Source organism: Saccostrea echinata, unplaced genomic scaffold, assembly GCF_033153115.1.
Source record: "Saccostrea echinata isolate AGI-Se365-2 ecotype Australia unplaced genomic scaffold, CSIRO_AGI_Sech_v1 ptg000010l, whole genome shotgun sequence".
NCBI classification, from domain to species: domain Eukaryota; kingdom Metazoa; phylum Mollusca; class Bivalvia; order Ostreida; family Ostreidae; genus Saccostrea; species Saccostrea echinata.
Window position 1 is genome coordinate 8,451,917 of NW_026889759.1, and position 72,089 is coordinate 8,524,005.

Genomic DNA, 72,089 nt, shown 5'->3' on the forward strand with positions numbered 1-72,089 from the left:
AAGAATAAGAGTTTGATGCTTCAAAAGAGTTAGTTGGACGGTTACTGTGAAAAACGAGATTTAAATTTTCAATTTTCATACTTTGTAGGTTTCAATGGAACTGGTCGCCATTTTGAAGAAGGGACACTTGTAACAATATGTTGCCCCCCTCCTCCCATACATAAGTCCAGCCAAGATATTTAATTGGCTCTGCGGAAAATCGCACTCTTTAACTATTACACAGAGTAGAATTTCTCCGGAAAATTTAATCCGATGTGGAATTTCCGTAGGGGAAATCCTACTCGAGTCATTTTTCCGTGGGGAAATCCTACTCTAGAGCCAGTTTTTCGGGGAGGAAGATGAGGGGAAAGCCTACTCTACAAGACTGGTACTCAAACTTTCTTCCAAAAGTGGGGGTATAATAATGTATTCATCCGTAGCCTCATTTTGAAGGACTGTGTACTTGGAATGGTATTGTGCGATTAGTTTTCTTTGCCTTGTGCTACAGTTTTATTGCGGCAGAAGCAATAGAATACGTTTTTCATGAGTTTCGCAAAATTATATCTCGTATTCTTTAATAAAAAAAACGAGAAATTTCCAGATGTTTTGCATATGTTTACTTTTTCCACTCAAATCAAAAACATCTGGATCAGGAAAACAATCTCCGGAAGTCAAATATTAGTAAATTTTATTGGAACCTTTAAACCAATAAAAAAAAACTGAACTTGCCGCAATGACCTTATGTCAAGGCTTTATCTTCAGCTCACAAACAATCTTTGACGTTTCAACCCCAAATACTTATGTATAAGAGAATAATGAACTGGACACAAATTATATATTTTTTTCTGCCAGTGACCTTGAATATGCCAAGATAATCTTGGTTCAAAGTCATGGCACACTTTCAGGACATAAGTAATATTTTTTGGAGTATGAACTTGCAATGTTTTCCATTATAAAGTTATCCACCTTCAACTTGACAGGTCTTGAGTAAAATTGTCTTTCTCTAGCTTTCGTTACATGGACCAAACAGAGACAAATGAATATTTTTAAATGCTTTGTGAACGGTAGCTCAGTCGGTAGAGCGCTCGCTCCGTGATCGGGAGGTCGTGAGTTCGAATCTCGGCCGCGACTGACCTAAGTCGATAAAAAATGGGTAGCAACTGTTCCTTCGCCATGCGCTTGGTTCTTTGAAGTGAAAGTTGAGAGTCTTTCGGATGAGACCTTAAAAACCGAGGTCCCGTGCCACGGCAGGCATTGGCACGATAAAGATCCCTCACTGCTCAATGGCCCTGAGTGCCGAGTAAAGGTCAAAATTTGAAGCCCTTCACCGGTATATAGTGACCTCTCTATATGAGTGAAAATTCTCGAATGGGACGTAAACAACATACAATCAATCGATAAATGTTTTGTGAACTGAAATATGTTTTGATGCCATTAATCCTTGACGTTTGTAACAATTATAAAAATCTTATTAGCTAACATGGATAATCAAGATTACAAAGCTCACCTCAACGATTTCTTTTTTCAAGCAAGACTAAGTCCCCGCTAAACAAAATTTGGTTATGTGAGCATCCCTAGTTACAACATTTATACAAGTTTGGTCTGGGCACGATTTTTATAGAATGGACTTGTTCCAAAAACTTTTCAATCATCCGAACCAAGTCTGGTAATATGCATTTCTACATGCATCATCCATTCAAGTTGTCACCAAAAGGCTTACAAGTACTTGAAAATGAGCCTGTTCTAAAAACTTAAAAATGATCACTCTTCTGGAAAATATAGGTCAATTTAAGCATCCAAATCAAGTCTCATAACGTACATCCCTACACGAATCATCCTGCAAGTTTGGTCTAGGTAGAATTTGAAATTAAACTGGAATGAAACTGCTCCACAAACTTTAACCTGGTCATTCATCCAAAAAATGAAGGTTAAAACAAGTCCGATAATGTGCATCCTCGGATGCATCATTCATGAATGTTTATTCTAGGTGAGGCTTGAAGTTACACTGGAATGAATCTGTTCCAAAAACTTTAATCTGATCTCTTATCCTTAAAATGCAAAGAGAAGCGAGGCCCAATTTAAGTCTCAAAATGCCTTTGGATAAACATATAATATGCAAAAAATGTCTAAATTACTTTCATAATAATTTTGCGAAGAATATATTTCACTCACCATGTATATTTGATATCAGAAATAAATGATCAATCATCACTCAGACAGGTGATATTGATTTAATTAGTTTTATTGCTGAAATTTTACAAATAGCAATCAATTACAATCTTGATTAGAATATAAAAAATCAGTGTATGATAAATACCACCGGTAATGAAAAATATATAATCGCAGTTACTCAAATCAATATTTAAGTTTAAAGATATTAATTGAAGAATTTCTGAAGAATTGAAAATACCTTTTTACTAATATGAACCACATAAAAAGTCACGTTGTTCAAAAGAACATAAAAATTGCTTTTTCATTCCATTCATCAGAATATGCCTTTAAATCTTGAAGAAAAAATTAAAATGATTTTAATTGTGCATGTTACTTTGATATATTTTACAATATACACCACAAGTTAATACTTGTAACCTACGATAATACTTCTTGATAACTAATCCCCTCCATTTCTGAAAGCAACATTTTATGTTTAAAATAATTTCAAAGTCGAATTTGAAAATAAAGATAAGGACAGATACTTCTTAATAACAATTATGAATTTGAAACTAGAGGCCCAAGAGCCTTACCGATCACTTGAGTATAAAACAACACTGTAAAGGATCCACTGAATTACGAAATAAAACAAAATAAAACACAAAAAAAACATAAAACAAAATAAACTGACTTATGAAGATATGTTGCCCAAATTAAAACAAAGAAAATAGGATAATCAACAAAATAGTTATAGTTTAGTACTCATTTATAAATCATAAAGTAGATCCTTTTACTTGCAAGTACTTATACACTCCCTTCTGTCACTGTCATCATGCAGACAAAACAATTCAAAAAATGTTTAAGAACATGTAGTAAACCCTATACATTCCATCGACATTAGCCTCTTTTAGTCTCTGAAGAGTATATAATGTATGATATGTATGACATTTTTGCCTCATTTTTATATATCTATTATTCACAAGTCTATATGACCATTAAAACTATGAAAGTACTCTTTGTATCATATAGTAAAAATTCTTGTTTAATTCTTTATTCAATTTGATCTATCAATTACACTATTTTCAGAAATTAATTATCATAAGTAAATAGCAAAAAAGAGTAAACATTTCCTTACACTATAAATATAGCCCTGCACAGCCCCAGAACACTTGACCTAGTGGTCAAGAATTTCACAAATCTGGTAAAACACCCTTGCTTATTACAATTATGACTTTCAAAGAAGTTGTGCATATTCACTATAAAATCAATAGAGCCCTGCCCTAACACCAGAACCAATAACCCTTGGGCTTATGAATTTCAAAAGTTTTGAAGAGACATCATTGCTTATCATAACCATGCACTCAGTTTATCTGCTAAATACCCAGGAACAGAGAAGAAATTTTTAAAATAAGTAATGCATTTTCGCTATACTATCAATACATCCCCCCCCCCCCAAGAGCAGCCCCTGACCCTGGGGCCATTAATTTCACAATTTCAGGAAAGCCATCCTTGCTCAACATAACAATGCACTTACTTTGTTTACTTAATATCCTGGGGAAAGAAGATTTTTGAAGAATTTATGCATTTTCACTTCAAAATCGATACAACAACGCCCTAACATAAGCACCCCTATCCCAGGGGTCATGCATTCCATAATTTTGGGAGAGGCGTCTTTGCTTATCATAATAATGCACTTACTATGATTGCTTAATATACCGAAAGCAACCAAAGAAGATTTTCAAAGAATTCATACATTTTCACTATATAATCAATACAGCCCCACCCTAACACCAGAACTCCTGATCCTGGGGATATGAATTTCAAAATTTTGGAAGAAGCATCCTTGATAATCATAACAATGCACTTAGTTTATCTGTTAAATACCCAGGAGCACAGAAGAAGGTTTTTAAAGACTTTTGGCATTTTCACTATATGACCAATAGAGCTCTTACCTATCACCAGAACCCCTGACCCTGGCGCCATGAATTTTACAATTTTGGAAGAGGCATCCTTGCTCAACTTAACCATGCTCTTATTTGTTTGCTAAATATTCAAAAGAGAAGAATATTTTTAAAGAAATAATACATTCTCACTGTATGGTCAATAGAGCCCCACACTAACTCCAGAACCCCTGAACCAAGGACCATGGATTTCACAATTTTTGGTAAAGGAATCAATGCTTATTACAATCATGCCAACAGTTTAACTGCTTGATGTCCAGGAGTAAAAGAGAAGTTTTTCAAGACTGCATCAAATTTTATGGTTTTAGCCCCACCCTTCAGGCCCCACAGGGATATCACGATCTTTGTTACAATTTTGTTACCGTTTACCAATGACAATATGCTAAAATTGGCTGATATTGGTTCAGCAGTTTCAGAAAAAAGCTGAAAATGTTCAAATATTAATACACGACGCCCGACTGATGACGACGGACTAAAACAGATAGCAATAGGTCACCTAAGTGACTCAGCTGACTTTAAAAAAAACACGAAAATTTAACAACTGGTTTCAAATAGGCTTTTTTCAAGTAATTTTCATACATAATTACTTGTTTAAAGAATATGTTGACATATGTTGGAAATTCTATCATACAAACACTCACTGAAGACTAAATCTTAATAAATAAAACATTCATAAACACGTTGGACATTTTTCCAGGAGACAACATACTGTCTAACAATCTGGTAATTATTTTTTTATAGCTCAGTCATCTCCTGTTATTTTTCAGAGAGAAGTCAAGAGTTCCATAAAAATCTCAAAAATATCACTCTTAATATAAAAAAAATGTTATACAGGTACATACCACATCAATAAAAATAAAAAAAATAAATAAAACAAAACCACCTAAACCATGTCATTAAAAGTCAAGGTTATAAAAAAAAAGGATTTTAAATATGAGTAAAATAAAATTGGATTCCATACCTTTAAATAATATTTTTATGTCTTATATGTCTTGATACAAATAAAAGAGGCAAATCCCAAAGTATTTACATACAAAGCTTCTTGAAACATCAAATCAAGAAAAGAAGGAATATAAGGCCATTATGGTATGACGTGTTGTTAAAAAGATAAACAGAGAAAATTTAAACAAAAAATAGAATCGTCCTGTACTTCAAAAAATGATTCAAAAGTAGTCAACTGCAACGTTATGGTTGTACTTTTCTACCTCAGTTCTTTTCGTATTTTATCTACGTTGTGGTAAGGGGTGAAAAACAGAACTGAATAGAAGAGAAAGTCACAGACAAGTGATGGTACGACCGGCCAAATCACAACAAAGAATACCATTGACAGTAAGCCTTTACCGTAACTCTTAAGACTGGCTAAACAATTTCTGAAACAAAATCAAAAGTTAACGAATTATTTCATAAATTCCATCCATTAAAAATAGCTAAAATATGCATATACTGACAAGAGGAAATATATTTATTAATGCTTGTGCTTGTTTCAAAGTCCTGATATTTTGAAAATTTGAAAATATTCGGTTGTTATATAACATTGGCAATTTTGCAGAATATTGTTATCGTTAAACTCTGCCTGATAAATCACCAATAGTTGATGGATACATTTGGTTCGTCAACGTCTATTTTCTTCAACGTTCATATCGTTTCCTTAAGGAATTGCAAATATCAAAGGAGAATCATTTTAAGAACTTTTTTTACAAACAAAACTAAAAAAAAATTTCGATAAGGAAAATAAGATGACGGAAAAAACTTGAAGAAAAAATACACAATACAATTATAAAATAAAGTATACACTTACTGTTTTCGAATTGGGAATGACTTTTTGAAAGTTATAGCTTCAATAAAAGTTAAAGTAGCACAATTGAAGAACATTAGCATGGATATCCAGAAATGTACATCAAACCACGACCAACAAAATTTGGTAATAACCCAGTATGGAAGGACAGCAAACGTTGACCAAAACTCAATCTCTTGTCTACGACTTGGATCATCAAACTGAAAAAAAAAACCCAGAAGTCTCTGTCAAGACTGCATGTTCCTCTACTGGTTTGAACTTATAACAAAGGAAGAGAAAAGCAGCACTTGGACTTGAAACTTTGCAACAGCAATAAATAAATAATAATCCTTGTTTTACTCTCTTTTTGTTACAAGATGAATTGCAATCAGACTAAAACTGTAGAAGGAGTAGCCTTTTAAAAGAATTTCAGAGAAATTTTGATTTTAGTTACTATGGCAACATCATTCATCAAAATAAAAAAAAACAAAACAATAAAGACAATTTTGTATCTCAGTGTAGTCTACTTGCATGCCACTTTATATTAAAATCAGACCAAACTGTAGGCGAAGTAATGTTTTGTTTGTTTGTTTGTTGTTTAACGTCCCTTAAGTTTTTCACTCATATGGAGACGCCACTACTTGCCGGTGGAGAGCTGCAAATTTTGACCTTTGCTCGGCACTCAGGGCCATTGAGCAGTGAGGGATCTTTTTCATGCCAGCACCTACTGTGACATGGAACCTCAGTTTATACAATCTCATCCAAAGGACCGGTCTCCACGTCCAACAGTGGGATTCGAGCCTGCGGAATAAGGAATTGATCCTAATGACTCTATAACAGACGCTCTACCACTGCACCATGCAGGCAACAAGTATTGTTTAGAAAGTATATCAAAGAAATTTCAATTTTTTTGTAATCATGGCAACACTTCACCAAAAATAATAAAAATGGATACACAGAATTATGTATCTCAGTGTAATCTCCTTGTGTGCCAAGTTATATTGAAATCAGACTAAAACTGTAGGAGGAGTAGCGTTTTTAAAGTATTTCAGACAAATTTCTATTTTTAGTAACCATGGCAACACCGTTCTCCGAAATCAAAAACTGATTGAGAGAATTACGTATCTTATTGTATTCTACATGTGTGCCAAGTTATACTGAAATCAGACCAAAACTGTAGGAGGAGTGGCAATTTGAAAGTATTTCACAGAAATTTCTATTTTTAGTAACCATGGCAACACTGTTCATTGAAATCAAAAACCGATATAAAGAATTATGTATCTTAGTGTAGTCTATTTGTGTACCAAGTTATATTAAAATCAGACAAAAACTGTAGGAGGAGTAGCATTTTGAAAAATTGTTTACAGACAGACAGACGGACGGACGGACGACAGACACCTTACTTTCGCATCAACTCTTCTGGTCTTTCACCATTAGAGCTAAAAACAGCCATTGACAAACATGGAAGCTTTTATAAACCCTTATGAAATTTCGTGCTTAATACATGTATATCTCAAAGGTTATATTAAGTCAAACTTTACACATCTGATGAATGTTTCAATTAATTGCAGAAAATGTATTTCATTACTGAGAAGTGCTGCAGATAAAAAAAACTACAGCACATCAATTTTTATTAACATTCCAGGCTTAGAAATGAAATGGAATTCTATGAAAATACTTGAATACCTAGTGGTAAACAAATAATACTCATCCTTGACCACAATGCAATTTGACAAGAGGTACAAGGGCCTTAATGGTCACCTGACTTTAAATATAACACTGTAAAGGATCCATAAAAGCATAAAATAAAACAAAGTAAAAGATGAACTATGTTGCCCAAAAGCAAGAGAAATAATTAGTCTAGTACTCCTTCATAAATCTTAAACTAGATCTATTTAATTGCCTGTTTCTGCCCACATTTGTAACTATTATCTTGTAAACTAAACAAACCAATAATTCTTGAGCACTTTTGGTAAACCCGTCTCATTCCATCTCACATTGGCCTCTTTTGGTCTATGAAGACCATTTACTGTACAAAGGTATTTTTGTTTCATTTCTATCTAACTATAATTAACAAGTCTGCCTAACCATCTAAAAATTGTTAAAGTTATGTTTGTAATTTACATTATAACAAGAGGTCCAGGGGCCACAACCTTTACCTGAGTATCTATGGCCCTTCTGTTCTTCATCAGCGGATTCTTTTTCCTACATACATGTACATGTATTACATGCATATTATTATGTAAAACTTTGATCACTTTTCATGGCTCCACTCTACCTGTAGAAGTCATGATTTGAACAAACTTGAATCTACATTACCTGAGGATGCTTCCATATAAATATGACTAATTATGGTTTTGCTGTTCCTGGGGAAAAGAGTTTTAAAGACTTTTCCTATATATTCCTATGTTAAACTTTGATCCCCCATTTCTGCCCCTACACCAATGGGTCTTGATTTAAAGAAACTTCAATCTACACTACCTGAGGATGATTCCATATAAATATGACTGATCAGGGCTTCTGTTCTTAAAAAGAATATTTTAAAAGATATTTCCTATATATTCTTATGTAAAACTTTGATCAGTTTTTTTTGGCTCCACCCTACACTAAAAGGTCATGGTTTGAACAATCTTCAATCTACACTGAGGATGCTTTCATATAAATTTGACTAAACATGGCTTTGCTGTTCTTGAGAAGAAGATTTTTAAAGCTCTTTCCTATTTATTCTTATGTACTACTTTGATCACTGTTGTTGCCCCATCCTAATCCCAGGGGTCATGATTTGAACAAACTTCAATCTACACTACCTAAGGATGCTTCAGTATTAATATGGCTAACAATGGTTTTGATGTTCTTGAGAAGAATATTTTTAAAGATATTTCCTATATATTCTTATGTAAAACTTTGATCCCCTGTTATGGCCCAGTCCTTCCCCTGGGGGTCATGACTTGAACAAATTTGAATCCACAGTGTGTAATGAAGCACAAATTTCATCTTTTCTGGCCCAGTATTTCCTGAGAAGATTTTTCAAAGATGCCATCAAATTTTCACAAATTCTTAATTATCCCCTTGAAAGAGGGCATGGCACTTCCTGTGTACAGACTTAAATCCCCATCACTGAAAGATGTTTTGTGGCAGGTTGTTGTCCAATGGATATTGAGAAGAAGTCGAAAATTTGAAAAGTGTACATATGAAAGACGACACACGACAGATGGAAACTGGACACTCTTCAATCAGAAAATCTCACTTGAGCCTTTGGCTCAGGTCAGCTAATAAAAATGTATACTTTTTTGCAAGATGCATATTATTGCTTTAGTGTTCTTAGCTTTAAGATACCATTAATAGTTCAAAGTGGGATTCATAACTGAAGCATTCATCAATGCTTTTTAAACTAAAACTAAACAACTTTCAATAATTTTATTCAGACATCAATCCTTTTATAGCAATAAAACAGGTATTTAATCTCCATATCTTAAGATGAAGAAATTCATACACCAACCCAATGCAATAAAAACACCAAGAAAGCCCAAAAATATTTAAAGTGATGCAATGTAATATCATTAGATAATGTAAAGAATTTAATAATGTGCAATAAGAATTACCAGCCTACATTGTTAGACCACTCATTTACACAGCAAAAGACATGAATATTAGAATGCAACAAATTCCTAAACTAACTCTGAAATGGATTTGAATATCATTTTCATGTATACTTTTGCATAGAAATGTACTAGGCAAAAATCGCGATAAAGTAACACCACAGTGATGCGACAGAAACATTAATAAAGAACAATATGAATCAGCAAAAAATTCAAAAGTAATTCAGATGTATTTTTGTTGGTTTTAAATATGTAAATCTAAGGAATGTTTTTTCTCATTTTATTCTGATCTACACATCAATAACACTCAAAAAACTAAGTAAAAACAGTTTTTAACTGAAATCACACTTGGTTCAAAACCTATGCTTAGACTAACTTTATAAAAAAAAAGTTCTGAGTTTTTTCATCAAAGGGCTGCAACGTTTTTGATAATTAATAGCCTTAATCTACCTCAAAATTAAAAACAAGATGGAAAAATCTATAATTATATTCCATATGAGAGGAGTATGTTTAGACCTGAAATCATTAAACATTCCTGTCAGTGATGACATTATTGGTTAGTCTAGAAAATAATGTAAATTTCAATTTACAATTGATTCTGAGGGGAAAGTGACATATTTCTTCAATATTTTGGTTGGAGAATATCTAGACCAGATCTATCCTGACTCTTTTCATTTCCTCTAAACTGTATACTGGTATTTATCCACAATTTGAGAGTTTTCAAATTTGATTTTCATGGTTGAAGAATAAAAAAAATTACTGCAAAGAGTCCATTCAGACACTTGATGCTACAGATATAAAGAAAACTAGCTTGCTTTTTTCAGAATCAGGAACTAGTGCATGATATATGCTATTTTGGTGAATAGGCCAGCATGCATTTTGTTTTTTCTACATCAAACAACTGTTTCTTTTAAAATTGATTAATGAGAAAATATGGATATTCTGTGACTTTTGTTTGACAGTCACACACACACAAAAGAAAATGGACTATTTTTTCAGAACTAAAGGGTTACTTTCTTGTATCTATATGTGTGTACAAAAATTCTATTGCACATTCCAAAGAAAGAATTCATCACATATTTATTTACATTGAATTTATAATGTATGCACACTCCTGGGTTTAAAAAATGCAAGCTTCTTTGTTCTCATCTGCACTTCTTAAGAAAGCATCTACATAAAATATATATTAAAATAGGCTAAAATTAAAATCAAATAAAAAACAAACCTTGACCTACTTATTTCAACTGGATACAGAGATCTAGTTAGACCTGTCCTCATGCAGCAATTGTTAATTCAAGTTAATTAAAAGGACAATAAGAAATTGCAATTGTGGCTTATACTCCACAGAAAATATACTTTGTGAGAATAGATATGAGTTCTCTTCATTCTTCAATCAGAACTTTATTTGACTTTCAGGTATTAATTAAGACTCTTTAAACTGCAAGAATCAATGTTTGTCACAGATAAGGAATCCTCCATGTATTTTGCACATGCCACAGAGGCTTGAATCTGAGAATCATAATTTAGCTTACCATGTGAATGATGGGTATATCCGTATTCTCTGGGAATGTAGAATGAAGGAATGGCAAAAATATTTCATCGTATTCAAACAGATAGATGTAGAGCATTGTGGTCCTTGGAAAGTCTTTGATCCCATACACAAGGAAGAGAGAGCGACCAGGATTCAGAGCCTGTCAAAATTTACATGAAAATATTTACATTTGCTCTGTTTTCCTACTTAAAGCCAGAGATTTTAAGCACCTCCTTCAAAAATACCTGGTGTATGTACCCCTGTCAATCAAGTGCATTAAGGTACATCATTGGTTGCTAGAACTTGATTGACATTTACTTACTAGTCCCTGTGTATACCCTGTACACCTTCTTTGGCACTCAGGGTGACCTTCAAATTAACTTTTGATCCTTTGATATTTACACACATGGTATAACAACAGAGAAGCTGTATTACTATGGAATTTTTAGCTTGATAATAAACACATACCTTTAGTATTTGAAATAATTATGATATCCTTTATGGTAATATATATATCAAAGTTAGGTATAACTTTTTTTTCAAAGCTCAACAAATACTTAAAATAAAAATATTTTTAATGGGTGGAAGTGCTTTGACACAGATTCAATTACAAATTAATAAAAGTTATTGAGATTAAACTTTATTTACAACTTTTATTTCTAATTCAAAATTATCTCAAAATCCCAACACAGGTAAAGTTTGACTTCTTGTGTACTCTACTGTGTATAGGGAATGGGATACAAACGACCACAGGTAGACTGCTAGCCCTCAAGGCATTCACACCTGTACAAAATAAGCCCCTCCCTCACCTGGAATTTACCACCTGGAAAAAAATCTCTGCCTTTAACCAACCATGACATTGATTTGAATGCCATTTTCATGTATACTCATGCACAGAAATATACAAAGAAAAACTCGCACTAAACTGATGTCACAATGAGGCTACAGAGATGTTAATAAAAATATAAGGATATAGGGCAGTGAGAAATTTAAATGTTGAGTATATTTTTAGTGCTAATAAACAGGTAAAATGTAAACAAGAGGCCCAGGGGCCTTAATGGTCACCTGAGTATAATACAACAATTTAGAAGTTAAATACACTGATAGATGAAGCTTTGTTGCCTAAAGCAAGAGAAGTAGGAAGATCAGGATCAACAAAATAATTAGTCTAGTATTCAGTATCAACTCATAAATTAAGTTCTAATCTGTCCCCCACTTAACACTATCACCATGCAGACTATTAACAAACTATTAGTACTTCTGTAATATTTTTAAACCCATATTAAGACCCCTAGCATTGATCTATTATTTATCTATTACTTACAGGTCTACCTGATTATTAAAACTAAGAAAGTACTTTTTGAATTATACAATAAACATTCTTGCATAATTATCTTATTCTATTAACCTTTCAAATACATTATTTACAGTGATTAATTATCAAAGGTGAATGGAAGAGGGGAATAACTTCTCTCAGTAGAATACAAATTAATAGAGCCCTGCCCAGGACCAGAATGCTTAGTCAAATGGTCCAGATGTTCAAAAATCTGGTAGAAATACGCTTACTTATATCATTTAAACTTTTACTCAGTTTGCCCAGAAGCAGAGAAGAATTTCACAGGTACAATGCATTTTCACTACATATTCAACAAAGCCTTACCCTAACACCAGAACCCAAGAGCAAGGGTCAAGAAATTTACAAATTTGGAAGAGTTACCCTCAGCATCATAACTATGGACTTCAAAGAATTAACACTTTTCCACTATATTATTAAAAGCCCCCCCCCCCCTCGTTAAGCCAGAACCCCTGACCCTAGGACCATGATTTAAAAATTCTGTTCGAAGCTCCCATTTTCATCATAGCTAATCAATTTATTTATCAGCTCAACACTAAGGAGCAGATAGGATTAATAAATGATTAATTAATAGAATTAATGCTTTTTCACTATATAATCAATAGAGCCCCCCCCCCTCCTCAAGAACAACAAAAACTGAGGCCATATATTTGAAAATTTTGGAAGAGGCATCCTTGCCTATCATTATCATGCACTTAGTTTGTTTAAATAATACCCAGGAGCAGAGAAGAAGATTTTCAAAGAATCAATGCATTTTCACTATATAATCAATAGAGCCCCATCCTAACACCAGTACCCCTGACCCTGGGGCCATGAAATTCATAATTTTTGAAAAGACATCCTTATGCATCATAACCATGCACTTAGTTTGTTTAAATAATACCCAGTAGCAGAGAAGAAGATTTAAGAATCAATGCATTTTCACTATATAATCAATAGAGCCCTGCCCTAATACCAGAACCCCTGACCCTGGGGTAATGAAATTCACAATTTTTGAAAAGGCATCTTTATGCATCATAACCATGCACTTAGTTTGTTTAAATAATACCCAGGAGCAGAGGAGAAGATTTTCAAAGAATTAATGCATTTTCACTATATAATCAATAGAGCCCCGCCCTAACACCAGAACCCCTGACCCAGGGGTAATGAAATTCACAATTTTGGAAGAGGTACTCTTGCTCATCATAACTACGTACTTAGTTACTTTATTAAATATCAAGGAGGGGAGAAGATTTTCAAAGAATTAGTGCATTTTCACTATATAATCAATAGAGCCCCGCCCTAACACCAGAACCCCTGATCCTGGGGCCATGAAATTCACAATTTTTGAAAAGGTACTTTTGTTCATCATAACTACGTACTTAGTTACTTTATTTAATACCCAGGAGCAGAGAAGAAGATTTTCAAAGAATTAATGCATTTTCACTATATAATCAATAGAGCCCCGCCCTAACACCAGAACCCCTGACCCTGGGGCCATGAATTTCATAATTTTGGAAAAGGCACTCTTGCTCTTCATTACTATGTACTTAGTTACTTTATTTAATACCCAGGAGCAGAGAAGAAGATTTTCAAAGAATAAATGCATTTTCACTATATAATCAATAGAGCCCCACCCTAACACCAGAACCCCTGACCCTGGGGCTATGAATTTCACAATTTTGGAAGAGGCACTCTTGCTCTTCATAACTACGTACTTAGTTACTTTATTTAATACCCAGGAGCAGAGAAGAAGATTTTCAAAGAAATAATGCACTTTCACTATATGATCTATATAGCCCCACCCTGGGGCCAGAACCCCTGACCCTGGGGCCATGAATTTCACAATTTTGGTAGAGGGCTAAATGCTTATTACAATGATGCCAACAGTTTGACTGCTTGATGTCCAGGAGTAAAAAATAAGATTTTTAAAGATTGCATTATTTTTGGTGGTTTTAGCCCCACCCCTCAGGTCCCAGGGGGGCAGGGACCATGAAATTCACAACTTTTGTTCCCCTTCACCCATAGATGCTATATGCCAAATTTGGTTGAAATTGGTTTAGCGGTTTCAGAGAAGAAGTTAAAAATGTTCAAATGTTAACACACGACGCACGACGACGGACGAGAACGGATAGCAATAGGTCACCTGGGTGACTCAGGTGACCTAATAAAAGGGATTTTTTTTAAAGTTTAGTGTGATTAATTGGTGTGTAAATCACAAAGACCTGCATATAGGCTAGTGCTTCATGAAAAATATGCCTATGTGACAAGTCTGTGTGATTTACAACTAATGACTCACACAAAACTTAACCAGAAGTCTCTGATGAGACTGAAGCTCTACTGGTCTGTACGTATAACAAAGGAAAAGTAGCACTTCGATTTGAAACTTTGGAACCTGCAACAATAAATAGATTTATGTATCTTAATGTAGTCTACTTGTGTGCCAAGTTATATTGAAATCAAACAAAAACTGTAGGAGGAGTAGCATTTTGAAAGTATTTCACAGAAATTTCTATTTTAAGTAACCATGCCAACAACATTCACTGAAATCAAACACCAATAAACACTATTATGTAACATAGTGCAGTCTAATTGTGTGCCAAATTAGATTGAAATCAGACGAAAACTGTAGCAGGAGTAATGTTTTTAAGGAATTTTACAGAAATTTCTATTTTTAGTAACCATGGCTGAACCATTCTTCAAAATCAAAAACCAAATCATCAAATTATGTATCTTAGTGTAGTCTACCTGTGTGCCAAGTTATATTAAAATCAGACTAGAACTGAAGGAGGAATTGCGTTTTAAAGGAATTTCACAGATATTTCTATTTTTAGCAACAGTGGCAACACCATTCATCAAAATCAAAAACCGATGCACTTAATTATGTATCTTAGTGTAGTATTCTTCTGTGCCAAGTTATATTGAAATCAGACAAAAACTGTAGGAGGAGTAGTGTTTTGAAGGAATTTTATAGAAATTTCTATTTTCAGTAACCATGGCAACACTGTTCATCGAAATCATAAACCTATGCACTAAATTATGTATCTTAGTGTGTCTACTTATGTGCCAAGATATGTTGAAATCAGACCAAAACTGTAGGAGGAGTAGCGTTTTGAAAAATTGTTTACAGACAGACGGACGACGGATGACGGACACCTTACTATCGCATAAGCTCTTCTGGTCTCTGACCAGTAGAGCTAAAAACACTCCTTAATTAAACCAACAAAGGTAAAAAAAAAAAACTTTATGAAAAATATTTTTAATTATTTACAATTTACAAAAAAGCAACTTGATTGGTAACACCATAGACAGAAGACTTGTGCATTGAAAAAGATTAAAAACATCATAATTGATAAAGGATAAAAAATTATCAACTTTGATATGGTGATGTTGGTACACTTAAAAGTTAAGGGAAATGAAAGAGAGATACAAAAACTTGTTTTGGATTCAGCATTTGCTTAAATGGGTTGTTGATATTAGCTTCTGAAAAACATGCATTATAAGAGATTTACAATCTCTCTGAGAGCACCACCCATAGTGAAGCTGCAACTTTACAGCTCATGTGGTATCTAAATTTCCACATTACATAACAGAGAATAATCAACAAATCATATCATCAAAATGAAAACATAAAAAATGTACCATTCAGTCATTGAGGTCAATATTCTGGGTTGAACTATAATCTTAATTTGTTTTTTTAGCATCAGACAGGAAAAACTTATATCAAAACACTTTTTAGCTCACCTGAGCTGAAAGCTCAAGTGAGCTTTTCTGATCACATTTTGTCTGTTGTTGGTCTGTCTGTACATCTGTAAACTTTTCACATTTTCAACTTCTCAAGAACCACTGGATAAATTTCAATCAAACATGTCGCAAATCATCCTTGGGTGAAGGGGATTCCAGTTTGTTCAAATGAAGGGCCACATACTCTTTCAAGGGGAGATACATGTAAATAAGAATTAGTGAAAATTTGGTGGTATCTTAAAAATCTTCTTCTCAAGAACCATTGGGCAAAAAAAATTGAAACTTATGTGAAACCTTCTTTACATAGTATAGATTCAAATTTGATCAAATCATGACCCCTGGGGTAAGGTGTGGCCATAATGGCAGATAAAAGTCTTACACAGGAAAAATATAGGAAAAAATCTTCAAAAATCTTCTCAAGAACAGCAAAGATTAGTCATATTGATATGTAAGCTTCCTAAGATAGTGTAGATTCAAGCTTGTTCAAATCATGACCCCTGGGGTTGGGTGGAGCCCACAATGGGGGATCAAGTTTTACGTAAGAATATATAGGAACAAATCCTCAAAAATTTGCTTCTGAAGAACAGCAATGCCATGATTAGTCATATTGATGTGGAATCATCCTCAGGTAGTGCAGATTCAAGTTTGTTCAAATCATGACCCCGGGGTTGGGTGAGGCCACAATTGGGGAACAAAGTTTTACATAGGAATATATAGGAAAAAAATCTTCAAAAGTCTTCTTCTCAAAAGCAGCAAAGCCATGATTGGTCATTTTGATAAGGAAGCATCCTAAGTACTGTAGATTCATTTTTGTTCAGATCATGACCCCTGGGGTTGGGTGGGGCTACATTGGAAGATCAAACTTTTGCTTAGGAATATGTAGTTTTAAGATTTTTTCTCAAGAACAGCAAAAGCCATGATTAGTCTTACAGATATGGAAGCATCCTCAGGTATTGTAGACTCATTTTTTTCTCTAAATCATGACCCCCAGGGGTAGGGTGGGACCACAATGGGGGATCAAAGTTTTACATAGGAATATATATGAAAAAATCTTTAAAAATCTTCTTTTCAAGTACAGCAAAGCCATGATTAGTTATATTGATATGGAAGCATCCTTAGGTAGTGTAGATTCAAGTTTGTTCAAATCATGACCCCTGGGGCCATAAGGGGGATCAATGTTTTACACAGGAATATATAATAGAAAAAAATCTGCTATGAAGAACAGCAGGGACATATTGACTCAGGTGTCCGTGAGTGTTGTGGTCCATGGGCCTCTTGTTTTCCTGGTTTGATTCAATTATTTTATGAAAAAAGTGCTTGAAATTTCATTTTGATTAACAACCAGTGGTTGCTTTCTCAATGCAAAATGATTCAACTTGTACTTTATTTTCCTCTAATAATTGTAATTCAATACCACAGACACTTTCTCTGTCTTTAAATTAATAAATTCAGATTTCGATTTTTGTCATTATTTCAAAAAAATTATCTATCCTTTAGTCATGAAAATTATAGCTTTTATAACATAGAAATTTGTTTGAAAACATTGAAATTATTATAATCGAGTTTTTTTTTTCTATGACTGACAATAATTTAAAGTTTCCAACAATAGTGCCAAAATAGAATGTATCTTCTACATGTGTTTACAATATTTATTTTCTACTTTCTGTCAAGTATTTTGCATGCACATTTATCCAAGATTTCCTACTGAAATCATTGACTCAATTTCTTATTTATCTACAAACAGTATATTAGAAAACTGTATACATGTACAGAATATATGCAAATTGCATCTGCCAGTTATTTTAAAACATTTTGAGATGTCATTGACTACCTTTGCTTATGTTGTACAATAAAATTATTAAAGGAAATTGGAAGGACACCTAATATAACAGATAAGTATTACATTTTACACCATGAATCAGATTTATTTATTTTCTTGAAAGATTGCTTTTTTAATCATACTTTATAAGTAAAGACTTGTATCCATGATATCAGCTAGAACTTCTGATTAAAAAATATCAATTAATTTGCAATGGATGACACTTTTAAACTATAAATACTATCTAATTTGAAAATCTTTAAAAGAATAAATTCCACCTTGTACTCCCAAAGAGAAGCAGGCAGCTTCATATTAAAATCCTTCAACTGCTGAATTGCAGTGGAAATGGCTTTAATATGTAGATCATTGGTTACATTCAAACTTGACTGCAGGCTTGCATGGTCTACAGCTAGCAGAAGTCTTCCATCTAAAAAAGGAAAAGTTTCATAATATTAATCAATTTAACAAGATTCATTTACCTGTAGCAATCAAACATTGTTTGTTTTTGGTCCTCCATATGTATGCTCTTTGCCCTATGAAAAAATAATTAAGTGTATGATACTTGCTGGCAGGCCATTTAGAAGAGATGAAATATTAAACAGGTATAAACATTGCAGCATTTGATATACTTAACCAAGTGTTTATCAACAGGAAATACATGTATTACTTAGTACACATCCAACCACTTTGGATTGATGGTTATCATTATTAGATAAACATAAGCAATATTGATATAATTTTGGCAGCCTTTAACTAAACTCTGGATCTTAAAACTAATTTGAGAAACTTTAATAAAACAACAGTATCACTAAAGCATCTATTTGAGAGGACCCCATGTTGTGTAGATAAGACTCCAAGTGATTGCAATCATCTACTATGGTTTATGGGGAAAGGTCAAATGTACTATATGAGTGAGTACACTTCTTAAGCAATTATTGTAACATTATAGTATACATATCTTAAGCAGCAACCCAATCCATCTTAACACCAATAAAGAGATTGACAAGGTCTAAGGATTTATTCACCTGTCTGCTGATAGTGAAAGAAATAGTTCCATGAAAGATTGAAGCTGCTTTATGTCTTTCTTCATTTAGTAAGAAAACAACTTAAGCCACTTTAAGAGATGAGGGATATGAAAGAGGCTCAGAATTCAATTATTGTTCAGTAATGAAATTAATTTCTGACAGAATGTCACAATGCTGCCTGTGTCTCCAGGAAATGTCTACCCATGAAATTATCTTTTCAATGCCGACTTTAAAGAAGAATAAGCTAATATCTTGATGACAAATTAATTAATTTGTCAATAAAGCTTGATTATTTTCTGATTATATATACACAAATTAATTAATTTGTCAATAAAGCTTGATTATTTTCTGATTATATATACAGCTTCATTAAGAGGTCAAGAATAGCAAATATGATATATCAAACATAGGTAATCAGAGATTACAGAGCTCACCTCGACGAATGTTGTCTTTATGTAAGGCAAAGTCCCACACTAAGCTAATAATCTAGTAGTGTGCATCCCTAGATGCAACATTTAAGTAATTTTGGTCTGGTAGGGATTGCAGTTACTTGGGAATGAACTTATCAAAAAACTTTAAACTGGTCACTCATCCCGAAAATGTAGGTCAGATCCAGCATCCGAAGCAAGTCCAGTAGTGTGCATCCTAAGATATATAATCCTTGCAAGTTTGATCAACATAGGACTTACATTTACTTAGAAATGAGATCTGCTCCAAAAACTTTCACCTGGTCACTCATCCAGAAAATGTAGATCAGATCCAGCATCCGAAGCAAGTCCAGTAGTGTGCATCCTTAGATGTATCATCCATGCAAGTTTGGTCAATAAAGGGCTTATAGTTACTCCGAAATGAGACATGCTCCAAAAACGTTCACCTGGTCGCTAATCTGGAAAATGTAGGTCAGATCCATCATCTGAAGCAAGTCTAGTAGTGTGCATCCTTAGATGTATAATTCATGCAAATTTGGTCAACATAGGACTTACAGTTACTTGGAAATGAGATCTGCTCCAGAAACTTTAACTTGGTCACTCATCCGAAAAATGTAGGTCAGATCCAGCATCCGAAGCAAGTTCAGTAGTGTGCATCCTTAGATGTATCATCCATGCAAGTTTGGACAACATAGGACTTATTGTTACTTGGAAATGAGATCTGCTCCAAAAACTTTCACCTGGTCACTCATCCAGAAAATGTAGGTCAGATCCAGCATCTGAAGCAAGTCCAGTAGTGTGCATCCTTAGATGTATCATCCATGCAAGTTTGGTCAATAAAGGGCTTATAGTTACTCCGAAATGAGACCTGCTCCAAAATCGTTCACCTGGTCACTCATCTGGAAAATGTAGGTCAGATCCAGCATCTGAAGCAAGTCCAGTAGTGTGCATCCTTAGATGTACATGTACATGTATCATCCATGCAAGTTTGGTCAACATAGGACTTACAGTTACTTGGAAATGAGAACTGCTCCAAAAACTTTAACTTGGTCACTCATCCGGAAAATGTAGGTCAGATCCAGCATCCAAAGCAAGTTCAGTAGTGTGCATCCTTAGACATATCATCCATGCAAGTTTGGTCAACATAGGACTTATAGTTACTTGGAAATGAGATCAGCTCCAAAAACTTTCACCTGCTCCAAAAACTCTAACCTGCTCCAAAAACATTAACCTGGTCATTCTTTAGCTGAAATTGCAGCATCTTAAACCTTGACTGGTACAATGAAACACACTAGAGGCATCCTCCATGCACCTCTGATTGATATAGGACATAGAGGTACTTGAAAAGAAATCTGCTCCAAATACTTTAACCTGACATGCCCACACCAACGCAGAGGGTATTACATAAGCTCCCCCAACTTCGTTGAGGTGAGCTAAAAATTACAAACATATTAATACATGTAATGTGAAATCTCATTGAAGTTATTTTTGTTTACTCATTATTCTGTAACTCATTGACCCCCGCCAATTCCATTGACTATGCTTAAAGGTCTCAAATAATCTATAAACAATACAACTCTGTGAAGAGGACATACATGTAAAACATGGACCCCTGGAAATTCCAGAGGTAGGATCAGGTGCCTAGGAGGACTAAGCATCCACTGTTGACCAGTCACACCGCTGTGAGCCCTATGTCTTGATCAGGTATATGGAACATTCTGTAGTCAAAATCAGTATGAAAACAAAGGCCTAACAATTGGTATGAAACAAGTCAGCCAAAATACTACCCTATGATAAGTTATTTTTGCTAACAAGGTCAATATATTGCTGACTTTAAATGCAGTTGTTGAAATTCCTGTAACATCAACTTATCTGTCAGTAGCCTGCCTTGGTTTAAAAATGACTCAGAGCATGCTATTGAGTATTGAATAAGTTGGAAGATGTAAACACCATAGGTGATAGCAGGATATTACTACATAAATAAGGAAAGTTGACAAAGGAAAAGTTGTAGTCATCTCGTTTGTCACACGAAATAGTTGTTAGTTGGCCCTTATCGTCTATAGTCAGTAAAACATCCAAATATGAAACAGATGTGGCAGACTCTGTGGTGTCTTTTATTTAAAGTTCACTGGGATATATCAAATTGACACATGAATGAAAGTAACTATTGCTAATTGATAATACATCATCAATGTATCTAAATGTCTAGTTGAAGGCTACAGCAAGTATTTTCTTCTTCTCTGAAGTTTTTGAATAAATTCTGCTTCATAGAAATTTAATCAAAGTACTCAGGAGTACAGAGAGCCGGGCTTATTTATAGAGCAGTACCATTTTAGATGAAGCATACATGAAATAACTGCTACATAAGTTCAGAAATATTATTTTGCAATAAATAACTAAATGCTTTAAAGAGTTTTTTTTTAAACACAGGAAAAGCATTTTCTAAAATCATCATCATCTCTGTATAACAATGTATAACCTCAGTGTCAGGATATCGCATTACATTACCCACATCTGATTTAACTGGAACAACATTCTCCAGATTATTTTGTTTGATATTTTTTATTTGCAGTTCGCAATACTATTGTCATCTGTGGTTATTTTTCCTTTTATTCTTGTTTTAGCTTTAATTTAATAAGGTAAATATCGCCACATCCACCTAGTTACAAGGTCAGATGCAAGTGCGCATATACTATGCACGCATGGCAAGGCTGTGAAGTTTTCCATCATTCTATAAATACAGGTTGTCTTATCAGGCTAAAAATATTTTGATTGTGTGTCGCACGTGGCCTGTGTGTACATATGGCAGCAGAGGTTACGTTCACTCTCACACAGGTATTAACTTTCTTTAAAAGCTTGTCTAATGTGAGAAAATGTTTCTGATATTTGAAAATTTGAAAAGTTTAACCAAGCGTCATCATCAGGAGTTAATGGGAACTGATCTAATTTGAAAAGCGTAATGGTAGAGACAGGTAATGTTTATGTTGGCGGTTGTTGGGTTACCATCCGGTGTATTTCTCCATGCAGATCGGCGATCCCGAAAGCTGGGCCATAGCTTACGCTATGGAGCCCGGCTAAAAACAGGTTGGCTTATAAAGGAGCACAATTAGTGCCCACTAGTATTCCAACAGTTAGTTGGAAGACCAGGGACCCGTTTTACAAATGAACTTACGACTAAGACCAAAAAATTAAATTGATATTAAAATTCTTCAAAAATAATGATTCTTTTTAAAATTGCTAGCATAAAAATATTTTACTGATTTTTTTTTTAAATATATAACGTAAATTAAAATGTTACAAGCAGAATTAAATGTTGGTCGTAGTCGTAAGTTCTTTTGTAAAACGGGCGCCTGGTCTACGAAGACTACATAAATGTTGTCAATGAGGAACTCCAGCATCCTTTTAATATCAACTTCAGTGTACTTGTGTGCAGAATCAGGCAAGTTTTTTACAAAGTAATTTTGTTGATGACCGATCATAAGATAGGAAAATTTCCGACATTTTTATTGAAGAAGCAGTTATCTATGATATCAAAAAGTCTAGTTTTTAATTTATTGTAAGTAATGGTTGTATAAAGTGTTGAAAAGTCATACATTTTGATGTTAATGACTTTTGAAAAATTTGGCGACTTCAAATTTTCTAAAAGTTCTTTGGAGTTTTTGAGAATCCACCAAAGATTTACACCACTTCTAGAATATTCTGTAGAATAGTATGTCTAAATTAAGTTTCTCCTTAAGGAGGTTGGATCCTGCCATCAAAAGTAATGAGAATTTTTTATCAAGTATATTTTTAGAATTTATACACATAGCTTTATTAAAAATCAAAACAAAAAATGGGGGTCAATGCGCTTCTTTTGGCGCTACAGAGCATTTAGTTTGACCTTTTTGCACTGTAAATATGTCTTACACATAAATCAATTTTTAAAGTTTTTCCTTCAATATTTTTTGTTCAAATAAATTATGGTGAACAAACACAGTCTTATTTCATCTTAAATAGACACATTAAAATTTGTAACAACGAAGAAATTTTTGAATTACTCCGCATGTTCAATTATTTGACCTTTTTGCACTCAAACATTTTCATTTTTCTGGTATTAAAATTTAACAAGCAAAAAAAATCATTTGAAAGTAATGACAATTTACTGAATTTAAGAAGAATGATTAAAAGTATCGTATATATTCAGAAAAGAAAATTAAAAGTGGGGGTCTGTGATGTTAATTTTTAGATATTACTAAAATAGTGCTAATTTTAAGCTTAAATTAGGGCTATTTTTTTCTTCATTTCCACAATATATTTGCTATATTTATCAAATATGATGATAGAATTCATGACAGTTTTTTTAATAGATAATTTAGGACCAGTATAAAACAGTCCACTGCACAAAAGAACTATGTGTGCAGACTACATGTAAAAATAGGAATCCAAACTTAACATACTTTTAATTCTTCGAAAGAGAAAAAATGATCATTTTCTTCTAAAAAACCTTCCGCCACAAAATATAGTTCCTCACTTAATGCTTTTAGTATGGAATTTAATCATGGAGTTTTAACTGAATATAGTTAAATTGGCATTGTAGAATCCAAATTTATTGTAAGAATTAAAACATTATGCAGAATTTTTTAAATATAGGTTAAGATAAGAATCTGCTCAAAAGCTCAGGAGCGAACCTCGTTAACAGCAGTTGATATTTTTGTAAGGAGTATAGCTTGATTCTGCAATGTATCTCTGTTTGTAAGGATTTTTATGAAGTTTAGGAATCCAATATAGGTTAAGGGTAGATCAAACTCATCTTGGTTGTCTGGAATGTTAAAAGTTTTACATGCAAATACTGAAATGTGATTTTGAAGAATTTTATCTTTAGATAGTGAACTGCAAGTAAAAGTTGGATTTCCACAAGTAGAATTAAAACCAAGATCTTCTAAGATACAGTTATAATAATGAGCCTTGCAAAAATAAAGACTATGTCTGAAGCTTTCCTAAGATTAAGACAATATGTACTTGGGACCTTTGTAAATTTGAATATTTTGGAAAAACTCTTTAGACCTAAGAGGTGTCTGAAGTTTCTCCCTTAAAACATTTCTCAGTTATATACATGCATGCCTGCTAGACTTTAATTTGATAACGTGAAGGTCACAGCACAGCCTTCAGTGATGTATAATAAGACTTAGCAAAAAGAGATATTTTTTTCCATAAGAAAAGTTATATTGGTTAAAACCACCAGCTTACCACTTAAAAAAAACATAATTGAAAATAACTCTAAAAGGGCAAACACAATAGCAAATATCCACCAAGACCAATCAATACCCACAAAAGCATACATATTTAAAAAATGGCGTATAAAACACAAAAAAGTGATAATGAACTACTTCATTGTAAAATAATATCCAGCAAGCAAAGTTCAATTTTTCATGTACATTTTTCAATACTATGTTCTCTTCTGTTCTTTGGAAGACAATAAAGTGACCTGCCATATTTGTCGGGTGGGTCTGGATTCAATCATTGACAAAATACAGCAGAATGAGAGCAATGATTATTTAAAACAAAATCTCCCGCATTGTGATAGCTTGCCAGCAGCCCATTTAAAAGGGGACAATATTCTTAAAATATCTCCACAGAAATATATTTTTATGTTCCCTGATAGAAGTTATCAATTAAAATATGATATATTCATATCGAAAAAAAAGTATAAATCAAGATGGCATTTATATTTCAAGTTTGACATTCATCATAAATATCTACCTATTCCATTAAGTCTAGCTGTTTCCCGATAACCTTCTGTCCATGACCCAAGGTCAGATAACCATTGCACAACATCCTCTGTACCCCATCGAGCTGGGGGTTTGTGAATGAGCAGGTCAGAGCCTACACTTTTCCAGTACATCACGAGGTAGACAAGCTGTAAAGGTTAATGTATTTATAGAAATGTGAATCTTATAAACTGTGGTAATGTTAGAATTAATAGAAAAATTATATAGATTATAGAAAGAATTAATGTATAAAATTTCTCTCTCAGTATGACCTTTATCAATGCTGAATACTTTATATTAAACAAAATATTATGTTTATTATAATGATTGTAAATATTTTGTATCTTTAAAAATCTAGAACATTTTGATTTAATTTATTTCTAATCTAATAATTACGAATCTAATAATTACGATGGCCTATAAGTGCCATTTCAATTTTGCAGAAAAAATAAATTAAATCCTTTGCAAGATTTAGAAAATCATTTGAATGATTTACAATTTAGTTTGTATGAATTTTTAAATTATTTTAATGATTTATAAAGACGTTTGGACCATTTTTTAAAAATTATTTGTTTATCAACATGATTAACTAGAACTGTCCTAAAGGGACAAATACCCCCCGCAGGGCTTTCAGAGAAGGTGCCAAGTCACTAATACTAGTATTTGATGGATCTAAGATGTGTTCACAATTTGTTTAAACATTTAGAGTGAAAATTTACTGGTTATTGCTCCTTAATTTTTTTTTAATGAATGAAACTAAGGCGCAGCCAAATAAAACATCAAATACATGTAATACTTATAATAACATTTTTTATTACATTTAGTGATGGGAATCGGTAAGAATTTTATAATCGATGATCGGACTACTGTAACTAACTAATTATCAATTAAAATCGGACATTTACAAAGTCTGTCAATTTAGTTTATGAAATGGTAAGAATGGGTTAATAACTACTTTCTGTGGTGGTCCAGCTGTAGTTAGAATAATCTAACTGTGTCTCGGGACAAACCCTAGTCTTTTAGACAATATCATTTTAGCGATAGAACGTTCTATCTAGTCCAGCTGGTTCTTCGTTCATTTTGTAGAATCCAAAGTATTTCCATACCTGGAAATGAGCATTGTTAACTGGGTATGAATACAATGTCGTTCATCTGCGCCATTAGGATACACAAATAAGTTAATAGACAAGTCGCAGCTGGAATTTGGAATATTCGGCTTAAAAACTATTATGCTTTTTAAATAAAATAAAAAACCCGATTACTTGGAATAAAAATTTTGTAATCGAGCGCTTAGATAATGCCAGCAATCGACTGATTTTCGATTTTATCGATGATTGGAACACCACTAATTACATTGAAAAAATAAACATGATAAATAACAATTTTTCAAGTATTTCTCTGTTAGAAAGTATGGATGCATTATTTATCCATTTTTTCTACAGTGACTATAGGTCAAGATCATGACACCCTGAGATCATAAGCAATCTTTGTGTAAAGTGGAAACTCATCAAGTTTATCCATAAGAAAGATATGGACTCAACACAAATTATGAACTTTTTCTTTCAGTGACCTTGAACTTGCCCAAATGACCTTGGTTCAAGGTCATGACACACCCTAAGGTCATAAGCAATCTTTGTTTAAAATGGGAACTCACTAAGTTTATCCATAAGAAAGATATGGACTGGACACGAATTATGAACTTTTTCTTTCAGTGACCTTGTTCTTGCCCAAATGACCCTGGGTCAAAGTCAAGACACATCCTCAGGTCATGAACAATCTTTGTGTAAAATGGGAACTCATCAAGTTTATCCATAAGAAGATAAGGACCAGACACGAATTATAAACTTTTTCTTTCAGTGACCTTGAACTGCCCATATGACCTTGGGTCAAGGTCATGACACACCCTCAGGTCATAAGCAATCTTTGTGTAAAATGGGAACTCACCAAGTTTATCCATAAGAAAGATATGGACCGGACACGAATTATGAACTTTTTCTTTCAGTGACCTTGAACTTGCCCAAATGACCTTGGGTCAAGGTCATGACACACCTTCAGGTCATGAACATTCTTTGTGTGAAGTAGGAGATTCCTCCGTAAGAAAGATATGGACCGGACACATTTGCACAGACAGACAGACAGACGGACGGACGGACAAGGTGATTCCTATATACCCCCCTAACTTCATTTATGGGGGGTATAATAATCAATCCTTTAAAACAATATTTTATTCAGATTTATCTAAAATGTCATTATCATTGAATAAAGGTCCTCACTATTTCTTAGTATATTCTTTTTCTCTTGATTTAGTGTGGAAATTTCATTGAAAGACCGTTTGCCCCCTCCCCCGACTCTTTACTACAGTACAGTTAAACTGTCACACAATAATGTATCAAAATCATTTTTTTTTGTAAAAAGGAGAGTTGTTTCCTACAAACAATTTTCTAAATCATACAAACGATATTCTAAATCGTACAAATGAATTTCTATATCATTCAAAGGATTTAAAAAGCATTCAAACAATTTAAAAAATCCTTCAAACAATTTAAAAAATCATTCAAACAATTTTAAAAATCATTCAAACGAATTTCTAAATGGTATTAACGAATTTCTAAATGATACATACAAATTTCTAAATCATTTGAACAATTTAAAAAATCGTACCAATCAATTTTCTTAATCGTAAAGCTACAAAATTGAAATGGCACTTGTACGCTGTCATAAATAATCGAGTTAACATACTGTGTTATAGTTTTTTTCCATGGGGTCATATTACCATGAAACCACAATTTCATTTCAATCCGCATGTAGAAAATTATGCAAATTTCTTAATAACTGGAATGCCTTCATATCTCTTAAATGCACTTTAAGTACACTGTAACAAATTTCTGCAGAAAATTTTTTACCAAGTAAATAGCGTAAATAAATTCCACGTAGGAAAAATGTACATACAGTACATAGTACATATTCTTTTAGAAACATATATATGGAGCAGTACTCACCAATATCACTCCACCCATAACCAATATTCCTGAGCAAAAATCTCGAATTTGCACATTATTATTCCCTTGAACAATGCGTCGAGGTGCTGCTTGTCTGTTCTCTTCGAAAGACTTTATCAAATTTTCATTGTCTAGAGTGTACACCTCAACTTCCCTCTCTCTTAATTTGTGTGAATAGGACTTTTCAATAAGATTTCTACAACAAATAAAAAAGTATACAACAGAAAGAAAAGATTTGGTGAATAAATAAAAGAAAGATCTTAACTGTGACAATTAAATTCCAGTTCCAACACATGTCCAAATGGATACTGTCTTTTAAACTTTGCAAAAGTACATGTACATTTTCCTTTTTTTTTGTATCCTATTCAAGTTGAGACAAATCTATGTTTTAAATTTTAAGTGGTTCACATTTAGTTTTCTCACAACAATTTTAACTAAATTGCACAAAGTAAATTTGGGACTTAAATTAATGAAGCACGTTAATAACAACTTTTTTTGACAGATAGAGTATTGTGTTCTTTCCTTCTCAAGTAAATATGCTTTCAGGATATATTTAATATGATTTGGAAATATACATAATTTAACTTAAGTTTCTTGTTTATATATATGTTAATGGTAATCGATTAACTGGTTACTCCTTGACTCTAGTCAGACCGATTTCATAAAAAAAAAAATGTGGATATCAGATCACAGATTTACTTCAGATTCAATTAAAGAAAGAAAAACTACCATATACTGAGATTGTTTGGATAAATTGAAGTGTAAGTTACTCATCATGACATTGTCTGGCTTATCTAGCATTTCTTAAATTACATGAATGGTTTTCAAAATTAAAGCAATATACTGAGTACTGTACATCTTTGTAACTGCTTTCAATGTGTGTTGTACCCTTTCTATCCTCTGCAATATTTAAAGATAAAATTGTACATGAATTGATAGTTTTGATGATGGTGACAACACAGAATGAACTCGTAACAAAATTATTTATGTCTCTGATAACACAGGCTTGTTTCATGGCTTAATTGCTTTGGGTTTTTTTTTCTTGCTTACTGAAACTGAAACAAAATTCATTTAGGTTCTGATTAAACATGAACAGAATATCACAATTGTCTTTTCTAGGTTTTTTTATTATTATTATTAGTTTATATATATATATGAATGACTTCTAGGGATGACTTAAAGAAGTAAGAAGTTATATCAATATGTCAAAAAATGTGTAATTTGATAATATTAACTGGTATAAACAGTGATAAATGGGTCGAAATATGCTAAGGTTAACCAGTTGGCAATTCTGTATTCCACTGCCATTCCTAGTGCATATAAAAGGCATTGTTAAATGTGAAAGGGTGAAAATAATACAGGCCGAATATATATAACCCTGTATACAATAGAATGGGGTGTTACCTGAAATCGTACATTCTTAAAGTATCATTTATAAGGGTATCCCAGACCTGTAACTGCATATTAGGTTTTTAAAGAGAAACAAAGAAAGACAACTTATAATTTTTGTTCCAAAACATCATAATTTATACAGAACCAGAAGTCTCTGATGAGACTGTATCTCTACTGGTTTGAACTTATAACAAAAGAAAAGTTGCACTTGAACTTGAAACTTTGCAACAGCAATAAATAGAATACTGATCCTTGGTTAAGTCTCTTTTTGTGGCAAGATTTATTGCAATCAGAATAAAACTGTAGGAGGAGTAGCCTTTTAAAAGAATTTACAGAAATTTCAATTTTATTAACCATGGCAACATCATTCATTAAAATACAAAAAATAAAAAAAAACAATAAAGACAATTATGTACATCTCAGTGTAGTCTACTTGCAAGCCAAGTTATATTAAAATCAGACCAAACTGTAGGAAGAGAAGTGTTTTGAAAGTATATTTCACAGAAATTTGTTTTTTTAATAACCATGGCAACAGCAATCATTGAAATCAAACAACGATATACAGAATTATGTATCAGAATTATGTATCTCAGAGTACGTAGTCTACTTCTGTGCCAAGTTATATTGATATCAGACCAAATCTGTAGGAGGAGTAGCATTTGAAAGTATTTCATAGAAATTTCTATTTTTTAGTAACCATGGCAACACTGTTCATTGAAATCAAAAACTGATACACAAATTTATATACCTTAGTGTAGTCTACTTGTGTGCCTAGTTTAATTGAAATCAGACTAAAACTGTAGGAGGATCGAGTAACGTTTTGAAAGTATTTCATAGAAATTTCTATTTTTAGTAACCATCAGGGGTGTGCAATTAAAAAGATTAAGCACTAGCCCACAGGCTAGTGGCAGCAATAAAGTTACTAGCCCCAAGTAAAAGTTACTAGCCCAAATGTAAGGGGGGGGGGGGGGGGAGCGTAACAACTAATATTAAAGGAAAATAGTTTATTGTTGAAAAAGTCAGGGTTTTAATGTCATTCTTTTTAAAATCAAAGTTTAATTCCCACTAGTAAAATTAAATCATGTATAAATCAATAATTATTATAGTAAATAAAAATGAATTCAAATAAAGTATCTTATCTAAAATGAAATGAAAATCATTTTTTCATCTTAAATCATTAAATACGCTGGAAATATATTTTATGTAAACCACATAACACTTATCTTTCGGTTGATTGAGTGATCGTAAATAATTTAATGAGATATCTGCATGTGTATATACCATAAACAGAGGAATAGAGGAAATTCGGATTAGATAAAAACGAACGTTTTTTGAAGTAAATATGTCAGATAGTACTGCAAAATGGATATGATTATGGAGATTTACGAGCAATAGGAGGATGCTGCCGAAAAGTTTTCATTGCTTGAGAATTAATTAGCAAAAAATGAGTGAAAATACCAATAGTGATTTTCATGTATTACCAGGGACCTTGGATATACTAATATATAGGTCCCTGGTATTACATTGGTAGCTTTAATTTTTACTAGCCCAAGGGGCTACCTCTGTGCAGAAAACTACTAGCCCGACCCCAAAAAATGGTAGCCCCGGGCGTCGGGCGATGCTAATTGCACACCCCTGAACCATGACAGTGAAATTAATTATTCGATTTATCTGTATGATATGAATGATATTCATCAGAATCGTCATCTGCCATGATATTTCTATACATAAAAGAAATTATATTTAGATATATTTAAAATATATACATGTGTAAATGAGAAAAAAATCCCTTGTCATGCACAAGTATATGTGCAGTGCAGTGGTAATTACTTGATTGTGATGTTAACACTGGGACTTCCTACATATGGCTGCTGACATAGGGGACATGTTCTCTTTCTGGACTGAGTGAACCACTGTGCTAGGCAGAGTCGACAGAAGCTGTGACCACAGGTCAATGTAGTTGGCTGGACAAGGAGGTCCGAACAGCAACCACAGATAAACTCAGATTCCAAGGACCCCTGACGGTGAAAGTAATTATTTGATCTATCTGCATCATCTGAATGATATTCATCAGAATCATCATCAGCCATGATATTTCTGGATTAAAAAAAACAAAAAGATTATTATAAGATATATTAAAAAACACAGTATGACACTCAAAAATCGCTAAGTTTGCATCATCATGTGTTTGTTGTAGATCGTAATTTCTCACATGCATCACTTCAAATGAGAGAATTCTTGTACTAAAAAGAAGGGGAGAAATCATCTGAACTTCCAAATTTTTTTAGTGGGGCACTAACTTTGGATTATTTTAGTGATTTGTTAGTATTCCACTAAAAATTAAACTGCTAAATTTCCACCATTGTGTATAAGTACTAAACACATGAAATAACTTTGATCAGTCAGTTGTTAAACATTAAGGATATATTTCTCAACTGTTGTCTTACTCACACTCTTGCGTAAATCGTATTGAACCATATTGGAAACTTATCTAAAAGATGAACATCATTTTTTTTTTTTTGGGGGGGGGGCAACGTCGTCTTTTTTACACCCGCTAAAGAAACCCACAATACTGCATTTCAGTAGCACGATTACTAAGGCGGATAGAGACGTCTTATCCTTTTTAATCATAAGCCTATTTATCAGTTTATGCAAATTTAACTTAAAAAATTAAAGTTTTCAAAATGTAAAATGTTGTAAAACATACTTACCAACTATCAATGCAATGTAAATCAGCCGACGCCAACAAAACTTTTAAAACAATACTGAAAATATCCTGTTTCCAACTTCACCAACTTTTGGTTTTTGTTTACTTTCACTTTAATATTATTGCTTATAGCATTAACAATATATGTTTATCTATTTTTTTTAGGGTAAATTATGTATTAAAGATGGATAAAATGAACAGTAATTTTTTTATATCGATGTAATTTTATAAAGGATATATGAATGAATTGTATGTCTACTCATAAAAATGATATTAAATTTGCGTTTCCTAATTAAATGTCATAAGCGGTCTTAACATTTGCCGCACTTTCCTCTGATCAAACTGACGATGGAAGTGACGAGAAAGAGTAAGTGAAAACACAATAATATCTTGAGCGCTGTAGCAATAATAATAAATAAAGCAAAATATACTAGAGCAAAATGTGTTTGTTAAATATTACACATTATTCTTTTAAGATTTTCAATCCATTCTTCCGCAAGTCGAGAAGGCCATTGCTGAAGCTGACTTCATCTGTGTTGACACAGAATTTTCAGGTAAGAATATAGATCTATATTATTGAATGCGTTTAGATGGCATTGAAATAGAATTCCATTAAGCGTTTCATCATATTCGATTGAAAGCAGAAAGCTTATTGACAACAGTAACCAAGAAAATCGTGATTGATTAATCTTGGTTATGATTTTAGTAAAAGTAGGGGCCGATGATATATACACGACCGTCGTGCGCATAGAAAAGAAAGTCTATTTACACGACCGTCGTGCGAATAGCTATTGCAAATAGCTGAGATATATACACGACCGTCGTGCACATAGGTAAGAAAAAAATCTATTTACACGACGGTCGTGCAAATAGCAATCGCACATTGCCAGAGATATGCACACGACGGTAATAGCTATATGCATAATATACACGACCGACCTGTGCGGTAACGGGATGTTTCGCACCTATGCATGGTTCGCTCCGCGATGTTTCGCGCCCATTCTGTTTTGCTACTGAGTTTAGTTCATTTAACAAAATTTTAGATTTTAAAATATATGTAAATATAGATATTTTTGGAACATTTTATTTAATTTAAGAAGATTATATTTGAAGCAGAGACGTAAATTATTTATGTCTGAGTTTGAAGTGTACATACATAGCATAATTATGAATTATTATTATACTGTGCTAATTACGTATATATACAGTAGATAATTACAATACCGCCATCTAATTAAGTAATTACTGCTGGCTTGGACAACCCACACATCAACTTCAATTCTCACCTTTTGATCTCCAACTTATTACAATTAAATCCCCATTGAATCACTGTTGAATTGTTGAACAGACACGCTAAGCACAGGCCCGTAGGCATGGTAGGAAGCAATTTCAGTTTGAGGGGGCACAGCCATACATTTTCAATTGAGGGGGCACTATCAACCAAAAAAAGAAAAAAAAAAAGTCATCAGGCGTTTTTATTCAGGGGGCACAAGTATATGGTAGCTATGTTTTCTGTAGTAATGTATATATCGGCGAAATTATTGGGGGGGGGGGGGGGGGCACAGCCCACCCCCGTGCCCCCCGGTTCCTACGGCCATGAAACAAACGGGCACCGTACGATCCATTAACTATGGCAGTAGTGCATGTTATTAAGTCATGAATTAGAGTACACAACATATTCATATCTTATATTTGATAAATAATTTAAAACGGATCAAAATGTGATTAAATATTTAAAATAAAACGTGAGATGTTTCGCGCTGAAATCGGTAGTTAAGTTACATTCCTGGGTTATACCATCCTTTCGGCCCTCAACCACACAGTTCACTCACACATGTTATATTCTGGATCTGCCATAGAATTTCGATGATATATTGATGACCAAATTGATGACATAAAAAAAATTGAACGTGAGCAGTACTTTCAACCAATGTAATATCATTTGCGGACGAGTGTTATATTTTCAACTGGAAAAATCTTGAGGTCAAACTCGAATCACCACATTTACATTTCAGCAATCATACCACTGCGCCACGAAGTCATTGATAATGAATGATAAATTTAAGACAGATTGCCAAATCTTAAAATATTATGAGAGGAAAAATGAATATATATATAAATGTTCACCTTAACCAAAATAAAGTGCCGTCATAAACAAAATTACCCCGGTATTCAAATGTTGTTTTTCTAGTTAGGAGTGGTCTTTGTCAACAGTTTGTCATCTTTTAGGTAGATATACCTCAATATTTACTTGCATACTCCATACAAACTTGATGATTTTTATAATTATTATACAAGGGAACTACAATATGTATTAACATATGAATATCATTATTGTTTAATTTGAGATAACACTTGTGTAATAACTAAGGTTATATGACAAAATTTTGGTTAAAAAGTGTATTTAAGAAATCACTACTAAAGTAGGAAAAATGCTTATTCAATGTTCTATGGCTCTTTTTAATTGGTGGAACATCAAATATCAAAATTGCTTGAAAAAAAAAAAAGCCTGGAAAACGTCAGATATCTTGGACTAGGTTGAGGTGGAGAGGATAAACCGCAAGCCTATCAGAATAGTAGGTAAACATTTTGTTATAGTCACAGGTACTTGTGGACAGGACACCCCCCCCCCCCCCCCCCCCCCCGATATTCAACCTGGGGCTTTTTGGACATTTTTTTTCAAAAATTTATATTTATTACACTTATTCATCATGTGTACAATAGGAAAAACTCGTGAAAACCCCTAAATAATCGTTCCACATAAAAAATACCCCACTATACATTATAAGAGAGATAGTGACGTTTACAAGGGCAGTTCTAATAGAAACAGATTTACATTACACCGACCGGCCCATTGGATCTATATGTCACTTTAGCATATAAATTAACATTATAAAAAAAGTTTTTCTAATGTTTTCTTACTAAAATGCTTCTAGGCTTAAATCAGTTAAATCACTGCGTGCCGAACTTAACTGGGGACGAAACAACGAATGACATAATAAGTTGGTGTGTTATGTAAAAGATAATGGTCGTGCGAACAGCTGATAAATAAATACAATACCCGACGGTTGTGCAAATAGTCAATGAAAAATTATATACACGACGGTCGTGCAAATAGTCATTGAAAAATTATATACACGACGGTCGTGCGAATAGCCGATGAAAAAGTAAGTGCACGACGGTCGTGCATATAGACACTGCCAAAAGTAGGCCTAATGTAGAGTTAAAACTTTTTATGCAGAATAAATTATCATCTGTACATTTTAAATATAAAGTACATGTTAGTATACCTTGATATGTTTTTTTTAAATGAAATTGGTCCAAAAGTGTTTTTTTTTAATAACATTTCAAGTGACATACTATTTATAGGCCTTCATGCATCAAGCTCCTTTCACATATCACCCCTTGACACACCTGAAGAGAGATACCAGAAACTGAGAAAGGTTTAATTTCCACTTTTTTTCTTAAATAAGTTTCTTTACTTTAGTCATTTTGAGGTCATATACAAATTACTTTGTATTGTGCATTTCATTCAAATATAAGTTTGTTTCTTTTTATATGACATATTATTTCAAATGAATTATGTACTTTTTCTTTAAATTATATCTTTTGCATCATGTTATAGAAAATATGTTTTGTTGTAGGGATCAAGTGATTTTTTGGTGTTTCAAGTAGGAGTTTGTACCTTTTGTTATGATGAAGAAAACAGCAAGTGAGATTAATGTGCTTACAGGCAGTAAAAGCAAAAAAAGCAAAATTTATTGTTTTAAAACATGAACAAACAAAAGATCGGTATGCATGTGTATTACACTATTTACAATCTTTCTACTCTTGTTTGAAAAATTCTGTGGTGTTTGTAATAATAGAAGCATATCTGGTTTTGATATTTTTTATTATACCTCCCCCCCCCCCCCCACAAACAAAGTTTAGGGGGGGTATATTGGAATCAGCATGTCCGTCTGTCTGTCTGTAGACGAGATTTTGTCTGGACCATTTCTTGGAAACTGTTGCAAGGATTTGTCTGAAAATTTGTACACTTATTAGTCACCATATGAAGGTGTGCACCTGATATTTTCATCATGATTGGATAATTTTTTTGCATTTTACAGGTGTTTTTTTCATTTTTATTATGTGGTTTTGTCCGGACCTGTTCCCAGAGACTATTGCATAGATTTGTATGAAAATTTGTACACTTATTATTTACCATATGAAGATGTGCACCTGGTATTTTCAACTTTATTTGATAATTTTTCTGCATTTTACAGGTGTTTTTTTTTTTCATTTTTATTATGTGGTTTTGTCTCGGATCTGTTCCCAGAGACTATTGCATAGATTTGTCTGAAAATTTGTACACTTATTATTTACCATATGAAGATGTGCACCTGGTATTTTCAACATTATTTGATAATTTTTCTGCATTTTACAGGTGTTTTTTTTTTTTTTTTTCATTTTTATTGACTTAGTCATTTCGGGTTCATGTCTAAGGTTTGAGACATAGAATCTAGAACATCTGTACAAAAATGTGAACTACAGCTTAAAACTACTCATTAGAACTAAAAAAAAATCACTGAGTATTAAAAACAGTTTTTACGTTACACAGCAGATAGTGTAAATCCATTTGTCCCTTGGGAGTAATAAATGGACATGCATCCAGTTAAAGATTAATTAATGAGTTCAGTGTGGGAAGCTGTTAGGGCATCTCTGATCAAGCAGGTCTTATCTATATTTCCTGGGAATTGGGCAGAAAGAAATAAAGATCTCTGTTGTCTAAGTCTCTTAATTGTAATTTATGTCTGTCAAAATACATAGTTACTGGAAACAGCCTTTTATTTTTAAAATGAGTTTGATATAATGGTATTAAGATCAATTTGATTTTGTATAATTAATGATGATATATTTTTTTCAACAATCAATTTGCAGAGTGTCATGTGTCACAAAGATGACAGATAATGTAGTTGTAAACTATTTTTTCAATGTAATAAAAAACACTGTAATTACTAGTATTGATGTTTTATTAGGCTGCACCTTAGTTTCATTCATTAAAAAAAAATATGAGTAATTAAATTTTCACTCTAAATGTTTAAGCAAATTGTGAACACCTCTCACATCTAGAAAACATTAGTGATTTGGTACCTTCTCTGAAAAACCCAGCGGGGGGTATTTGTCCCTTTTGGACAGTTCTAGTTTAAACATACTTTAATTTATGCATAAGAATTTAATTGGAAAAAATGATTGTTTACATCTATATATTGTTGTAGTACATGTAAAACTCTCATTTTAGGTATGAAGCAAGACCATTTAATTTTTATGTTTTCCCAAGACCTTACTCCAGGGCTGCCCCAGATTGCAGATTTTTGTGCCAGGTAACATTATTAAAACATAATCAAGACAAAAAAAAATTCTAAATCTTTCTAAAAAAAAGAGTAAAGCTATATGCATATTTTAAAGTTAAAGTAAGAAGTTGATTGTATCCAAAAAAGGAAAAGAAAGAAAGAAAAAAAAATATCTTAATTTATTTTGCCTTTATTTACAGAGTTCAAGCATTGATTTTCTTGCATCTCAGAATTTTGACTTCAATAAGACATTTAAGGAAGGTATTTAAAACTCTATTCTAAGATTGTATCTAACTTGTGTGTCATGATTCTGAATGTCAATAATCAAAGTTAAATGTGAGTTTGATAGTTCATTTTTTCCAAGTATTGAACTTGAAGATTGTCATTCTGTAATGAAACTGATAATTGACAGTGATCAGATATATTGTATTTCAGGTATACCATACTTAACTTCAACACAGGAGAGTCAGTTGAGAGACTCCTTGGAGGAAAGAAACAAACAGTACAATCACTTTTCCTCCCCAGCCTTCGTCACACCAGACAGTGGGGCAGAGGCTGTGACAACAAAGGGCCCCATTAACATACCTGAAGAACACAAAGATTTCATAGAGGGCATATGGTTTGTTTCAGATTATAGACATTGTCTTGAAAAATATGCAGTACTTGTTCCACTCTTAATGTAGACCTAAATATTTCACTTATCAAAGATTTAAATAATTCACTAGTTATTTTGAAGTATTATTTTAAATTTAATGTAATTTTATTTTTAACTCTTGAATATTATGAAGTTAATTTTATATGCATATATACATGCAATAAGTGCTAAAAATGTTTTTTCTCTCTCATTTTTTAAGGATAAAAGAATCAAACATTCAACATTTTTATAACCCCCACAAACGAAGTTTAGGGGGGGTATTTTGGAATCAGCTTGTCCGTCTATCCGTCTGTCTGTAGACGAGATTTTGTCCGGACCATTTCTTGGAAACTGTTGCAAGGATTTGTCTGAAAATTTGTACACTTATTATTCGCCATATGAAGGTGTGCACCTGTTATTTTCATCATGATTGGATAATGTTTTTGCATTTTACAGGTGTTTTTTTTTTCATTTTTATTATGTGGTTTTGTCCGGATCTGTTCCCAGAGACTATTGCATAGATTTGTATGAAAATTTGTACACTTATTATTTACCATATGAAGATGTGCACCTGGTATTTTCAACATTATTTGATAATTTTTCTGCATTTTACAGTTGTTTTTTTTTTCATTTTTTATTGACTTAGTCATTTCGGGTTCATGTCTAAGGTTTGAGACATAGAATCTAGAACATCTGTACAAAAATGTGAACTACAGCTTAAAACAACTCATTAGAACTAAAAAAAAGATTACAAAGTATTAAAAACAGTTTTTACATTACACAGCAGATAGTGTAAATCCATTTGTCCCTTGGGAGTAATAAATGGACATGCATCCAGTTAAAGATTAATTAATGAGTTCAGTGTGGGAAGCTGTTAGGGCATCTCTGATCAAGCAGGTCTTATCTATATTTCCTGGGAATTGGGCAGAAAGAAATAAAGATCTCTGTTGTCTAAGTCTCTTAATTGTAATTTATGTCTGTCAAAATACATAGTTACTGGAAACAGCCTTTTATTTTTAAAATGAGTTTGATATAAAGGTATTAAGATCAATTTGATTTTGTATAATTAATTATGATAAATTTTTTTTCAACAATCGATTTGCAGAGTGTCATGTCTCACAAAGATGACAGATAGTTGCAAACTATTTTTTCAATGTAATAAAAAACACTGTAATTATTAGTATTGATGTTTAATTAGGCTGCACCTTAGTTTCATTCATTAAAAAAAAATTTAATGAGTAAGTAAATTTTCACTCTAAATGTTTAAGCAAATTGTGAACACCTCTCACATCTAGAAAACATTCTCTGAAAAACCCAGTGGGGGGTATTTGTCCCCTTTGGACAGTTCTAGTATTAGATAGGATTTCACCTTCTCTTTAAAAAAAACAACACTTTTACAGCAATACTGTTCAGGAATTTTTAGACAAAGAAGGGGAAGAAACTCTGCCATTGCCACCTTGTAATGGATTTGTGAGAAAACTCATTTACCAGACTGTCAGGCAAAGGTACTTCATAAAGTCACTTGAATTCTGTTTACAAAAACCTGTCTTCACAGTCAGTATGTTAGTGTTTTGTAAACATATCTTAAATAAATTTGATTCTAGTTCCTTAGTTACTGCATCCTCTTATTTGGCATAGTAAATCTTTTTAGTTATTTAATTCTAGTTCTTTATTTTCTGCATTGATCTTCATAGTTTGGCATAGTAAATCTTTTGCGTTATTTATTTCTAGTTCCTTAGTTACTGCATTCTCATGGTTTGGCATAGTAAATTTTTTCCGTTATTTATAGGTTGTTCTTTGTTAAGGTTTCAGTCTGGGGTTCACTTGGCCGCTAAAACAGATGAAAAGAAACAACGGTTCATATTAGTCACTAGAATCAAAACAGAGGAGGACATGAAGAAAAAAGAGGAGGAAAAGCAAGCAGCAGAACTGGTTATTATCTCACTCATTTTTGAATTATCTGTAACAGAAAATTTTTATAATTTTTTTTATAATTTTAATCAAGATGTACTCAGAAAAATTTTGAAACAAAAGATTAGATTTATTTAATCCCCACCCCCTTTTGAAATTGATGTTCTGGAGACCTCTTTCTCTTCTTAATTTAATTAGTTACATATTTGATGTCTTTTACTTGACAGGCAGAAATTGAAGAAGCTGTAGGATTTTCAAAAGTTATTAGAATGATTTCTCAGGGTGTAAGTTGCTTTCTTTCATAATAACTAAAATACAGTGTTAGTAGAAATTTAAATAACCACAAACCTGAATAATAGAAATTAAATAATAATTAAAACTGTGTGTTCCAACTGATCTTCAGACTAGTGTCTTTGAATGAGTATCATTACTATCATGCATTGGTGACCATTGTGTTATCCTGAAAAGCAGATTTACATGTACTTATAATGTACATTGTACTACATGAAGAAATCAACTTTATATGCATTTTCTCTTTGTTGCAGGGGAAGCTGGTTGTTGGCCACAACATGTTTTTGGATGTGATTCATTTGTTACACAGGTTCTGCTCCCCACTCCCTGAGGTTTTTATCATTGTCATCTTATTTTAATCTGAATGGTTTTAAGATATCTGTCACCAAATTAATATATTGTACCTAATTTTGTTTAAATCTAAATGTGTTTTCTCTTTCCAGAATTATGAAGAATTCAAAGCTTTGACAAAATGTGTCTTTCCAAAGTAAGTATTTCACAACTTATGTATGTGTACCTTTATTTATTTATTTTTTTTTTTTTTTGTAGAAATTATTTGATTATCCAATATAAAATATGTTCCAATCTTTATGGTAAGTCAATTTTATTTGAACTCTGCAGAATTTTGGATACGAAGCTCATGGCGAATACATCACCTTGTAAGGTGAGTTTATTTATGTCAATCTGTACATCATGATGTGAGACTTTTACTCTAGTTTCATCATTTATTTCACTGAACAATTTTCCTTGTTTATGTGGTTGAGCCAGACCATTAAATTAGGTGATCAATGAACTTCAAATTTCCTAATTATATAATAGGATGAGGTAATCGTCTAAAAATTCACATATTAATGAAATTGTCATTTTGCCAAAACCATGAAATTTGATCCCCATAAAAATTAATGAAAGCACAGTATTTTGTTAGAATTAATTTGTCCTTGACCACTGTTTTTGTTCTATGTATTTATGTTGCATTGTAGGAAGTAGTTCCCATTTCAGTATTGGGGGATCTATTGAAACAAATTAGTTGCACACCATTCAAAAAGCCAGAAGTTGGTAGGTACATTTGCCTGTCATATTGAGATATTGACATTTCACTTACTGGATATAAAAACTGAAAGCTTGCAGTAGAATTAAAGTAACAGGCTAACCCCTAGCTGCAATGCTTTAAAAGCAAAAAAAATTGACCTCTCAAAACTTTCAGAATTGTGCAAGTAAAATTTGGAAACTATTTGTTTACATTAGTTGTACATACCAGTCTCTGTGTAACAGTTTTTACATTAATTTATAGTGATACCTGAAGACTTTCCCCAGTACAAACTAGAAGACAGCAATTTACATGAAGCAGCTTATGATGCATATATTACTGGAATATGTTTTACAGGAATGTCCGATTATCTAGGTAAGCCTTGAGCAGAATATTTCATAATGAAATAATCCAAGGAAATATAGAAATCTCATATTAAAGAAATGAATTTAGAATGCAGATTTTTTTTTAATTTTATTTACAAATTTTATAGGAAGTCTTCAAAATCCCCCTGTTACCCATGTTTCATCTGATGCTCCATTAGTAAAACCTTTCATAAATAAGTAAGTTGTTGTATATAATTTTTTACCACAACATACATAATAGATACATGTACATCATTTATTATTTATTGTTTAACCAGCTCTTAGCACATTTTATACTAAATTTTACTTTAGATTTCTGTACTAAATTCTAAATTTTATACTCATTTCAGACTTTTCTTAATGAGGATACCAGATATTCCATATTTAGATTTAACAGCAGAAGATGGTAAAGTTGACTTGAATTTAGAAGTGGTAGCATTTTTAAAGGACCAGATATTCAATTATTTTTTTTTATGTTCATCAAAATTTTTGATTTATTTTTGCTTTTGTATAGTATTACCTAACAGAGACCATGTTTTCCATGTCACATTTCCTAAAGAATGGAAGGCACCCAATCTTTATCAGCTGTTCTCTCCCTTTGGTAAGCAAACTTGAGTGTATTTTGGAACAGGTAACAAGACTTTAGTATTATTTTTATGCAACAAAAAAGTTTCCTTTAAGTTGAATTATTTATTGAAGAATTGATTTTTTTGTCTACTATTTTATAGGAAATGTTGGCATTAACTGGATAGATGATACTTCAGCCTTTGTGTCTCTTTACAAGAAAGACCAAGCCTCCTCAGGTATACACTATTTTGAAATCACTATAAAATCATGAATAAGACAGTGCCAATTTTATATAAAAACAAGTTGTCAAAACCAAAAGAAACATTGCCAAGTTTTTGTCTAAATGTGAAATCATAAATTGCAAACATACACAATCTTGTACAATTCTACATTTATTAGTTATGTCAACACTATGCAAGAGGGACAGCCCATACAAAATAATGACATTTGAGTTATTTAAATATGGTCTGCCAGAGAGGGAATCCAAAAAACGTCCACATTCGGCAGACTCAACAGAGGAGGAACCCAAGAAGAAAAAGCCCCTCAATGTTGAGTAAGCCTGTAGTTTCTCATGTATAAGATATACCAAGTCAGGAATTTTTAGTCCTGTGACAATGACTTGCATGTATTTTTATATGATTTCAGTGCTCCAGTATTTGTGTCTCGATCAAGGTCAATAACCCCACCCACGCCAGAAGAAAATGGAGAAAAAATGGAGGAGGAGGATCTTGCTCCTGACAGCACTAGTGGTAATGTCTTTGTTTTGTCTAATGTTCAGGGACTTGTTGACAATGTTGCTGTTTTACTTATGAAAAAGCACTGTGTCTGTTGCACTTTAAATTTAACAAGTATATTGAAACATTTGGTATTGACATTTTTAATATTTGATTGCACCAAACATACTTCCTGAAAGTAGAAAGGTTGGATATTGATTTATTTGTTATTCAATAATATTAAAAAGTTCACTGAAATATGAACAAAAGTACAAACTGTTAAAGGAGGTTATTTGATGTACTTCCTATCGAAATAATAAAAAAATTGTATTATTTTCGTCTTTCTTACTGTTTTACCCTGTAGCTCAATCAGTTATAGCATCAGCTTGTGATCTAATGGTCACAAATTCAGATCTCTCATGGGTTATACTTTTGGTATTTCATGAAGAATTTTATAAATGCACTTCCCATGAAGAATGTTTAAATTTTTCTTGTCCAGTATGTCCTAATGATTGCATGTTTACAGCCATTTATAATAAGAGAAAATATTCATTCCTTGTCATTCATTTATTTTATTTTTTTTCATTTACAGAAACAAAAAATGAACAGAAAATGTTTGAAGAGCCTGCATGGTGACAAATTATTTGTTGAAGGAGTTGAACATGAGTGAAAATGAAAAAAGACATTGTGACTTAGTGGTCTACAAAATAGAAGCATTAACAATCACCAAGTATCCAGCTGAGCTAACACAAGACTTCTAATGGCATTGTAAAAATTGATTAGATGTCTTTAAAGCTTAATTTATGGCATATTGACGCATGAACCTGTTTAACAGAAATTCACACTTAAATTTCATGAACAGTGATAGTAAATACTAATGAAATGCAATATGGCTTTGATCTGTTTTATGTTTAAGTTTATGTTCAGTCTAATTTGAACTCTTCATCATTGAATATTTTGCAAATAGCAGGAATATGCACTTGACCCAAAAAATGGGAAAGGACAAGGTATGGTAATAGCTGAATCTGGCCCCTGATTTGGCAGGAAAATCAAGACACAGTTAAAATTGGGATAGTTTGTATTTAAAAACTTTAAATGTTGCATGTTTGAAAACCAGCACCAATTTTTATTCAAAGAGTACAGAGGAGCCACAAGAGGGCACCAAAGTAGGACAATTTACCGAATTTCCTGAAGTCTGATGGAATTTTGTCAAATTTGAGATACTTTTCACTTTGGGAAACATAGAGCACAAGCTTGCCTATTTGAGATTTTTATACACAAGATGCACCTGATACTAGTGCATGACATATATAAATTTGGTAGATAGGCTAGCTTGTGGTCTGTATTTTATGAAACAAAATGTGCTATAAAATTGATGAAAATTCGAATAAAAATGAGAAAATTTGGAAATTGGCATATTTTGTGACCTTCCCGCGACCTTTGTGTACCCCGTAACTTGATTCAATACTCATTTTGTATGATGGAAGACAAGTGGTTTCTGATGATGAACTATCGCACAGTTATTAAAGACACCACAAAAAAGGGGCCAAAATGGGGTCTTAGCCTATCTTAGCTTTTGCATGGTTTACACAAGTTTTGTTAAATATTCAGGATTCATGAAATTGAAGATTTCAGAACATAAAATATCTCCTTTAATAGCGAAAAAATTCTTACTTCATGGTTCAATATTAAAATTTTTTCTCTACCCCACTTGATTGTACGCATGTACAGAAAACTTCGTCGCTATGGCCCAAGGTCCCAAGAAGTTTATTGTTGGTAGACTGAGGATTTTGATACATTGCGAGCATATTCATATTCGTTTCCTTATTTTTTATTTGAGATTTATAAATAAGTCATGACATTGACAGACCCATTTGACGCAACATTTTTTTTGCACTCGTTACTTGCTCAATGGTGCAGTTGAGTGCCTGAACCTATAAAAAATGTACTTTGAACGTGAAAATATATTGTGGTAAAATCAATGCATATGAACGTGTAAAGATTGAAGAATTCTCTGGAACCGATCCTAGGTATAGTTTGTTTGTGAATAGACCTTTTATAAAATCTTTTGTTTCTTGATATTAACATACAAACAGAGGAAATTAAAGGAAAACATGCTTTTTGGTAAAGAATATTATTCACGGATAATTGACAAAAATGGTTTAAGTTTAGTGTTCATTCATTCATTCATACTTTATTTCCACTTTGCAGTGATTAATGAACACAAAATTATGCAAAAAGAATAACATACAAAATACATATTAGCTATATATATACATATTTGTACACGTGTGAAAGTGAAATGCTTGTGTACATTTATAGAAAATGAAATATTTACAAAGGTTGTTACCACAAGCTAGTGGCCGTTATTTATATATCTCCAATCCCGTTGACATATATTGTCAATAAAATACATTCAAAACTAAACAAAAGATTGCAGGGGGGAAGCTTCTAAACGAAAATTTACAAATCAAAATTACTTTGTAAGGCTATTCTCCCCGTATACTACAGACTTGATATAAACTACCAATAGCATCAATTCTACTTAACTACATCAGTGACCTAAATAATTCCATATAGGATCATGTAAGTATAAAGGTAGATGTATAGAATGTTCATCAATGTGATACATTTTCAATAATTTTTGACATCGTACACAACTACTTCAAAAAAAATTTATGTAGTCTAATCTAAACTTAGAGGTTGGTCATCTACAAAATTGGTAAAAATCAATTTGATTTTTCACACAAAAACTCTGAAGTTGATAAAAAGATTTTGCAGTTCCTCATTGACAATGTTTATTATAGTTTTGGGAGACCAGAACCAGAGTTAGTAATAAAAAACTAAATGAAAAGAAAGGATCTCTTATGGTCTTTCAATTTGATATTTAGATATATCAACCCATATCAACAATGATTTAAATAAACGATATTCATTTTCATTTATACACTGAATTGATATATCCCATTGAACTTGAAGTAAATTGATGGCAAACTATTACAACTAAATAATAAATATGATTACTTTGAACAACTTTTCTATCGTTAATTTCCCTTATTTATGTAGCAGTCACCTGCATATGATGTATACGTCTCCCAGTTGATTCGATACTCAAGAGCATGTTCAGCGTACGATTAATTTCTAATTCGAGGCAGGCTACAGACAAAAAGTTGATGTTAAAGTTATTTATTTTACAATCATTTAAAGTCGACATTTAGCAAACTGTAGTCGTTTTAACGGTCTTTTACGCGTATATAACCTCTTTAAGTTGAATATGTGTTAACTGAAGATTTTAATGTGCATTGTTGGTCATTATTTTCAATCAGAATTCTCTACAGGTTACTCTGTTTCAATGGGATCACAATGGATTTGACTACTCGATAAGGGATGCTTATTCCTCCATGACATCTGATCCCAGCCCTCACGATTTCAGAGGTCCTTGTTAAATCTGCTAACAATTTATAATGTTTAATTTAATCTTTAATTTGAGCTAGATTACTTTCGTCTGTAAAGATCACAATTTTGACCAGAATAGAAAAAACCGTACATCATATAATCAAAGTAGCATTGACATATTCATTTTCAGGTTTATGTAAAAGACAATAATAGAGAATATTTAATGTTTTATTGCTGGACATGGAAATTACTTAACATGCGGGACAGGATTTTATGATTTTTTTTTTCAGGAGTGAGAAGCACTAGTGAGATTATGAAAAAAAATCCTGCTTCACAAAATCGAATTTTCTGTTTATCACTTGTCAAGTACATAATCTCCGGCTTTCCTCAATTTTCCTTACGCAATATTGTTGGCTGTGCCGTGTGAGATGTCATAGCTATACGATTGTGAGATTGAATATTGTAAAGATTGAATATAGCAACAATTTGGAAACACTTTAGCAGTTATAGTTTGTTTCAGGGTGGTTCATTTACTCGAGCTATCTATAGGGGGTAATTTTTAAATAACACTCTTCGTGAAGGGAAGTAAATTCTCGAGTTTTGCCGCGATTTTTATGTTTTCAATCAGTTTTGATATTTTCAGTGTGAAAATGTCACTTGCAAAAATATCACTATTTTACAAGGGATAAATTACAATGCTTCTCTGTTGAAAATGTAATAAATACAGTTATAATGAAAAAGCTGAAGATAACAAACAGTGATCGTCTGAAACATCTACAAAAATACGAATCTGCGAACAGGGCATAAAACACGGATCCTGGAAATTCCAGAGGTGGGATCAGGTGCCTAAGAGGACTGGAGTACCCATCCTCTGTCGACCGCTCATACCCGCTGTGAGCACAATGTATTGATCAGGTAGACGGAATATTCCGTGGTCAAATTTAGTATAAAATGCCAACGATATTTTAAGAAATACGTCAGCCAAAATACGACCTAATGATGTTATATTTGCTACAAAGATCATTATAGCAACCATAGGTTTTACAAAATGATGACTTTAAATGTGTTTGTGGAAATCCCTGTAGCATCAACTTATTTGTCAGTAGTCTGCATCGGTTTAACAACTTGATCGTACTCGGAGCATACTCTTGAGTATCAAATAAGTTTGGAAACGTAAACACCATATGCAGATGAAAGTGGAACATTCCTACATAAATAAGGGAGGTTGACGATGGAAAAGGTGAAATCATTTCGTTTGTCAAATAATTTAGTTGTTTGTTGAAGCTTGTCGACTATTGTCAGTAAAACATTCAAATATGAAACAGATGTTGCAGTCTACTTTGGTTTCCCACTGGGATACTTCGAGTCGACATATGAATGGAAGTATCTATTGTTAATTGATAAAAACGTTGTCGATATATCTGAATGTGGATTTGAAGGCCACAGCAAATGTTTTCTTCTTCAAGTTTTTGAATAGATTCTTCTTCATAAGAATATAAAAACGGGTTGGCTAATAAAGAGCACAATTACTGCCCTTCGAAATTCCAACAGTTTGTTGGAAGACCTTGCCTCCAAAGACTACACATAGAAGTTGTCAATAAGGAACTACAGCATCCTTTTAAAATCAACTTCAGAGTACTTTTGTGTAGAATCAGTGATTTTTTAGCAAAATAATTTTGTTGATGACAATAAAATATGAAAATTTCAGAGTTCCGTCTTTATTGAAGAAGCAATTGTCGTTGACATCAAAAAGCCTGATTTTTAATCTATCGCGAGGAATTGTTTTATAAAGTGTAGAGAAGTCGTACGTTTTGATGTTTCTAATTTCGGGAATTTTTTTTTTTTTTTTAATTTTCTGAACGATCTTTAGAGTTTTTGAGAATCCACTTCTGATTTACACCATTTCTAGGATATGCTGTAGCAGAGTTACGCCAGAAGTTTCTCCTTTCCAGCAGTTAATATTTTTGTGAGGAGTAAAGATAATTCACATATACATATAACACTTAATAATATATGAAAATGTCAATTTACACCTTGCGTGCTAGCTGTTTTCGTGTTTTAATACAACCGATCCGCGACTGCTCTTCAAGCGTCTTTTCTTAATATATGCAATGAAATGTTTTGTAAGGAAACTTTTCATTCCCTTTTATATATGTATCCCTTTTGGGAATTCAACACAGAAGTTGCACGTTCCTCCATTTAGAACAAAATTATCTTAGCCTAAGTCCACGAGGGTTGAAAAGATCATTGTTTAATAATTGCCCGTCTAATGATAGACCTGAAGTACTTCTTTGATTTTCAAAGTTTGCAATTGTAATTTTTCCAAGAAGCTCATTGACTGTTTGCATTTGTGACACTTGATATATAATAATTGCCAAAATCAAACCTATCAATTCTATGAAACCTGACATCATTCAGTGATTCATCTGAATGATATCTTTTCCTCCTTTCTGGTAGATCGTTCCATTCTAAAACTGTGGAGTAAGGACTTGATCCTCAGATACGATTTCAAATCAACTACTGTCCTTTGAATGAAACCACAAAAACCAAGCTCCCGTGTCGCATTAGATACTGGCACAGAGAAGACCCTCACTGCTCAATAGCCACTAGTGCCAAGTACAGATTTAAATTTGCAACTCTCCACCGGCAATTGGTGGCGTTCCAATATGAGTGAAACATTTTCGTTCAACAAACGGCCAATCAACCAGTCAACAAACTAACAAACCTCTTTATTCTGTTGTCTGTTCATTTCCAAAAACCACTGGAAAAACCTGAGTAAAGAATTTCATTTGCAAAGCCATTCTTCTTATTTGACTTTCCTTAGTCTTTATCGTTGGAGTCTAGTATACGTAGTTAATGGTTTTCAGATGGAGATTCGATTTCATCCAAGAAACCAGAATTCTCTGAAAGACTGTTGCTCTATTTAGACTTGATACGTTTCATATTCATGGAATTGTGTTCTTGATGATTCAAAACCTGTTTTACTGAAAGCGGGAGAGTAATGATTTGAAAGGATTACACACGAACTCCTATTTTTAGTAATTATGATAACACTATTATCTTCCATATTTTAAAACCGATACATAGTACTATTATAATGTTTCTTATGGTAGCATATTTCTGTCCCCCATATGTAAAAAAGTTTACTATTGTTTTTTTTTTTCTGTAGATTATGTCGATATGCAAAATATTTACTGTAGACGTACTTTTTTCCGCGTTGTTTTAATTTATGGTATGTACTCGGACACAAGAACAGTTAAGCATTTAATGGCATCCTAAGAAATCCACAAAATTTTCTACTCGCGGATTGAATTGTATAATGTCCTATTAGTATTGCCTATGTCACCATTTGTTTTGGTTATTTTTTTCTGTATTGTATTCCTTAATTTTTTGAATTTTAGAATTTCCTATTCGAATTGCATATGTTCTTAATAAATTTTATAATTTCTGTTTTATATATTTTCTATACTTTTTGTGCTCTATACTGTTTTACGTTGTATGATTACATTGTAAAATTCTGAATATAGAATGCAAATAAATGTTCTAATAGAATACAAATGGATTGAATTCATGATAAACAATAAGAATTGAAGCAATATAGAATGCAAATAGTTTTTATGCAATATAAATGAAAAGTATACAATGCATATATAAATAAGGAAATATAGAATAAAACTGGACAGTTATATAGAATATAAATAGATAATTATGATAAAAAAAATGCAAGTTTAAATAATACAAATAGAAGAAATGCAACACATATGAACAGCTATATATACTTGTCAAGTTGAAAAGATCGAACATTGAAACGTTTGTCATGTCATATTTCTGGTAAAAAAAAAAAATGATATTTTGGGACTACGAACAAAAGGGTTTGCTATATTTTTAAAAAATGTTTATACTTTCAATACTGTCATTTGAATCAAAAATCAACACAAAGCTACAATCATACAAGCATATAATTGGATGGATATTCTTTGGTTTATTAAAACATCAGCATATTCAGTAAAATACACCTAAAAACTTATAGAATTTCGACACTGAATGATTTCCATGTTTAGGCAGATAATACAATAAGAGTATGGAAGACATGATAATACTTTTTTTATACATAAACCTTAAAGAAACAAAACTACAGTATTTCCACACAAATGCTATATTTGGAGCGACACCTGTCATGCATTTTCTAAGAAATGGAACTGCGATGCGGTTATCAATTTAAAAATTGAAATCTTAAAGACATAGTGTGAAAGTTTTCAACAGGGTTCGTTAAAACATTTCTATACTGCTTTACCGAACGATTGCATTCAAATATACGATTATTAGTAAAACATTCACATTAAGCTTAAGGGTATTCAGTATGGATTAGTTCACTTTATCTTATTTCAACATTCTTAATTAAAACGGTTAAAATGAATTCCAATCTCTTGTTTACATACATTTCAACATTTATTTTCATGAATTATATATTTTCCTGATGATTTAATTACATTTTTTGGACCAGGTCCTTTCCGAAAATATTCAAAATCTAATCTTAAACTCTTATTAAAACTTGTTTATGCTTCTTTTCCATGTTTTGATGCCTCAAATTGCTAAATTAATATGTTTAACCCTTTCATTTCTGTCCGATTTGAAAAAAGACACGAAAACAAAGGGTGTATTACGTATGTATTATTTAAAAGAACTTGTGTGGTGAATGATGTTGAGACAGGGCATGTTAAAAATGGATAGTTGAATTTGTTATCTTTTTTTCTCCAGAGAATGTTTTGTATCAGAGATTTGGTGTTTCGAATGGTGATCCCCAAGCATTACTACCTGGAGGGACAAATTTAACAAGATAAATAGCCACAGGCAAAGGTTACAGATTTTTATCTGCCATTAAGTGGGAGTAACATCATAATGTACATGATGAAGTAAACTGCGCAGCAGAAATAATTTGATTCTCATATATAGTGATACTTAGTCACTGAGAAAGAAACATCGCTGTCAACGTGTGCTTTGCATTAATGAGGACTATATGATGCAGAAACAATGAAGTGCGTAAAAAAAGTTTTCTCCAGTAATGTGTTTGCTAGCCTGGCAAATTCTATTCAATACGTTTTGTCTGCTGTTCGAAGGTATTCATGCATGAAAACGCAAAGGATACCGTTTGCTGTTGGTAGCATTCTGTTGAGTATTACAGATATTATCTGGTACCGTCGACCTTGGGCTCAACTGCATACCTTGTCAGGGAAGCACTCAAATTTTCCAAAAATACATCGAAGGGTGTCTAGCACAAGGTGACCATTTCAAATTAACTTCATTGATCCAATACTGTAAAGAACAAAGGTATTGTCTGGTATGCAGGATTGCACAAAAGAGCAGTTTGTCATAATGACATAATTTTGCATAGTATTGTCAATGATCAATAACATTCCAAACGTCTTCAAGAATTCTTACTTACCATGATATTACAATAAACTTAAAACAATTGAAAGATGAAAAAAAAATGGTTGTATAGATGACGTTATATAACCACGCCCAAAAGATACCTTTCTAAAATAGACTTTTTTGGCTTATTTAATACAAACTACCATTTTACATGTAATCTAGAGTTTGAAAAAGTTGGCTGAATCCCCTGTCACTCTAGACCCTGGGGTCATGATTTGAACAAACTTTAATCCACACTATGTAATGAAGCTTTCACATAAATGTCATCTGGTCAAGTGGTTATTGAGAAGAAGATGCCATCAAATTTTCCCAATTTTTACAACACAAGATGCCTTTCGACGAACTATATCCAACAACAAGTAAGATGAAAAACTAAAATTTTTTTGTGACTGGCATGGAGGCAGTTTGGTAATTTTTTTTCTTTGAAATACTTAGTTTATTGGTCCCTTTTACATTGATAATAAATTTTGTCAATCTATGACAACTTCTTATATAGAAAATATGGACGTCATTCTTGTCTTTTGTAATATTATAACTTATATAAGCAAATCAATTACATACTGTTCTGTATCGTGGATTTGTTGGTTAACAACCAGTAAACTGAAAGATAATTCATGCAACATCATTTTTTTTGTCGTTGTTGTGCACGCTATATTTCTACATTTTTTTCTCAATGCACAATATCAACTTTCTACCTGCTTATATTTCAAAAACTATTTGATTTCCTCGTACATGCAATTTATTGTTGTAAATGAATTTGCTTCAGAGTAGAAACAATAGGGTTTGATAATTGTTACAAACCGACACTTTGCTAAAATTCTTATTGTCAATCAGAGATGATTTAAAATGCGATAGATCTGAAGGAAACAAGGAACCAGTTTTGATCTGTATTATTTTTTAACTGTTTTGATTTACTTTTTTACTCTTAATTGTAATCATCTTAAATTGTTTACAAAATTTATCCTATATATCAAGAAATAATCATAAAGACCAATTTAATAAGATATTTTCTGCTTAAATTGGCAAGATGATACAGTGTCTCTGATATTAAAAATATATTTAATAGAAAACAAAGACCTATATCTTTAATCTATATAGAAACTTTAATTTTCAATGTTCATATTTCAGAATTCATATGGTGACAGTGTTTGATAAATTAAGAAGGATTTCTTCCCAAATTCGTCACTTTTATTTAGTAAATTCAGGTGTTCAAATAATTTCTGACATCATGTAGTTACCAAGAAGGAAACTTAATAAACAAAGGATTTTAGAACAAGCAGTTATCTCTTCTTCTTCTTCTTTTTTCTTTGTTTTGTTTTGTTTTGTTTTTTTTTTTTGTTTTTTTGTTTTGTTTTGTTTGTTTTTTTTTTTGTTGTTTTTTTTTGTTTGTTTGTTTTTTTGTTTTTTTTTCCTCTTGAAATTATTTTCATTTCTTATATTTTTGTTTGTGAAATATTAAATGTATTTTATATGTGCCTTTTAAAACTTATAAACAATCTTGTATTGTTACCTTGATGGAGTTGTTGTGTCATTCTAAATTTCATGTGTTTGCACTTCATTATGATCCAGGATATTGCTCAAATGTTGTAAATAACATCAGATATAGTGCCTCATAGTTATCAAGTATACTTTCATATATAATTATATGTTATTAATATAATTGTCATAACTACTAAATTTGGGCTAAAATACACAAATTATTCTCTCTCTCTCTCTCTCGCTGGAACTTTAAAAAGTTATTCTCCATGTATTAGGAAATTTCTAATGTCTCATTTCTTATTCGATGGTGATGATTTCTTACAATTATCCAATATTTGATGTAATTTTATGTGTTACCTATGAAGTAATATTAAAATTTGATTTAAATCTCTTTATAGGCACATAAAAGAATAACGTATATGTTACAGGTACAGTTTGATGTCGACCAGAAGAAGGAAGAGAAAATAAAAACAAAAAATAGTATTTCATGTCTGATTTGGCCTCCATGTAATTTGAAAAGCTTTTCAGCGCAGACCCAAGGCCATTTGAAGTGGTTATGAACAGGATCCTAACATTATGGGAAAATAATCTCAAAATGTTTATTCGGACCAATCCCAGTAGTTGTGAAACGTGCATTTCTTCTGCTTTGAATACTGTGCTGCAGTTAGTACATATAGTACATAAATTACTTTTAGGGATGTAATAGCCATCTCCTTTATACAAAATTAACATGTTATTTTTGCATTTGGAATCATGAAAAGATAAGTAGTGGCATTTTCCTTATTTAGAAAAGTATGTGACGTTCCAGTTTTTCACCTTATTGTCCTGTTATTTTGAATGGTGAAAAATAAATATCCGCCTTTCGATAATCTTGCAAAAAAATCTTTGTTGTGTGGCCCCTTGTCAACCTTTTTATGAGCTAATACATTGCCATGTGTTTTGTCTAAAGTCAACTTAATCATATGAAAATAAAATATGCTGTCAGATTTTATAGAAAACATTCTTTAGGTTTGTTCATAATATTTAAATTTGGCATTATTTTACATATTCACTTACTTTATAATATATATATATATATATATATATATATATATATATATATATATATATATATATATATATATATATATATATATATATATATATATATATATATATATATATGCTTGTTTTAATTCAATATTTTGTAAAACAAGGTATAGAGAAGCCAAACGCATATAAATAAAGTGCTATTTTAGAAAAAAAAAATGATACAGATTCACAGTTTTAAACAGTAAGCATTTTTGCAATAAAAATGAAATGTACTCTTTCCTGTCTCTTGCTCACATACTATCTAAATTACAATTAAATATCAAAGAAGGATAAAAAAAATTGCAGGATAACAAAAAAAACTAGAGGTACTGTGAGCGCTGAGCTCACGAAGTGATACACACACTCCTATATGAGTATAATGGCACTGTCCATGTTTTTGCTGTGGGAACCCCAAATATCTGTCCAATCAGAACATAAAATAGAAGTTGCATAATGGCATTTTGTAATAAAGATTCTGTGAGACTTTTTTAATTTTATTTAGAGGTATAGGAAGAGTTGCGGATAAGAGATGGATACCCCCAATATTATAGAAATGGCAGCCCTAAATATGGGAACCCCAAATATCTGTCCGATCAAAACGCAAAATAGGAGGTGAACAATGACATTATAAAAAGATTTTGTGAAAGTTTCATTAAATTTTCTTCAGTGGTATAGTAGGAGTTGTGGATAAGAGATGGGTACTTCTCATGATAAACAAAGAATGGCAGTGTCCATGTTTTGCTATGGGTAATCCCAAATATCTGTCCAATAGAAAACAAGAGGTGCAGTATGATGGCACTGTGTAATAAAGATTCTGTGAAAGTTTTATTAAATTTTATTCAGTGATGTAGGAGGAGTTGCGGATAAGGGATAGGTACCCTAAGTATTATAGACGTAGGGAAGAATGGACATCCCATCACTATTTTTGCATTAATAACGTATATTGACAACAGGTATACTTCAATCACTGACTACCATATGTTGCTTTTTACCATAACTTTAGACATAGTTTCTGATCTCTGTACATGTAGTTCTTTTTTGCATGAGATTGTAAATTTAAGCCTGAATCCATGCAACGGATTCACAAGTACAGGCCTTAATTATATTCTATATTCCTGTTTCAAAATGTTTGTGGATCAATTCACATCTCACCATGAATAACATCAGTTTATCACTTGAATGTATATTAAACAACATACCAGTATATGTGTAGCAGTTATATGCCGGGTTCTTATGGCTAAATATAAGAAACATTGTCATTTTCTGTCATTATATAGAATCTTCAGCATTAATCAGCATAAGTCATTGAAGACACTTGCTGTGGCCTTTAACTCGACATTTAGATATATCGACGACGTATTATCAATAGTTACTTTCATTCATATGTCGACTCGATATATTCCAGTGAACTTGAAACAAAAGATACCACAGAGTCTGACACATCTGTTTCATATTTGGATACTTGACTAGAAAAAAGGCGTTAATGGTAACCTTACGACAAAACTTTATGATAAACGTGATAACTTCAACTTTCAATTGTCAACTTCCCTTACTTATGTAGCAATATACCCTTGTCACCTGCATATGGGGTTTATATCTCCCAGTTGATTCGATACGCAAAAGCATGCCCCACGAGCAAACAATTTCTAAAACGAGGCAAGCTATTGACAAACAAGTTGATGAAACAAGGATATAAAGAGTCTAGTTTAAAGTCATCATTTCGTAAGTTCAATGGTCGAAACAATGACCTTGTCAGGAAATACAATCTATCATCAAGTCGAATGCTGACTGACGTTTTTCATACTAATTGTTAGGTCATTATTCTAACTTTGAGTTGTGTGCGGATTTTTCCTATGCCCGATCTTGACAATAAGCACACGGCAGGTGTGACCGGTCGACAGGGAATGCTTACTCCTCCATGGTACCTGATCCCACCTCTGATGCTTTTTAAAATTCCGTGTTTGCTCTGCTCCCGATTTGTATTGTTTCAATGGACTTTTGAGCTTGATTACTGTTCGTTATATCCATATTGAATTTGTTTTGTTAACAAGATTTCACCTTATATATATATATATATATATATATATATATATATATATATATATATATATATATATATATATATATATATATATATATATATATATATATATATATATATATATATAATGTATCATACAAGAGCACTCTTTAGATTTATAAAGTTCTAGGTTTCACAATTAAAACATAACTAAGAAATGAATTACACATATAATAAAGTAACCGTTGTTTGCGAAACGGATGAGGCGATTAAAATATTCATTGAGAGAGAAAAAAGTCATTCCTTTGCAGATGACTCATTCATAGTGAATGAAAATTGCGTAATACGCTTGTCGTCATTCGACTATATTTAGTCTTTGTATATATAGTGTTTATATGAATGCGTATTTCCTAGAGAATGTTAGCCACCAAATCATAAAACGACCAAATTTTGTCTCAAAATTTAAGGTAGAAAAATAGAATAAATAGCCCATCCCGTGTATTTTGAAATAGTTCTGAAATGAGATTGGGTAACCATGCTAAAATAACCATGCTAAAACTTTGCAGTGCATCAAACGGTAAGAGCCTTACACACGTTTTAGACAGGAACACTCATTCTGCCATCTTGTGAGATATACAGATATTTTTCCGTGTTAAAAAAATCAGTAAGTATTAAAGAAGAGAGGTTTTCATATCAAGTAATTGTTCTTCTCACATATGTAAAATAATCTTTTTAAGGGAGGACACTTCTAAAAAAAAAAAAGCCCGTTTTCTCAAATTCCTTAAAAAATCAATTTGTTTTATCTTTAACAAAAACATTTACGACTGTTTCTCTCAAAGAATCATTACTTGTTATTCTTAAAAAATGAAACAATTGCAATATGCAAAATACATTATCTTCTTTTCTTTCTTTCTTGATCGCTGGGAAAGAAAGCATTGACTATAATATAAAATATTTTCTTTGAAATACAATTTTGGCAGAAAGCTAGGCATTTTAGAGCCCTGTCCATATATATATATATATATATATATATATATATATATATATATATATATATATATATATATATATATATATATATATATATATATATATATATATATAATTTTATAATAATCTATAACTTTAAATAGAAATTTATTTCAACATTACTTATGTTATAAATTAATGCTAAATAAATGTCATGCAAAAATATAAAAATGATACAAGAAATTCTTTTTAAAAAGGAACCACATTGAACTATATGATTTATGGTTGCCTATGACAAAAAAAAAAAGAAAAACAAAACAATATTTCAAAACGTGCTATTATCAATTAGAAATAAAAGTCGTGTGATTAAAAAACAAAATTGAACTGATGTGAAATCATTTTTTTCTCTTTAATTACATCCACACAGAACTTACTATAATTGTAAACATAGCAATTTTTATTGTCAACTGTTTGATTTTATTGTTTCTTGATATTTATCAATGAATGGAGGCCAATCAGTTCGGTTTGGAATAAGACTGTTCTTCCTAATTATTTTGAGGTGGAAAAAGTTTTTTCTTTTTAAATATTTTGCATGAAATATCATTTATCTCACCTTTAATCATTTAACTGATATCATTAATACAAGATATCAATTTGATTGCATATGCATAGTAAGGACTATTGTAATCATATCTGTATTCAAATAAAGATTGGAAGAAACAAAAATGATTGCAAATATGTATATTTTTACATGTGAATTTCTATTTATCTTTAAGAAAACTAAATCAATTTTTTTTATTTTTTACTGCTGTTGATGTAAAACTCACTTATGTTATTTTTTATTTTTATTTTTTTTTTTTATTTTTTTTTATTTTTTTTTTTTTTTTTTTTTTTTTTGTTATCCAGTTTAAGAAAACTGGTTGCCCTTGCAAAAGCTTTTTCATTTCTCATGAATCAATCAACTTCTTTTCAAACTTTCATAACACACTGTCTACATGTGATATACAAATAGTTTTATTTTTGCATAAGAAATTGCTTTTGACTTGCAAAGAAGTTATCAAATTCATTATCATCGTATTTCAAAATCATCATATTTCAAAATATTTCAAAATATGGATAACAAAAAAAAACATACATAAGTGAATATTACATCAACAGCAATAAAAAATTTTGGGGAGGGAAAATAAATTAAATTAGATGAGTTAATCAATAATTTATTTTATCAAATGGCATATAAGTATAAAAAACACATTATGTCAGATGTAAGCACTTTGTTATATTTATAATTAAGGCGTCAATTCTTGAAACTAATTTCAAAACTCTTAAAATCACAAATACTTATATGTTTGTTGTTCTTACTAAATAGAAGTCCAAGCATAAATTTCCCTAGTGGAAAAGGTCAGCAATTCGTAGGTATGTATAAACTTTCATATTTTCATAAATTTAGTAGATGATAGTTTAAAAAAAAAAGAAATATTTTTATTTCTTAAATACATTGGTTCTTTCAATGACTATACTAACCAGTTGAAGATTGTTACATCAAATGCATGTATTTTGCATACTTTTCAGTAAAGATTTTCAGCAACTACTTCTAAACTTCAGGCTAAATGGGACTTCCATTGAATATCTTAATCAGGTTTGTTTTCGTTATACCGGTATGATATTTGTTTCATTCATTGTAAAACTGCAAACATTCTCATTCCAATTGGTTCAGTCATAATAATTTTGATATATTATGTATGTCTCTATTATCAGGGAGTTTTACAAAATATATATGGAATATGTGATTACAATATAATCGATATACATTGAATTTCATATAGCATTATCCTTCTCTAGATCCATATTACTGTAGTAAATAATAATATAAACTGTAAAATAGTCAAGTAGATGATCTACAATAAAAGAACAATGAAATGTGCATTTTATGTTCATGACTTTAATGGTTATTAGTAAATGCAATAATTGTTTGAAACTAATATTTACATATACAACAAACAGTCATTTTTAATGTACGCCATAATTAATAAATTTACCACTTGAAAATTGTATTGCAGTCCCCAAATATCTAAAGGTAAGATATTTCAAATAGTCTTCACGCCTAAGACATGAATAAAGAATATCTTAAAACGAAAATGATTATTATCATGAGAATATTGTTCCAAGAATGTTTATTCAGTGCAAATCATCCATATATACGAGTAAGCACCATGTCTTGTTCTTGATTTTGTATAACTGGTTGGCCATTTAGCTAAATATTTATATAAGTACCTGAAATCTAACTTCAAATTTAATAAAAACCCTTCAATAATTTTTTTTTTATTTTTTAAGGAGGAATGAATGAAGTTTAACGAGATGCTAAACATTTTGTATATTCAACACCATTAGCCGTGGGTGGACATTCTGCGGTTTTGTGTGGGAAAGGTATTTTCCAATACAGCAATTTGCAGCATGGGTCACGGATAACAGGTACAGATTCTGTGCAGAGCTCGTGTATTTAGTTAATAAATCTACGTATATTACTCATTTCTTATTCATTTGGATACGTTTACAAGACCGATTTTAAGTCTGAAGCAGTAACTTGAAGTGATATTGGTATTCAATACTGAAAGAAGTTTTTGTACAATCGTTCATATTAGCTATCATTCTTGTCAAATTGGTTTTTGCTATTTTTCTTATAAGACTGCACATCTTAGCTTTTATTCTTACACAATGGCGTATTTTACATTTATGTAATAGTGCATTTTACTTATTATTCTTAAACAATGGTGCCTTTTAGCTATCAACATTACATCAAGGGCACAAAACAAAGATTATTAAATAAATGTCCACACGTATATTGTTGAAACTTCATAGACTTGGATAGGTCATCCACGTGGCTGCCATATACATATATTGTTCTAGAGTTATGCATACTAAATACACAGATCTACTGTAAAGCAGCAAACTATATACTTACATGAAGTGTACTGATTAAGTAAAAAGAGGAAACATGCATATGAAATACTGTGAATTTTTGTTTTTTGAGAGAAGATTGAATCGTAGAAGATAACAAGTAGTCACAAATAAAGATGGAAAGGCAATATGTAGAACATGCCAGTATAACGATGACACCCATGGTAAAGCAAAATTGCGCAATGTTATAGATATATACTTGTATTCGTTCTTTCTAAAAGGGATCAAAGTATACCGGACTTGCCATTCTAACATGCATTAAAAAGATGATAAAAGAAAGTGGTATTGAGTCTTACATGATAACGGCTTTACTGACTGGATATCTTGTGTAAGGATTTGATAACCAAGTAAATTACAATGCTTGAATAATAAAACATTATCTTTACCTGCTTTTAAATTATTCTTCATGTAAATTATTATTGCTTTACCCATTTCTCTAGTAAAAACAATATTTTCAGGATTGGCCAAATGAACTAACTTGTTTCTATAATTAAATGTGAACAATCCTGAACAAAATGAATATTCAACAAGTAGCCTAACTCCTCCTTCAGCTTACATTGTCACCGATGAAGTTGAAAGCCTTGCTTAAAATAAGGGACGCGGGAAAACCCGCTTTTTACAACACCGGAAATGGCTCAGCAATTTCTAGGCCATGTGGGACACATGGTTTCTTCTGAGACAGCAAATAAAAAGAATACATATGAAAAGGTACGTGGACGTAATAAAATTTCTTTTCAACTAGTTTTTCTTTTCTATTACACAATGTTGTATCGTTTTCCTTAATGATAATGATCAATTTGTTGCATAGATTATTTGGGGAAATCCTATCTTGCCTAAATAATACTTCCATTCATGCTGAGCTCTAACTCTTACGTGTACTATATTTTCTACTTTTTTTCTGTCGGTTTTCAGTTTTTCATGTCGGTATGTGCAGTTTTTCCCCTAAGATATGAATTCAGTGTTCAAATACATGAGCAAGGACTATATATTGGTGAAATAGGGAATATTCATTTTGCTGAAAGTTACCTTCATGTAGATAAGTAATTTGCCTTATTCAAAATTAGATGCTATGTTAAGAATGTTTTTTAACATTTTGAGAAAAAAAATCATATGTATTTAAACCAACTTTAAAAAAAATTAAAAACACTGAAAAAAATTAAAATAATAAAAAAATATTTTAAAAACCAAGAGGGAAGAAACACATACTTCAATTAAAGATAAACAAAAAGTGTTTGTAAAACCCTGTATGTTATTCCAAGGGTGTGATATAAACAATAAAACTAGTTATTTGGATGGTGTTACAAAAGATAAAATATTTTATACTTAGAATATTTGAATTCTTGCATCCAACATACGCCTGATTTTAAATAATAGGAAATTGTCTTTGAAAATATAGACCTAAAACAGAGAGAGAGAGAGAGAGAGAGAGAGAGAGAGAGAGAGAGAGTAAATCTATTTATTATAATTTCCATGCATCCATTTTCCAATACATGAAATTCTATCAAATAACTATTTAAGCATTTCCAAATATTTTTTCACATTTTTTTCCTTACTTGAAGATTTGTATTATATGCAATTTTGAATATATAATATTTTTTAACATTTGGGATTATAAAAAAGAAAAAAAATATTTCTGCTTTGGAATAAAATTTTTATCTAATTTGTCCAAATTAATATTTAAGGTAATTTTGTCCCCAAGTTGTGTCAGAATGCACTTAAGTTCATTTTGAAGATAATAATTTTAAAAATTCAGATGAATAACAAATCCATCAATGAACTATGTGTTAATATCAATTTATTTCTGATTTAAATTATGCATTGACTGAATATATGTATTTTTTTATTACTCCAGATTTTCAGTACCCCAAAATCAAAAGGATTTTTTAAGGATGGTTTAAGAAAGTTATAAGAATATTAGAAAACATCATAAACACATAGAAAAAATATTCCTTTTCTGCAGTATAAAGTAAGCCATGTACTGTAAGATAATATGGCATCTTTTAAATCAAAATATTCCACTTTAATAAAGGCGGAATCAAAAATGGACAACACCTAACAATTCAATTAATCATGAGTTACACCAAGTGCATTCAGTTTATGAGACCAATGCATTTCATAGAATTGCCATATGGTCCAGCAATATTATATGTCAACTTATACATCACAAATTAATAAATATATAAATATATCTCCTTATTTGTTCATTTCCCACAAAGGATGCACATTTGATTAAGAACTTTCTGCGCCACCACATATAGCTCTAAGTTATTCTACACTTGAAACTGCGTCGTTCAAATACACACAAGTTTAACCAATAGAATACCTACAACTCAAAAGAATGTTCAGGGGTTTTCCGTGACTAATATCTATTAATAAACAATTTTTAAACAAATCTTGATGAACAAGATAATTACACCATAGAAACATATTATATATTTTTACTGTTACTAAAAAAGCGCATTCGGATACATAGAGACCACTGTGAGATACAGAATTTCATTTCATTCATAAAACTCGTCAATAGTAATATTGACCCAAAGTAGTTCTTATCTCTGACGTCACTTAGACACACCTACTCATGGAATCCATCAATGACTGCTAAACCGAAGGCGGGAAATAGTACGTATGGGACATGTTCGATTGTACTTATGGATACTTGAACTTAATCAAGGTAAGAAAACTTTTTGAAAAAGCATACTTGCTTTTATGTTATTATTTTCTGCAAAAAAAATCGTTAAATTATTTAAAACTTTCTTAGAAAATTTTAGTATCTATGTAGTTCTTCTATTTATGAATTGTGAAATCCCAAGCGTGGGAGTCACACACGGTATTCGGCATAACATACCACTGAAATTGGCGCTTAAAATGGCCAAAATAATAAAACTGGAGCTTTAATCCTCTGACCACAAACATCAATGTCACGTCAACATATTGAATGTTTATTCTTTAAAATTAAATGTACTTTAACATCTGCTGATGAATATTGTGAAATAATACAAGAATGACCGGAATATTGGCCTTAGATACCGGAATCACAAAATTCTTGTATAAACAAAGCTTGTCTTTTAGGAAATAAAAATGCAAGGAAGCTTGATCGCAAGGGGTATATTTCATTCACTCGTTGGGGAGTTTGCGTGACAGTGTGTATTTAATGAAATCGTACTGGCCTGCAAAATCCCAAATGGAGTGGAAACGATGACAACTGTTTTCCGGGAGAACATCGTGAGTAAACTATATTTGTTTTGCGCTTATAATTCTTGATATGGAAGGTTTTTATTTAGCATGCACCTGTTACATATACATGCAATGATTTGTGTATTGATTTTTTGTAATCAAAACACATAAATCTCATATTATGAAGCGAGAATGCTGGTGATGTAGATAGTTTAATTCAGATATGTATCTGTTGCAATCGAAATAAACTATAACGCTCATCAATATTTCAGTGTACAATCTTCCACTCAAGGGAATCAATATTACCAGAAATCAATTATTTCCGAGGTTGTATAGTAAGCAATTTAAAAGTCACTTTCAAATGACCAACTTGAACAAAATGTTTGCTTTGTAGTTAAAACCTTACGAATAAATACGCAGAAGAATATAATGATGACCATGGTACTGTGTATTTGACATTACAAACAGAGTCCATAGTGATGTGTGTTTATTTTGCTTGCATCGCTATAATGTTATGGACACGAAAATGTTGTACTGCTATTCATGCATGATCGTGACAGCATATCGAATATTGACGTCAAGATCAAAAAGTGTTTTATATCATAATCGCTTCAATTTCAAATCCGAGGATCAAAAAATTCCTCTACATGCACATTCTTTCTGATAATGTTCATGTGGTTTCATGAGTCATTACGCTTATTTAGACTAGTTGTCCTAGAACCAATATTGGTTACCCTTGAACACCTTGCCACAACAGATTTAAAACTCTTAAAACAGTCGTTATTTAAACACCTATTCGCGTTTCGTCTAGTGTTAAGGTTAAACTATTTAAACAACTTTTGTACTGATCATGATAATGTATGTATGCTAACATATGGGTGTTTTTGTGTTTACGTCATGTATATAAATAGCCACGGACATGTTACAATATTTCTATATTTATACGATGATCTTAGGCGCATAAGGCTGTTTGAATCATCATTGTATCATATGTGACCTGCTATTGCGTAATAACAAAATATACACGTTCAAAGCAGGAAATTACACAAATGACAAATTTGTTTTTTTAATCAATTTAATCATACTCTCCAATCGCCAATATCTGCAGTATTCACAAATAATTCTTTTTAATTCGATATTGATCAAGGAGTATCTGTAAAAAAAAATCCAAACGAGAATTAAATGACGATAAAAAAAAAACAAATTGAGATTTCAAAAATTCATTGTTTTGAATCTATTTATGCATATTACCTTATGTATATTTTGTAGCAAATAAGACTTCTGGAAAGCTTTTAATCACTTATTCTATAAAATAAAAGTAATTAAACGCAAAGCTAGTATCTATCATCGTCTTTATGTAAAATAAACATGCAAAAATTCATTATTTTCGATTAATAATCCCACTGAAAAAAGTAGTTTTTTTGGTCAATATAAATATTCTGTTTATTATAACAGGTTTCATATAACCCATATATGTTTTGCAAGATGAATAAAGATATAGAAGAAGAGTAAAATAGTTTGTGCATTTTAAGCTTTTATCAAAATTATCTCGAAAATACTTTTAATAAATAATATCTGGAGGATCTCATTTGTTTCATTTTTTAATTAAAATTTTAATTTGAGTTTAAACATACAGGGATATCTTGGAATTTTGTAATATAAATTTGCAGAGACAAGAAAATGTCTGATACATGTATTAGCATATTGAAAATAACCGGTATATGCTTATAAAAGAATAAGTATTGTAAAAGATAAAAACGAAAATATAATTTACCTGCTCATAAAACACAAATATGACATCTTAACAAGTGCTTATTTACGGTTTTATTTCCTTTGATTTATTGTATTTATACTTATTCGTTGAATTATTTTTGTCTTTGTAATGCATTTTTGTGTATCACAACCATTAACACACCCTTTTAAACTCTGAACGTTATCTTTATACCAATAAACTACCGCACTGCAATACTTCAATGTTCCTGTAAGTTTGCAATTAATTAAAATTGTTTGTCGTATTTCTATTTACAACAGCTTTCAATTTTTTACGGTGAATTCCGCTGACAGGCCCATAGCCATAAAAATACCTTTTATTTCCTAAGCCAGCAAACTGTTTCTTTACTTCCTAGTAAGACAGTGTATTTTTAAAATTTAGAACATTTTCTATTTCGATTCAAATGAAAACTACAGGTCATTAAGACGTTACACATTGTGAACTCCTACACCTATCCTCAAATGATTAAAGCTATTTTAGCCTGGAAAGTATAGGGCTCTTTTCTGAGATTTATTTTGTATTTAATAGCTATTTTGAGAATTTAAACATTTTGTATTTTGACTTTTATTGAAAAACTTAAAAGGACCACATTTGTAACTGCATTAATTTTTTGTACGTGGAGCAAATCACGTGTTTATTTTAATTCCATAAGTTCATTTTTATATATTTTATTTCTTTAACCAGTAATTTCCTCTTCTCTGAAAACGTTTTGTCAATATAAAATTGTAAACAATAAAAAGAAAAGTTGTAAATCTCGTAAAAGTGAAGGAGAGGTAACTCCCCAGAAACTTTTACTTTTGTTAATAAATTAATGACGCCCGCGTGGCGCTGTGTTTAGAGAGTTTGCTCTAGAGACGCGGTGTAAGGAGTTGATCCTTACATCGCAGGTTCGAATCCCACTGCGGGCCGCGGAGACCGGTCCTTCCGAGATGTTGGCACTAAAAAGATCCCTCACTGCTCAATAGCCTTAAGTGCCCAGGTCTAAATTTGCAGCCCTCCAAAGGCAAGTGTGGCGTCTCCATATGAATGAAAAATTCTTGAGAGGGACGTTAAACTACAAACAGACAAATTAAGGACACAGGATACTCAAAAAACTATTACTAGTAATGTTATTGTATATGTGTTATTATTGTATGTGTGTAATTGTTATTGAAAAAATGAAATCTCCATAAATAAATATTTATTAATAAATTTATTCTAATTTTCACGTGTAACAATTTGATTTGAACCTAAAACGGTAAAAAAAAAAAACAAGATATGATCAAATCCCACTCTATCTGGATTTTGGTTATCCTATTGTAATCATTACCTAACTTAGAACAGAGAATGATTATTGTAATACAATGATTTGAATTGTATTAAAGACATCACAATAAGCACACCAATACTCCATTGCGTAACTTTCTGAACATACACCATCTGTTTTGCAATGAACAGGATTCTCGATCAAAAACGAATTTAAGAGTAATATGGTTAAACAGCCTGTTTACTTTTCATCCATTGGCAATTTTTTAAATCTTAGAACTGTTGCTTTTGTATCCAGCTATATCGATTTGATACCAAATTTACAGCTGTCACAGGGAACAAAAGTAAATTGTAATTTATTTGATTGAGTAAAAATATTTTATGTTTAGAGTTACCAGAAATGCTTTAGCCTGCAATTTGAGTTTTATCTCTTATTTCTGTATCTTATTTGTAAACATAGTAAGGCTTGTCTTGTAATAATGAAACTAAAATTGTAGCCTTATGATGTGTACACCCTTCACATCTTTTCCCGAGCTGTACAACTCTGATTTGCGTATAGAACACGTCGTCCGTGTGGCACAGTGGTAAGAGCGTCTGCTCTAAAGTCGCAGAGTAAAGAGTTGATCCTTATGTCGCGGGTTCCATTTCACTGTGTGACGTGGAGACCGGTCCTTCGGATGAGACGTATAAACCGAGGTCCCAGTGCTGACACGAAAAAGATCTCTCACTGTTCAAAGGCCGTAAGTGCCGAGTACAAGTCTAAAATTGCAGTCCTTCGTCGGCAAGTCTTGGCGTCTCGATATGAGTGAAAATTCTCGAAGGGATGTTAAACAAACAGCAATCAAACAAACGAATAGAACACTGCTAAATTTCTTAGCTGTACTTTTATGTGAATAGTGAATGCACTTTTGCTTGTCTTTAAAATATATGTATATTATATTGTTAAATTTGTCAAAACTGTATTATGTCGTCTTTCTTGATATCAACTTGTCAATAAACCTTTCATTTTGTTCAGAATTAGACCAGTTTTTGAATTCTTTGGATTCATTTGAATTTATTTTACATTCAGCAGCATAACGTACTAACTAAATAACTTCAATCGATCGATCGATCGATCGATCGATCGATCGACAGATACATGTAGATAGATTCTGCTACTATTTTCAAGTTATTTTATCCAAAGATTATGTAGAAAACCAAGATCAGTTAGTTCAACATGCAAAATAAATGTGTCAACATGCAGCATTAAAATCTATGTTGATATTGACATGGAAGAAAAATAAAATAGAATAAGAATTTAGGAAATTTTTCATAAAATATCAAATAACACCCATGTGTGACATCCAACATACAAGATTCTACTTCTGATTTTGATATGCAACTTTTTTATGTCGACGTGCAACTTATTTAAGTTTACATGCAACTTATTTACGTTGATATGTAAGTAATTTATATTGAAATGCAACTTTTTTATGTTGTTGTTCAACTTATTAATGTTGACATGCAACATATTTACATTGACATGCAACTCATTTATGTTGACTGAAACTTATTTAAACTTGCTTATGCTGACACGCAACTTTTTGATGATGAATGCAATTAATCCATGTTGACATACAAATTATGTTGAATGCAAGATGGTTTTTAAATTATGTCGACATTCAATTTATATATGATGACATGCAACTTTTACATTAAAGTCGAGAACGTATATTGTTTATAATAAAAAAAATTGAAGGCTTTAACATCAAAGGGTATGAACGTGAACGTATGAAGCCCAAAAAATTCTGTGGTGCATGTACAAGTATTTAGTCATGAACAACTTACATGTACACAGGGAGTACAGTATCTAAATGAAAGAGATTAGGAAGAACATACATAAGCTGCATAAGTTTAGTGTATACATTAATTAGTTGTCTTGCATGAAACGTGTACATAAGTATAGTATTTCAAAGTTGTGTCACATTTGGACGATATTTGATATTCCATGAAAATTTTCTAAATTCTTATCCGATCATGTGATTCTTTCGTGTCAACAAAGTTATGCTGCAGGTTGACATATTTTATGTAGCATATTGACATACTATCTTGCATGTCGACATAATCTATGGAAAAATAACTTGCATATAGGAGACAAATATATCACACCATAATTATAATTGTTTTTCAAAAATAATATCAATGATCTTCAAAACTTAGTTTTTACTACTAAACAATACTAATATTTTCAGCCCAATACAAAGATTTTACAGTGATTCAGAATGTCCCCTTGCCTTGTTCAAAAGTATGTATGTTTATAAAGGTTTTGGGGCTGTTAGTAAATACTTCTTCGAACAACACCCAATGATTGAGTCTTATTTTCCGGAGTTACTTCTTCAGGTAAGTAGAATAAAGAAAACTTTGTACATGCATATATAAGGTAGATGTTGCTAATTACTCTTTTGTTTTCTTTAGAGCACATCCCCAACCATTTAAAAAAACATGTGCCGCTAAGCACAAATTCAATGCATATTTTTAGACTTTCAAATAATTACATATAAGCAATGAATATTTAATTAATTGTACCTTATATCATACATCGTTTTGACGAATATCAAGCATCATCATATCGGGACTGTTTTTCACTCAATGCAAGAGCTCATCATCATATATATCGCAAAATAAGGTCAATTTATGGGATCTTTTTTAGAATTCAATGTGTCGATGGACCTGAAAGGAACCAAATGAACTAGTGATTCATGAAATTGCCGTAAATATTCATGAAACTGATGTAAATATTCGTGATATTGCAGCTGTAAATATTTCTGCTGTAAATGCCCTAATGGATACCAAGAAAAAAGGGGAGCTATTTCACTCACATGTTCAGTAAGTAATATGTCAAAGGAACTGTGCATTTATAGAGTTAAAAATTAGCAAGATTAGTACAAACAATACCTGAAAGCATAAGATTAAAAAAAAAATACCAGGTTCTTCTCTACACTTATTTAGTCTGTAGAAGCCAAGAGCAACTGGACATGAATGAATAGAATATTTTGCTGTAGTAAATGGTGACTAAGGATAAGAAGCGGACACCCAGCAATGAAGATGGTACTTGCTATGGTCCAAACAAAGTCATTTAGCTGGGCCGCCAAGAGAAATGACCAAGTTTCATCAGTCAAAAATTAAGGTGATGCATCAGTGATTGTTAATACTGTGTTGTCTTCAGAAAAGTTATATCACCATTTTCCATTTGATACTAGTATTTTAAATTAAGATTTTAAAAAAATGTTACCGGAGATTATTGTTATGTTGCATGTATATTTCTGATGACAAGATAACAACAAAGTATGAAAAGCATTTGGAACACAATTTGAGCCTACTGTGAAACCCCTCAGTGGGATAGCAAACACAAAATTGAAATGAATATTCATTGGGCAATTATTACCATAATGTGTCATAAATTACAATATGTCATAAACCTGTCATAAAATATAAACCATGAGAATATGTCACATTCTAATGTTTTCGTTATTCCACTCACCAAATTACTACTTTACTGCTCCGACTCCAGCGAAGAACAACATTATACAGCTTTTCACCAAGAGTTATGTTCAACAAGAAATACTTCTACATTTGGTAGATTATTTTAAAAAAATTGACTGTATAGTTAAAGAATAAAGTTCCCAAAAATATCGTTTATTTCTTCATATTTTTATACATGTACATGTTAAAAACTAATTTTGAACACTGAACTAGTCAGAATATTTTCTTACTATAAATAAAGTAATGAATTAGTCCTGTCAATTTATCATCAAACACAACACTAATTGCAACTTCTTTTTTTAAAGAAACTCTTAGAATGCACAAAAATGTGGTTAAAAAAATCTAAGAAAGTCGGGAGAGAGAAAAATATTTATTTTTTTTTATGAAGTCCTCTATAGAAAAGGGTCATAACTCTTGTCATTTTAGTAAAATTTGGTTAACATCTTAGTGCATTTTTGTACCTTGAAGAAAGAGAAAGTGAACTGAACATTTGTATGTGCAGTAAAACCTTTAATACCCAGCAAAAAACTATTACAGATGTTTCGGCCTATTTCAGAGTTTATTTTGCATTTCCTCGCCACATAATACAAAAATTTAGGGTAAAAGTTATCAAAACATTGATCAATTTTTTTTCTCTCTAAATTTTCATGTATAATTGTGTTCATTATATACTAAAGTCTTAATAAAATGTTCAATGCATAGTTTATCATAATCGAAAAAGATTTTTTTTGGGGGGGGGGGGAGGGGGGGTAATTTTTTTCCAAAACTCGGTATTAATTAACTATCTATTTAAAATGCTAATATTTCCAAAATATCAAAAAGTATTCATTTTAAATTAATGTGATCTATGTGAAATAGTGATCTCTTAAAATATATTAAAAATAAATGTTTAAATCAGATTAGTTATATATATATATATATATATATATATATATATATATATATATATATATATATATATATATATATATATATATATATATATTGGATTACTTCAGCAAAATATTGAATGGATTTACAGTTATGTCCCTTTTATGCTTTCTCTTCATTTGATTTTCTTAGATTGTTAGATGTCACATCACAAAATAATTTCTGTTGCAATTACTTTGGCATTTAACCTATGTTTTCGCTAAATAGACGGGACTAAATAGTAAAATTAAATATGGTTGAAAAAATATGTACAAATACATTTCTGTTCATTCATCTAACTTCAAACAATTACAGTATCTTTGATATATTAAAATGGGTGTATCCTTGTAAATTATCAACATTACATAATTTTTAAAGATTTTTTTTTTTCATTTATTATTATAAACTACATGTATATTATCTTTAATTGAAGGATTCTATCAAAAATCAGAGGTATTAAAGTTACATCTAAATGAACGGATTTTGAAAATCTTCATTTAAATTATTAATTTTACCTATTTTCAAATCAATTTTACAATGAAAAAAAATTTAATTGACTTATACGTTTTTATTAATTGTAGATAAGTTCGTTGATTAATGTACACATTTAGACGGCTACAACCATATGAAAACATTTGCCAGTCACTGAATACATTGTACGACATTTGGCTTGCCGTAGAAAGCAACTAAAACTACTCTTTAGTAATACATTTTAAATTAATATTATCTGATTGATGATTCTTTTTCTTGTATTACAAGGCGAAAATCTAGAACCAGTTCAGAATTGTTTTGTCTTAAGCAATTTATACACATTTTTCATACAATTGTTTTATGTGTTAAACTGGACCTTTGGCACTTAAAGAGGGATTAAATACTATATCACTTACAAGAAGATGTGTCTTCATTGCGATAATATCCTGTCTGCATCCTAGTTAAACATTAATATCAAAATTAATTAAAGGGCAATTATATAGTAAGTCATAGCTAAACCATAGCTTTTCTTAAACATTCAAAAAAAACATTGAAAATAAATAAATAAAAAAAATTCAGGAAATTTTCAGAGTCCTAATTTTGTTTCTACTATACCATTCGGAACAAAACTCATCATCACTATATAC

General features: G+C 31.6%; 2 protein-coding genes across 2 annotated transcripts; one reads left to right on the forward strand and one right to left on the reverse strand.

The window, feature by feature from the left end:
- Positions 1 to 5,042: 5,042 nt before the first annotated feature.
- Positions 5,043 to 31,574, reverse strand: LOC133184305 (bifunctional apoptosis regulator-like). The gene is made up of 7 exons (XM_061319320.1): positions 31,313 to 31,574; positions 28,091 to 28,286; positions 25,084 to 25,240; positions 18,170 to 18,318; positions 10,997 to 11,155; positions 5,890 to 6,086; positions 5,043 to 5,461 (listed from the first exon to the last, which is right to left on the reverse strand). Exons 1-7 carry the CDS (start codon positions 31,570 to 31,572, stop codon positions 5,293 to 5,295), a joined length of 1,287 nt encoding a protein of 428 aa, XP_061175304.1. The 5' UTR covers positions 31,573 to 31,574; the 3' UTR covers positions 5,043 to 5,292.
- A 922-nt stretch (positions 31,575 to 32,496) lies between these two features.
- On the forward strand, positions 32,497 to 43,918 carry LOC133184306 (poly(A)-specific ribonuclease PARN-like). Its single transcript, XM_061319321.1, has 22 exons — positions 32,497 to 32,556; positions 32,666 to 32,743; positions 35,559 to 35,632; positions 35,834 to 35,901; positions 37,471 to 37,552; positions 37,723 to 37,783; positions 37,958 to 38,141; positions 39,557 to 39,661; positions 39,962 to 40,088; positions 40,295 to 40,351; positions 40,613 to 40,690; positions 40,802 to 40,845; positions 40,980 to 41,022; positions 41,339 to 41,414; positions 41,650 to 41,760; positions 41,879 to 41,948; positions 42,101 to 42,156; positions 42,265 to 42,351; positions 42,479 to 42,553; positions 42,717 to 42,870; positions 42,963 to 43,066; positions 43,623 to 43,918. The coding sequence occupies exons 1-22, from the start codon at positions 32,538 to 32,540 to the stop codon at positions 43,664 to 43,666; spliced, it is 1,797 nt and encodes a 598-aa protein (XP_061175305.1). The 5' UTR covers positions 32,497 to 32,537; the 3' UTR covers positions 43,667 to 43,918.
- The last annotated feature ends 28,171 nt before the right edge of the window (positions 43,919 to 72,089 follow it).

Excerpts from the sequence above, each read along its gene's own strand:
- LOC133184306 (XM_061319321.1), top strand. Across the intron at positions 41,415-41,649 it reads ATTCAAAAAGCCAGAAGTTG|TGATACCTGAAGACTTTCCC; the intron begins GTAGGTACATTT and ends ATTAATTTATAG. Across the intron at positions 41,949-42,100 it reads GTAAAACCTTTCATAAATAA|ACTTTTCTTAATGAGGATAC; the intron begins GTAAGTTGTTGT and ends TACTCATTTCAG.
- LOC133184305 (XM_061319320.1), bottom strand. The coding sequence starts at position 31,572 with ATGGCTGATGATGATTCTGATGAATATCATTCAGATGATGCAGATAGA. Across the intron at positions 25,241-28,090 it reads TTATGGGTGGAGTGATATTG|CTTGTCTACCTCGTGATGTA; the intron begins GTGAGTACTGCT and ends TAACCTTTACAG. Across the intron at positions 5,462-5,889 it reads TCATTCCCAATTCGAAAACA|AAATTGTTTAGCCAGTCTTA; the intron begins GTAAGTGTATAC and ends ATTTTGTTTCAG.